At 34.4% G+C, this 72,089-nt stretch overlaps 3 protein-coding genes and 1 pseudogene across 3 annotated transcripts; all 4 read right to left on the reverse strand.

Moving 5' to 3' along the window:
* Positions 1–25,337: 25,337 nt before the first annotated feature.
* LOC141695103 (hyoscyamine 6-dioxygenase-like) lies at positions 25,338–27,015 on the reverse strand. Its single transcript, XM_074499360.1, has 4 exons — positions 26,681–27,015; positions 26,362–26,600; positions 25,716–26,031; positions 25,338–25,640 (listed from the first exon to the last, which is right to left on the reverse strand). The coding sequence occupies exons 1-4, from the start codon at positions 26,873–26,875 to the stop codon at positions 25,392–25,394; spliced, it is 999 nt and encodes a 332-aa protein (XP_074355461.1). The 5' UTR covers positions 26,876–27,015; the 3' UTR covers positions 25,338–25,391.
* A 5,622-nt stretch (positions 27,016–32,637) lies between these two features.
* On the reverse strand, positions 32,638–34,033 carry LOC141695036 (protein DOWNY MILDEW RESISTANCE 6-like). Its single transcript, XM_074499268.1, has 4 exons — positions 33,830–34,033; positions 33,449–33,699; positions 33,034–33,352; positions 32,638–32,934 (listed from the first exon to the last, which is right to left on the reverse strand). The coding sequence occupies exons 1-4, from the start codon at positions 34,031–34,033 to the stop codon at positions 32,692–32,694; spliced, it is 1,017 nt and encodes a 338-aa protein (XP_074355369.1). The 3' UTR covers positions 32,638–32,691.
* Positions 34,034–36,129: 2,096 nt separating this feature from the next.
* On the reverse strand, positions 36,130–37,419 carry LOC141695755 (protein DOWNY MILDEW RESISTANCE 6-like; annotated as a pseudogene).
* Positions 37,420–37,952: 533 nt separating this feature from the next.
* LOC141697057 (autophagy-related protein 9-like) lies at positions 37,953–45,972 on the reverse strand. Its single transcript, XM_074501247.1, has 10 exons — positions 45,686–45,972; positions 43,086–43,731; positions 42,555–42,875; positions 41,995–42,217; positions 41,089–41,268; positions 40,797–41,003; positions 39,654–39,731; positions 39,494–39,564; positions 39,193–39,303; positions 37,953–39,058 (listed from the first exon to the last, which is right to left on the reverse strand). Exons 2-10 carry the CDS (start codon positions 43,658–43,660, stop codon positions 38,224–38,226), a joined length of 2,601 nt encoding a protein of 866 aa, XP_074357348.1. The 5' UTR covers positions 43,661–43,731; positions 45,686–45,972; the 3' UTR covers positions 37,953–38,223.
* Positions 45,973–72,089: the final 26,117 nt, after the last annotated feature.

Below are 72,089 nucleotides of genomic sequence, written 5' to 3' on the forward strand. Positions count from 1 at the left end.
CCTTTCTAATTTTATTCACTCTGGCCAGAGATTCCTGAACTAGCATAAGTGGATCAGCCTTGATCATTCGCTTCCTTCACTGGAAGGGGTAGATCCTTTATTGATCATACACTATCTTCGTGTACAAATTCCTATACCCAGCAGAGCCCTAATAATTGTCCCTGGAGACTAAGAACTAAACCAAAGCATAGTTCAGTGTACACAAGATGACTATGATGACCTCAAGTCTAAGGATACTTGTACAACTATCACTATGTGAACAACTGCTGACACGTGAGTAAACTCCATCAGTTGTTCAGCTGGGCGAGTCATGTTCAGTGAACTTATTCTATAATAAGCACCTACATACTAGCTATAGTGTCACCACACAAATGTCTATGAGAACAGACATCCTTCATAATGAAGCAAGCATAGTATGTACCGATCTTTGCGGATTATTAATTACCAGTTAGTAATCCTATGACCAGGAACTATTTAAGTTTAGAGTTATCATCTTTTATGTCTCATTATTATGATCTCATCATAATCCATAAAAAGCTTTACTCTAAACTATGGTATATCTTATTTAAACACTTAAATAGATAAAGCCCGTAATAAAAACAAAACATGTCTTTTATTAATATCAATGAAATCAAAACAGATTACATAAAAGTTATTCCTAAATCCTCATACATGATTGGACTTAGGACATATTCCTTTCAATCTCCCACTTGTACTAAAGCCAATCACTCTGGTATCTGATTCCCATCTTGTCTTTATGACGATCAAAGTGACTTTCATAAAGTAGTTTTGTGAGTGGGTCTGCTATGTTGTTATGTGTGTCAACTCTAATTCAATACAATATAAGAAATGTTACCGCGCTCCCACTAACCCTTTTGTAGACGCATGGTTCATCTACGTTTTTGATAAAATCAAACTCTTTGATTGTCTCATCAAAACGAATGTTCCATCTTTCGAAAAGCTTGCTTTAAACCACATATGGTTCACAGCAGCTTATACACTAGGTTTTCATTTCTCTTGGAAAGAAAACCATCTGGCTATTTGCCAGATCTCATAGTCATAGTAAGCAGCAATCGCAAGTAAAATCCGAACTGATTATAACAAGGCTACAGGTAAAAGGTTTCATCAAAGTCAATCCATTGCCTTTGTTTGAATTCTTTTGCCACAAGCCTGGCCTTAAAGGTCTCCACCTGGCCATCTGCTCTAATCATTCTTTTGTATCCCGTATACATAGATTTCATTCCGGATTTCATGGCACTATGCCATTTCTCTGAGTCAACACTACTCATAGCCTCATTATAGGTTATAGGGTCGTCATCATCAATGATCAACAACTCATTGTCATTCTCAATGACAAGGCCATAATACCTCTCAGGTAGGCGAGACACTCTCCCTGATCTATGAATGGGCTGTTCCACAAAAGGTTGTTCAGTCAGAACAGGTGTTTCCACTCGATCTGTAGTAGTTTGTGCTTCTTGAACTTCATCAAGTTCAATTTTGCTCCCACTGTTTCCTTCAAGGATAAACTCTTTTTCCAATAAGGTAGCATGTCTGGAGACAAACACCCGATGATCGGTGCAAAAGTAATACCCTAAAATCTCTTTAGGATATCCCACAAAACTACATTTTATGGATCGATATTCCAGCTTATCTGGGTCAACTTACTTGACATAAGCTGGACGTCCCCAAATCTTAACGTGTTTAAGACCCGATTTCCTTACTTTCCATATCTCATACGGAGTTTGAGGAACAGATTTTGGAAAGCACCTTATTTAGTAAATACGCTGAGGTTTCCAATGCATAACCCCATAGGAATACTGGAAGATTTGCATAGCTCATCATGGACCGAACTATGTCTAACAAAGTTCGATTTCTCCTTTCAGATACCAATCTGGAGGAGTCCAGTGGGAGACTATACCATTTACTTTGAGATAATCTAGAAACACTCCATTAAAGTATTCACCACCTCGATCTAATCGAAGAATTATAATACTATGTTTGGTGTATTTCTCCACTTCATACTTATACTCTTTGAACTTTTTAAAGGCTTCAGACTTGTGTTTCATCAAACACATATCCGAATCTAGATCTATCATCTATGAAAGTAATGAAGTATGAAAATCCACCCATGGCTTGCTTAGACATTGGTCCACATACATCCGTGTGTACCATTCCTAGCATATTTGCAGTCCTCTCTCCATGTCTACTAAATGGAGACTGCAGTGCCACTATGAAGTGAGATTTTCATCATCCCTTTTCTTTTATTAGTTTGTTCAATCTGAAGTAAATTATGTCACATTTATACAGACCATTATTTAAAGTACCACGTCCATAAAGAATATTATCTCTAAGAATAGAACATTCATTATTCTCAATAATAAATGAAAATCCAGTCAAGTCTAACATGGGAATAATATTCCTCACAATCGAGGGAACAAAATAACAATTATTTAAAACAATAGTCTTGCCCGTAGGCATATGAAATGATTCTACATCTTCAGCAGCAACTCTTGCTCCATTTCCCATCAGTAGAATCACCTCCTCTTCCTCAAGAGTCCTACTTCTCCTTGGTCCCTGCAACAAATTGCAGATATGAGAACCACAGGCGGTATCTAATACCCAAGTAGAAATTTGATTTAATGACATATTCACTTCTATCATGATCATACCTGAATCAGAAGCGGTAGTCTCACTACCCTTCTTCTTCTTCAATTCTGCAAGGTAAACCTTGCAGTTCCTTTTCTAGTGCCCCACCTTGTTACAGTGAAAGCAAACAACTTTGCTCTTGGGGTCTTCAGCTTTTGGTGGAACCGGCTTTTCTTCACCTACTTTTTTCTTCTTGGAAGAGTTCCTCTTCCTTTTCTTAGGATTGGAACCTTCACCAATTAGAAGAACAGAACTCTTCTTAGGGGGAAAATTCGATTCCGTAGTCTTCAACATGTTGTGGAGTTCAGGCAGGCTGACATCCAATTTATTCATGTGAAAGTTCACAACAAACTGCGAGAACGAACTCGGAAGCGATTGCAAGACCAAGTCTTGGCTCAGCTCCCCATCCATGGCAAAACCAAGTTGTCCAAGACATTCAATCAAATTGATCATCTTAAGTACATGGTCATTCACAGATGATCCCTCAGACATCCTACAACCGAACAGCTCCTTCGATATCTCATATCGAGCTGTCCTCCCCGCCACATCATACAACTCTTGTAGATGCATTAGGATAGTGTGAGCATCCATATGCTCATGTTGCTTCTATAGCTCAATGTTCATGGAAGCTAGCATGATACATTGAGCAACATTTGCATCATCTATCCACTTACGATACACAACATGTTCATCATTATGTGTATCACTAGCAGGTTCAGTAGGCTTAGGTGAGTCAATCACGTATTCCAGCTTCTCAATCCTGAGAACAATTCTCAAGTTTGGAAGCCAGTCAGCATAATTAGGACCAGTCAACTTGTGAGCATCTAGTATACTCCTGAGTGATAGTGCAGAAGACATAACGTACAAAGTAAATCTGTAAATGATAACCACATAACAACACTTAGCAAATATTCGATTTCATTTCAAAACACTATATGAGTCGGGTCTTTATTCATAAGTGGTTCCCACTAGTTTACCTAATTTATTCAACCCCCTACGTGAAAAATTAAGCATTCATAATGCTAGTGGGAATAGGGATCCTACATTCCATTACACAACCCCGGCTGTGGCACGAACCGCCATGTAATGTTCAATAGGCAGACAACTCTTGTCAATTACATCTTATGTTATTCCCTAATCAAACTTTAGCCTCTTGAATAATTGAGTCTCGGCTGTGGCACGACAAACTCAATATTCTAAGTCAAGTCTAACCCAACATTCCGTACAGTTGAATCAGTCCCCAAAGGCCCACGGCTGTGGCACGTACCGACCTTTAGATTCTTATTCAATGTACACATCTCTATGTAATAGACAAGTATTTCTTATTTCGAAATCAAAGCCCTCGGCTGTAGCACGAACCGATAATGATTCAAAAATAAGAACTACTTTCTATCATGTTGGAAGGCTATGACCGACACAAGCCCGTTGTATCATTGGCCAATTACTACTTGATATTATTTAATTTTAGAGGGATTATATTACGTTACAATCATAATCATATTATAAAGAAATTCTTCCTTTTAAATTAAATATTTCAAATCAATAATCAATAATCAGATGATTCCCAGATCGGGTGAAGCATTGTCAAGAGGCGTCACTTAATAACCCTTTCTTACAGATAGAAATCTGTTGTTGACAGAATCATCCTTTCTCTCATATCGAAAATTCATATTCAATTACGTGTTTCATAAACACAAGAATCTCATGATTGTATTCATAATATTATTCTTAAGGTTATGAAACAATTTCACAATACTAGGTTGTCTAATAAACGCCTTATGTTCATTTAAGTTCACCTAAATCTATCAATGCATGATAAACTAAGCATATATTACATATATAAATATGAATACACATCAAGGTAGGCATGTTACATCATCTAACATATTGGTCTAAGCATTATACATCTCTATGTATCACATGAAGCATTTAAAAGCAGTTAAAACAGTTAAAAACAGCTTTAAAACACTTCATGGAAATATAAACAGTAAAAACCTTTTATATAAACTAAAATTGATCACTCCATTAGATCCGTCTCGGAAAAATGAATCAAACGGTATATTGCACGCCTAAAACGGAGTTACGAAACTCCCAGAAAATCAATTTTAATATAAACAGTCGGGCTGTAACGCATTACAGGAACGCGTTACAAGCCCTGTAACGCATTCCGGTGATGCGTTACAACCCTTTTAAGCCATTAAAAGGTGTAACGCATTCCGTGAATGCGCCACAGGGTGTAACGCATTCCCAGAATGCGCGAAACCCTTTTTTTTTTTCTTTTTTTTCAGCAGCCGTCGTTGCTTTCCTCGATCGCCGCGCCTGTACCTGACATCTTCTTTGCTTCCGTGCAGCCAGTCAGACAATAGCAGACCACAGCAGATGTATATCACAAGATTCACAACAGCAGATAATATATATATACAACATATTATATATATATCTATATTTTATTACGAATTTAATTGTAAGAACTTCAAAAATTCATAATAAAAAATCTATACATTATAAAATTATGAAAAAAATACCCAGACGATCTACAACACTTGTAGAACCCAGATCAACATTCAAAATTATTCTGAGAAACGATTCCTCATCAGACAAAATTAATCCATGATATAACTTGTAAAAATCATAATTAATTCATACAAGCATATAAAATTCTGAAATTTTTACCACAGATCTATATGCATACAACCTAAGCTCTGATACCAATGTTGGATTTTAATCGCAGCGGAGGCATGGTAAAACTCTTTTACTGACATAAAATCCAAATAAAAGCATATAAATCGTGGTAAAAACGTAGGTATCGATTACTAACCTTTAATATGCGATCCAAGAGCAACGTTCGGAGATCCTTAGCAGCTGCTCCTCAAACGTGAAGCACTCCACCGGTATCCACCAAGAAAACGACGTTAAGGAGGAGGAGGAGGTGGAGAGAATTAGGTTTTCTAAAACTTTTGGGTTTTTTTTTGGTTCGAATAAAATATAGGGTCTATAATAGTATATTTATAGGCAAAATTTTCAGCTAAAATTTTCCCATAAATATTATTATTATCCCATTTATTATTTTCATTAATAATTAAAACACCTTTTAATTATTAATCCTTTTTCTAAACACTTTAGAAATAATTCTCTTTCTTGATTTAATTTCCAAAAATTAAATCCTTAATTAATAATATTAAGAACTTTTCTTAATTAATTTATAATCAATTAAATCTCATTTAATCAATTATTAAATTTGCCAATTAATTATTTATTTCATAAATAAATATTTATTAGCCATTATTAATTAATTCCTCCACCATTAAATCATTCTCTTTTTATGGTGTGACCCTGTAGGTTCAATATTAAGCCGGTAGTAGAAGTAAATAATAATAAAACTATTTTATCATTATTTATATAAATTCTCTAATTTATTAAATATGATTAATTAATTAATCACATTTATTCTACATCGTGAGGGATACTTCTCAGCATATCGCGACTATCCGGATAATATGAATTCACTGCTTAGAATACCAAGAACCTATTCAGTGAATAGTTACCGTACAATAAACTCCTTCTACCCTACAATGTCCCGATTAAATACAAGGCATGGATCTCGTGTCAAGCCTATCTAATTCAATCACTTGCTTACCATTTACTATGCTTAGTTCTATGCAAATTAGAAACTCCTTTCTAATTTCATTCACTCTAGCTAGAGATTCCTGAACTAGCATAAGTGGATCAGCCTTGAACATTCGCTTCCTTCACTGGAAGGGGTAGATCATTTATTGATCATACACTATCTTCGTGTACAAATTCCTATACCAAATAGAGCCCTAATAATTGTCCTGGAGACTAAGAACTAAACCAAAGCATAGTTCAGTGTACACAAGATGACTATGATGATCTCAAGTCTAAGGATTCTTGTACAACTATCACTATGTGAACAACTGCTGACACGTGAGTGAACTCCATCAGTTGTTCAGCTGGGCGAGTCATGTTCAGTGAACTTATTCTATAATAAGCACCTACATACTAGCTATAGTATCACCACACAAATGTCTATGAGAACAGACATCCTTCATAATGAAGCAAGCATAGTATGTACCGATCTTTGCAGATTATTAATTACCAGTTAGTAATCCTATGACCAGGAACTATTTAAGTTTAGAGTTATCATCTTTTAGGTCTCACTATTATGATCTCATCATAATCCATAAAAAGCTTTACTCTAAACTATGGTATATCTTATTTAAACACTTAAATAGATAAAGGCCGTAATAAAAACAAAACAAGTCTTTTATTAATATCAATGAAATCAAAACAGATTATATAAAAGTTATTCCTAAATCCTCATACATGATTGGACTTAGGACATATTCCTTTCAGCTACTCGTTCGATTTTGATTGATGTTGTTGCTCAAGGAACAACTTTTGCTCAAAGAGGTGATGCTTTAAATGCTATTAAAATGTTGATGTCTTATAAATTTATATTTATTATACATGTGATCAAGGAGATAATGGTTATTACTAATCTACTTTGTCGAGCATTACAACAAAAGTCTCAGGATATTTTAAATGTTATGCATCTGGTTTCCACTATAAAGTTGTTGATTCAAAAATTGAGAAGTGATGGTTGGGAGAGTCTTTTAGAGAGAATGAAATCATTATGTGCGCGGTATACTATCTTGATCGCAGACATGAATGTTCCCTACTTTGATGTGCTTAAATCTCTTCGTCGGCAAGAAAAAAAAAACAAATAATGACAACAGAACATCATTACAAAGTAGAAATCTTTACAGCTGCCAGAGACCAATAATTGCAGGAGTTAAACAATAGGTTCAGCGAGTAAACGACAGAGCTTCTTATTTTAAGTGCATCACTAAATCCTAGGGATGGTTACAAGTCTTTCAATATATAGAACATTTGTAAGGTAGCTGAAAATTATATCCAGGAGATTTTTTTGGAGATGAAAAAATCCATTTAAAGTGTGAACTACAAGATTACGGCCTAGATGTTTCTGTTCATCTAGATTTGAAGAATTAGACTACTCTTGGTGATTTATGTCATGGATTAGTAATCACGGTAAAAGCTAACATGTATCCATTAGTTGATAGACTATTAAGGCTTGTCTTGACTCTTCCTGCATCTACTGCAACATCTGAACGAACTTTTTCACCTATGAAAATTGTGAAAACATGCCTTTGAAATTGAATGGAAGATGATTTTCTCAGAGATTATTGTTATTATATATTGAAAAGGTGATTGCGGAGACCATTTCTATTGATGAGATCATTGATTCATTTTATTTAATCAAAGAAAGGCGCGCACATCTTAAATAAATTGGTATGTTTTCTACTTTTATCAATTTAGTCCCCCATGTTAGATTTCTGGTTCTGCCCCTACTTATTACAATTACAATTTATTTAATTTATTGTATAAAAATAAAATAAAAAACTGTAAAATCTTATCTGTGTTTTTTATGGGATCTTAGACGTACTTTAATTGTGAAATGTCACTTGGATAAGAGTTATTTCATTAAAGTTGAATTTTGTAAAGCAAACGAATTATGTGAATGATCAGTAGATCCCGATTAGATGGCATTCGGTTATAATTTCAATTTTAATTATCATAGAATAAGTTTTGATGCGATTTGGTTAATATAAACTCGAGTTTGAACAAGATTTTTCATGCATATGATCAGAAATCTAGGCTCAATTATGTTAAACTAGATTTGGTTCAAACAAGGCTTGCCTGAACTTTTTTTTTGAGAGTAGGCTTGCCTGAACTTTATTTGGATATAATCGTTGTTAAATTTAGACAGTACATATTTATGTTTATATCTAGATTAAAAATAAGAAGAAAATGAGGTGGGGGAGATGTTCTATTTAATGTTTGGCTTTTCATGTAGCAAAGCCGGAAAGTGAAAACTTGACAAACATAAAAAAAATATTGAACAAAAACCTTATACAAGTAATTAAAAACCTATAATAAACCTATGCCTTTGTGTTCATTGAATCCAAGTACCACCCTATAAGACTTCAGTATCAAAAATGATCTTCGAAATTCAGAATGATGAACAAAGAGATCATCAACACCGTTATCAGATTAAATCAATACCTTTGTGTTCATAGAATCTGAGTCCCAATCTTTGAGATGAGGGAACATTTTCAACTTTGAAGATCCCCGTTAGAATAATAATATAAAATCCTGAAAAATGCCTTTCTCTAACACCTTAAAATTTTATAGTTACTGGTTACTTAACATGATATTAGAGCTCGGTTTAGTACGGACTCGAGTTTGAGTCCTACCACCCCCATTAATCTAATTTAAATATTTTTCTTAATATTTAGATAACTGACAGTTGTTTTCAGAAAGTTGTTCAACCTTTCTTCCTCCTTGTCTTGAAGGACTTTGACAAGCTCTTTCTTCAACTCTCTCTTCTCTTCAGTATCTTCTCCAAGATGATAAATGACTGATCTTAATTTAGAAATTGAAATTTTAGTTATTTCAATATCACCAATCAACATAAAGCTTAAGCTAACATCTTCATGATCAGGACTGAAAGATAACTGAGGATTGTTGAGAAAAACTTTTAGAACTGCAGCTCCCTTTTCCATATTCATTTCTTGACCAGTATAAGTTATGTACATAGGGAACATAATCACCATTGTCTTTGTCTTCTTTTTTCATGACTCTTCTTCTGATACTCTCAGGTATCATAGAAGACTAGTTTCTGGTGACATTGTCCTCAACTCTAAGAAGATAATGAATATATTTCAACTCTGTCACAGTCTTCATCAAGAGTTGTTGTAATGTAAACCTTTTCACTTTACCATCTCTCAAGAAGTACAGAATTTCCTCTCTGACATCATCAAGATTTATCTTTCTATATACAATATTTACAGCTTCAACCTTCTCAAGATGTGAAGGAGTAACTCTTTCACCAAGATTGTTAGTCAAAATTTCTTTTTCCAGTAAATCAGACCTCAGAGTTTCCATTCCAGAATGACCAATACCTCCTCTAGTATGAGTTTTGATAAGCCTTAGCTTTTCATTATGTTCCACATAAGAAGGTTTCTTGATGGACTTATCAATATTTTCCTGTTCTGAAATAGGATCCCTTAGTCCTGCTGACACAAATTCAATATTCTTGAATCCTTTAGGATAGCTGAATGAAAAAACATCTTTCCATATTTTATCCTTCTTGCTGAGAGGAGCATAGCTTGTAGATAAATCATAAATTTTTCCTTTTGTTTTATGCCACAGTTCTCTCCTTGAATTTAGAATTTTTTGCGCATAGTCACTGCATGCTTGATCAGCTCTCCTTCTGTCGATTCTTTCTTTTTCATCAACCTTTGAATTATGAGAAGCAACTAATGTAGTAAGAATTGATTCATCCAATACTTTGATCACCTTTTCATCAGTGTCAAAATCAGTTATCAGCTTCACAGCATCAGGATCTGCTTTTTCCTCAGGATTTGAGTCTGCTTTAAGAGACACATTTGCATTAGATATATCAACTTGAGCAATGTCAGCGATTGATTTCTTCTTCCTTTGGACAATCATCTCTTCAGTATCCTCAGCTTCTTCTGCTAAATCATGTCCTTGTACAAGAATAAAACCTTCTCTGAATAGGACATTCAGAAATACAGAATCAATTGCAGACACTTGACTTGGTCTAGAAATTCTTCATCTCCCTCTTCTTCTTCTAGCTCTTGTAGCTCTTCCACCTCTTTTTCCTCTTCATTTAGAAGTGTTTACTCCATCTTCAATTTGATTTATAAACTCCTTCTGTTACATTACTTCTTCTTCAGTTGTTAGATCAGGAAATTCTTCAGTTATCAATCCAAGAGCACTCCTGGCATTCTTTTGCTCAAATCTTTTATCTTTGTAGTACATAACAATCTCTTCGCCTGTTTCCTTGTGTCTGTAAGGAAAGAACAACCCTTTAGCATCTGCTAAATTAGAGATTGTAACATCACCAGTTTCAGGAGCATCAACATTAGTCTTGTGCTTAACTCCATGAGCACCAGTAGACTTTCCTTGTCATGAAGAACCGGATCTTTTAGAATATTGAGGTTGTTGAGCAATACGAGCACTTTGAACATTTGCAACCGAATTTTTATCACCATCACCATTGGTATCTTTATCTTTCAACTGAATAGAGTCAGGTGTGCATTTTGTGGCAGTTATCTTCTCTCCCTTTTTACCATCAATATTTGAAAGAAGAGAAAATATAGCATCCAGTTTATCAGCCATTGAAGACACTTTATCTTCCAAGGAAGAAAATCGAAAATACATGCTTTGTTGAGATTGAACCACGGCTTTAACAACATTTTTCACACTTATGAGTTCAGCGGAAGTAAGTGGATTAATCATAAATGCATCAATCTTGTTCTGTAAACTAGCATGAGATTTCTTCATATCAGCAAGTTCAGAGAGAATTCCTTTCACAGAAATGGTTGAGAGCTTAAGATGCAATTTAAGTGCAGGGTTTCGAAGTTCATCATAGGCCCTGTGAACATGTTGCATACCAACAGTTGAGGAGACTAAGTATGTGCATCTCTCTATGCAAAATCCCATTCAGTCTTTCAACAATGCTCAACAATAACATTGTAATAAGAAGGATCAACATTGAAATATGAAGAAGAACCAACATTGGACTTCTTAGATGCATCAATAACAGTCTTAAGCTGAGCTGTGTCAGAATCATCATGATCATTATCGTCATCAGAATCAGAACTAGACAGACCCTCAGAAGAATTTGCAGAGATATGCGGAATTGCTTTTCCTTTATGAGGATCCTTAGCAATAGGTGTATGTTCCTCATGAGATCCTAAAATATAAAACAAGGTAACACCTAAATCTCTCTTTTCTTTTCAAGTGATCTCATCACTTCTCACATATTATATTACTTTTAAGAGTAATATGTTTCTCACATAACAAGGTTTATAAGTAAAGAGACACTTATAAAGTTCTTTTCTCAAAGCTACCTCTCATTTTTCCAGTACAAGAGACTGCCACTCAAAATTTAATTTTCTCTCATAGTATTTTCACACAGTTTCACAAAAAAGCACAATTACACATTTTGTAAAGAAATAAGAGACGGCTGAGAGGAGCAATATGCTTGTCATATAAATAGAGGTAACCTCAAATAAGAGACTATTTATAATCATAGAAATAGGAGGAACAACAGAGGAAAATAAGCAATACCTGAAGGTGAGTCCTCAAGTGGAAGTGATGATAGTGGAGGAATAAACAATGCATCAGGATGCTTTAACAAGCTAGTTAGCAACAAGGAATCATCAGTAGAAGATGCTTGAATGGACAGTTGATCAACATCATGATTTGTTGTAGCATCGAGATTTGATTTGTCAGGAGAATGAACTAGGACAACATCAGTACTTTGAACTAATGATTCTTGTGGGGCCTGAGGAATATGAGCTGCTTTAGCAAGTATTGGTGAAGGTTCTTGTGTACTCTCCTCAAACATCAGATCATTAATAACTGCATCCACCTTTGACAATACATCCTGATGAGCCTTCTTTTCTTGCAGTAATTGTTCATAGTCAGCAAGAAGATCACCTTGAGCAAAATCAACAATTATTTGTGCAGCCTCTTTGTCTGCATCTTCCCTTTGAGAAGATGGTTCTTGTATGATTGGATGTGTCTCAGTTGCTGATTCTCTTTGAGACTTAGGTTCTTGTGGACTGACATCCATAGCAGAGGACTAAGCCTTTTTCTTCTTTCTGATGTACCTAACCACATCTTCAACTTTTTTTTCAACTTGCGTTTGTCATCTGTATTGGGCATAATAGTTTTTTTGGTTACTGGAAACTTTTTGATTAGAGCACTAGCATCAGTAGTTGGCTCATTAGTTCCAGTCGTGTCAACAGAGTCATCAGGAATTGCAACTATTAATTTCATTATCTTCATCCTTGGCCCAGTGGGCATCTGATCATCAGAGTTAGAATCATCTTGTATGATCATCCTTCTTTTATGGACTGGAAAACATTCTTCTTTCTTCTCACTCTCACTCAGTGAGACCTGTTGAGCTCTTTGTGCAGATTGAACAGATTTCTTAACCAACCTTTTCTTTAGTACAACTGATGCCTTTTGAGAGATATCAAAGGAGGCTAATTTAGGAGCTGGATTGGAGTTCTGTTTAGGAGAAGGAATGCTTGGGTTAGAAACAAGATGGGTAGTGTCTTGTTCCACAGCATCAGGAAATGTTACAGAGGTGCCAGCATCAGGATTTGCAGACACTTGTGAAGGAGTAGGTCTATTTCTCAACAGAAATTTCCTGACCTCCTGAGGCAAGAAAGGAGGTCCTAAAAACTTATTCTTCTCATCTCTTTTAGTATGATCAGTGATAGCCTTCTCAGAAATTTGAAATACCGGAAGCAATTCATCATTAGCAAATTCAGCATTAGGGCATGGAAAATTAAAAATAAGTTGAAGAAATATAGTATACCTATTACTCCTGATGTATTTGTTCTCCTAGCAATTATGAATTGAAGAATGGTGTTAACATAGTCAAAATTACCAGAGTAGAGAAGAGAGTACCCAATTTTCAGAGAAGTGGATGGTAGAGCATCAAAATTTGTTGTCTTATTCAAGAAAAATCTACTGATGCGGTCAAAGAAGAAATTCCATTCTCTCTTTAATTTTTTCCTCGTCAGTTTTCTAATTGTTGTGATGTCACCTTTATAACTCAGAGTTCTGAGCATATCAAACAGCTTCTCAGTTGCATAATTATCAGGGGCACCATCACAAGCTGGCAACCTTAATGCTTGAACCAGAACATCAGCATCAACCTCATACCTGCGTCCCTTATATTCAAAAGAGAAAGCAGTATTTGTTTCACTTACTAGAGTTGTATCACATACTTGCATTACAGCCCTTTATGATACCTTAGTAGGATTTGTGAGAGCATACCCAATTGGACATTGGAGTAAGAAATCATGTATATCATGAAAAGATTGAGGAAACTGCTGATGTGTAAGCGGAGCCAAGTAGTTATTGGTTCCAAAAGTGTTGCCATGAATAATAGTGGTTTGGCTGAAGAAAGATGAAATCTCAGAAGATGACATGATGTTTGTAGGCGTTTAGGAAAAAATATTCGCTAGATGTGAATATCAAGGTTGTGTGTATGATGCTTTGTTGTCACAGAAGTTCTTGTGCAAATATAAGTTTGCAAAGCTTAGTTGTATGTAACACACACAGAGAAGGAAGCTTAGTGGATTAGACTTCTGATAGAAGATAATTACTGAAGAATAGGAGTGGAAAGTGGAGTAATGTGCGGAATTAGCAACGAAAGATGCACAACTCTTTCAATAAATTATTGTGTGAATTTGTTCAACAATCTATCCACTTGTAAACAATAATTAAGAAGATAATCACTTTTCAGCATTAAACAATTCAGAAATCATTTTTCAACAAAATTCTAAATTAAAACATGTTGACCTGTCATCAGTATTTGGAACCTCTTATCTGTCAGGATTTGACAATGTCAGGATTTGTCAATTCAAATTTATAAGTGTTTGTCAAAATAACTAAAGTTTATCAGAAAACCACAATTTTATCTCAAGAATCATCAAAAGATACATGTTAATAGTGTGATTTAGAGATTAACAGGCTGCAATTAAGAACGAGCACATGCATACACAACTATGGAACATAGATTAGGTCTTGTAAGCAAAACAAATGAAATTTCAATAATTGTTCAAGAGAGTACATTTCATGAAATTTTTTATTACATGCATAGATGATTACAAGAAAATCCTAGTCTAATGGAGAAGAGAATTAACAGCCTTAGTCGAAGAAGCCTGACAAAGCTGATGGTGAAGAGAAATAGTCAGAGGATGTTCAGAACTTCTTCATGCTTTCAACAGAGAGAACAACAAGATGAATAATCTTCTCTTGTTGTTGAAGAGTGTAGGTGAAGATCTCTTTGGAATCTCAGAAGGTCATTTTTGATGATTTCTGGAAGTTGACTCCCGATGTCGTTTGAAATGGCGTTGTTGTGATATTGAGTTTGCAATCCATCATGAAAAATTGTTACAATATTAGTGAAATGGTTGTAGAACCAGCTGAAATGCGCCATTGTTTGAGAAAAAGGAGATATGGGAAATGAAAGTGAGGAGAGCGTTTTGTGTTTAGGAAGAGATGATTGGACTGGATGATAAGTGATGGTTCAAATAACCGAGAGAGAGAGAGAGAGAGAGAGAGAGAGAGAGGGAATATCAAAAGACTAGGGGTCTTATTATTTATTAAGTACAGAGTTAACTTAATGATTTAACCAAAAGATATCTTATTAAAGCGCCTCACCCTAGATTGATTTGCAATGATGACAATGATATATATTCATACATGCATATTTAGAAAATAAATTCACTTAATTTATCATGCATATAATAAATACATCAAAAATTCCCAGCTTAATATCTTGAATAGCATTTAGGACATATCAGGATTTGATCAATATACATCAGGATTTGATCAAATAAAAATTTAAAAGAAATTATATGTCCCAACTAACCATACCAAGTTCATTGACAAGCTTTGTACATGTTGCTTCAGGTAATGGCTTCGTAAAGATATCAGCCAGCTGCTGATCAGTAGGAACAAAATGAAGCTCAATCATTCCTTCCATGACATGCTCTCTTATAAAGTGATATCTGATGCGGATATGTTTAGTAAAAGAGTGTTGCACTGGGTTTCCTGCCATAGCAATAGCACTTTGATTATCACAATAAATAGGAATTTTAGAAAATGATAATACATAGTCCATGAGCTGATTCCTCATCCATAACAACTGAGCACAGTAGCTCCCAGCTGCAATATATTCAGCCTCAGCAGTTGAAGTGGAAATGGATTTCTGCTTCTTACTGAACCATGAGACTAATCTGCCTCCTAAAAATTGACAGCTCTCAGATGAACTCTTCATGTCTATCTTGCAGCCAGCAAAGTCAGCGTCCGAATATCCACATAATCCGAAATCAGCTTCCCTTACCATAGACCAAGTGATACAGTACCCTTGAGGTATCTGAAGATTCTATTCACTGCAATAAGATGTGGCTCCCTTGGATTTTCCTGAAATCTTGCACACAAACAGGTGGCAAACATAATGTCCGGCCTACTAGCCGTTAGGTACAAAAGATAACCAATTATACCTCTATAGTTTGTGACATCAACTGTTGTACCTTCATAAAGATCAAGCTTTGTAGCAGTTGTCATAGGAGTAGTTACAGTTGCACTTTCTTGCATATTAAAACTTTTCAATAGATTTTTTTGTGTACTTTGACTGATTAATATAGATACCATTATCATTCTGTTTAATTTACAATCCCAAGAAGTAACTCATCTCTCCCATCATGCTCATTTGATATCTTGATTGCATCAACTTTGAGAACTTATCACACATTTTTTGATTAGTTAATCCAAAAATGATATCATCCATATAAATTTGAACTAAAAGCAGATCTTTACCTTGATTCAGATAAAATAAAGTTTTATCTATTATACCTCTTTTGAATCCACTTTCAAGCAGAAACTGGGCAAGGGTCTTATACCATGCCCTAGGTGCTTGCTTAAGTCCATAGGGTGCTTTATCAATTCTATAAACATAATCAGAATGTTTAAAATCCACAAAACCCGGTGGCTGTTCAACATAGACTTCCTCTTCAAGTTCACCATTGAGAAATGCACTCTTGACATCCATCTGAAAGACTTTAAATTTCTTGTGTGCAGCATATGCCAAGAAAATTCTGATTGCTTCCAGCCTTATAACATGAGCAAATGTTTCATCATAGTCAATGCCTTCATGTTGGGAATATCCTTTAGCCACCAATCTTGCCTTGTTTCTGACAATGATTCCATCAAAATCAGTCTTATTTCTGAAGACCCACTTTGTGCCCATAATTGACCTATTTTTTGGTCTAGGCACCAGCTTCCATACTTCATTTCTTTCAAGCTCATTCAACTCGTCTTGCATATCTATGACCCAATCTGTATCCTTGAGTGCATCTTCTACTTTCTTTGGCTCTTCTTTTGAAAGTAGATTGTGATACAAACATTCATTTTGAGTTGCACTTCTTGTCTTTACTCCTTCATCAGGATTTCCAATGATCAGATCAAGAGTATGATCTTTAGTCCATATTCTGGCACTAGGAATTATCCTTCTGGAGCTAGATGCTCCTCCTGAATTGTATGCCTCATCAAATGCATTTGAGGCTCCCCCTGAATCAGTGTTGTTATCTCTTGATGAAGTTTTGGGACTCGACTCATGTCCATCTGATATTGAATCAACATTGGATTCTGAATGACCAGATTGAGAAGAATCTTGAGTTGATTCTTCAGAGTTAGTACTCTCAGTTGAATCTTGTTGTTGCTCCCCCTCAAAATGTGCAGGTTCATTAGTGCAATGATCATATTCAGAATCTGAAGGAGTATCAGAATTTGGATCATCAATAATTGACAGTTCATTAGAGTTTCATGCAGATTCCAACAGTGCATTTTCATTTTCAAAAATTAAACTTTCATGAGAGTATTCTTCAAAACCAGGAATCTTCTTATCATCAAAAGATACATTTATAGAGATAACTACAGTATTTGTTCTCAGATTGAAAACCCTGTATGCTCTTGATGGTGAGTAACCAACAAAGATTCCTTCATCAGCTTTTGATCCAAATTTTCCTAGCTGGTCAGTATGAGTTCTCAGAACAAAGCACTTACATCCAAATACATGAAGATGTTTGAGACTGGGCTTCTTTTCTTTCAGCATCTGATAAGGAGTAACACCATGTCTATTTATTAATGTGATATTCTGAGTATAACAGGTTATGTTTACTGCTTCAGCCCAGAAGTAAGTGGGTAGTTTTGCTTCTTCCAGCTGAGTCCTTCCAGCTTCAATCAGGGTTCTGTTCTTTCTTTCAACAATACCATTTTATTGTGGTATGCCAGGAGCTGAGAATTATTGTTGTATGCCTTTGTACTTGCAGACTTCCTCCATTTTTGAGTTCTTAAACTCAGTGCCATTATTACTTCTCAGTATTTTCACTTTGAGGGTGGATCCATTCTCAATTTGCCTTATGATCTAGAAGAATTTCTGGAGTTTCATCCTTCCTTTGTGGAAAATAAACCCAAGTGTATCTAGTGAAATCATCAATAATTACAAGTGTGTACCTTTCTTGTTGATAGATATTATGTTTACTGGTCCAAAGAGATCCAAGTGTAACATATGATATGGCTCAGTGATGGAGAATTTTGTTTTACTTTTGAAAGATACTCTTCTTTGCTTGGACTTTTGACAAGAATCACAAAGACCATCAAATGAGTATAGCATATTTGGTAATTTTCTTACTAGCTCCTTCTTGGCAAGTTCATTGATTGAATTGAAGTTGAGATGTGAGAGCCTCATGTGCCAATTCCATCTCTCATCTACTGATGCCTTTGAGATAAGTCAAGTAACTTCTTGCTCAAGACTTTCATGTAGTCTTGATTCATACATATTGTCATGTCTATATCCCATCAAGACAATCTTCTTTGACTTGTTGTGAAGAACTTCACAGTGAGAGTCATAGAACACCACATGTTAACCTATGTCAGTGATTTGACTGATGCTTAGTAGATTATGCTTCAGTCCTTCCACCAGAGCTACATTCTCTATTGCTACCTTTCCAATTATCAAGTTGCCATATCCCAGAGTGTGTCCTATATTTCCATCTCCATAAGATACATCTGGGCCAGCCTTCTTTTCAAATTCTGACAACAGAGATTTATTTCAAGTCATGTGTCCTAAATATCCACTATCCAAGACAAGAGTATTTTTCTTGTTACCCTGCAGTCAGAAGAGTAATTAATTAGAAGGATTTTTAAGGACCCACACTTGTTGAGCCCTCTTTTTGGACAACTTAAGCCTTTGTGGTTCGGGAGTACTTCTGACAGTTTTTCCCTTGTCTGGATTTGTCTTATCAGAAGTAGATTTAGTAGAACTAGAAGAATTGAGCACATAAGCAGTTTTATTGAATTTAGGCAAAGGTTCATAATAGTTGTGATACAGGTTATGATAGGAACTACAAGTGTAAATTGAATGTCAACTACTACCATAATGAAAACAAGGATTTTGTGGTTTGTAAAATACTGATCTACCCCTAACATCAGACTCTTACTCCTCCTGCAATCAATAGCAAGACGATTAGTATTACCACGGTTAAAATAAATTTTCTAGGAGCATTGGGAACAAACTTATAATTAGAATCCTTAGAAATACCTTGCTTACCATTCCTGTTTCTTTTAGGACTTTTAACTTGAGGTTTGTTAATAACCTAGATAATTTCTTTTTCAATTGTCTTTTAAACAAAAGTCCTATGTTCTTTTCTTTCTTAACAGTCTTAATGGTTTCCTTGTTTTCCTTTTTTTGAGATTTATCAACTTTTCTTGGGATGCTGATGTTGAACCCTTTTTAAAGATAGATTTGGGTTCATCAGCCCCTGAAAAGATAAACTTAACAGGATTCTTAAGGGTAGTTTTATTTTCAGTGTCAACATCCTTAACTCCATCTACATAACCAAGACATTCTTTCACTTTTTCTTAGAGATCATCTCATGAACCTTTTTCCTGAAACAGTCCAGGCTTTAAGGGTTTTCCTCTTATTTTCTAATTCATTCTCTAACATACTATACTTAGCTTCTAGTATCTCAGCTATATGTTTAGCTTTCTCGCATTCTTTCTGAATTTCAATCTGATTTACTAAGTCAGACTCCAACTGATCATTCCTAGATTTTAAGATTTCATTTTCAGTTAACAGTCTATTGTACTCTAGAATCTTATTTTTAAAATTTGTATGGAGAGACTTAAGAATAGATTTCAGTTCAGATATATCTTCACTATCAAAAGAAAAGAAAGAAGTTGATACCTTAGAATCAGAGGAAGCAGGATCATCAAAGCTAGCCATCAGTGCATAGCATGTTTCTTCATTTTCAGAATCAGTGGAGTCCATCCAATCCTTGCTTGAAGTTATCACGACTTTGTTCTTCCCTTTATCATGCTTTGTCTTTTTGTACTCTGTAGCAATGTGACCAGGTTCATCACAGTTGTAGAACTTGATCTTTGACCTGTCTACTATTCCATCTTTAGAGTCTTTTCCTTCTCTTCTTCCAGACGACTTCCTTTCCCCTCCAGTGAACTTCTTCCTGAAGCTTCTTTTCTTCTGAGACTTCCTGAATTGCATCCTCTTGAAACCCTTAACCAGCAATACAGTCATTTGCATGACATCGGAATCTGTCACATTCTCATCAGTTTTAGAATCAGTATCATCATCAGGATTTGATGATGAATCATCAGTATTTGATTCTGGCAGATTGTTTTTTTCTTTACAACTTCAACATATTTGTCCTTTGAAGTTTTAGCATTCACCTTCAAATCAACTGACTTTCCCTTGTTATTTTTCCTCTCTTTTCTTTGCTGAACTTTCAAATCATGAGTTCTCAGCATGGTATAGACTTCATACAGGGTGATTATTTCCAAATCATACTGATGTCGTATGATTGAAGTTTGAGTCTCCCATTCCTCATTCAAGGCTCTTAGAAACTTAGTGTTTGAATCCTCCCGATCATAAACCTTTCCCACCAAGGATAGATTGTTGAGCAAGGTGAGAAACCTGTCATAGATGTCGGTGAGAATTTCATCAGGTTTGGCCTCAAAATATTCATATTCTTGAATTAGAACATCGCTTCTGTTCTTCTTGATGGCCATGGTTCCTTGACATTGAGTTTCAAGAGCATCCCAGATCTCCTTGGCAGTCTTGTAGGCTATAACCCTGTTTGACATCACAGAATCAAGACTGTTATGCAAAATGTTTCTTACCTTTGCATCCTTCAGCACAACAACTCTCTTCTGGTTTCCACTCACTCTTTTACTTCAACTGATAGTGTTCAGCAACAGTAGGAGTTGCAGGCACCAGTTTTGTTAGCATATAGGGTCCATCATTGATTACGTCGAGGTAGTCTGGATCTGTAGCCTCCATGTGCATGAGCATCTTCACCTTCTATGTAGGATATTCAGCCTTTTTCAGAATGGGAATTTTAAATACTTTCATACTTGTTCAGAGACATGTTTAGATCGCTTCTGATTGTAAATTTATCAGTTCGCTCTGGTACCAATTGTTGCCCAGTAGTAATACAATTGTTTAAGGGGGTTGGATGTAATTTTATATATATTTCGAACAAGTATAAAAATATATATCAGTTCTTTATATTTCTGATAAAAAATGTTACAAACTCTCTCAAGAAATACTGATGTTCTTGAGAGCTGCTAGGTCGTACAATGCTCGAGTTAATCACTATGTGATGACCTAAACTGTGTTTATATAATACACAGCTGCTACAAATCAATCTAAGATATGCAATATCAATTACTAACAGAAAATGATACATATCTTTAACTGAATATACAAAGTCCTATCTCTCAGAACGAACAGATATCCATCCCTCAAAATAAGGAACATAATCAATCTTCACAACAGACTGTCTTCAGATGCTGATGTTACTGATGATGAATCAAATCCTGACGACACATCAAATACTGATGACATCTAAACACAGTCAGATCCTGAGCTCCTCCTGTTCATTGAGAATGAGCACGTAACAGTTTAAGGTTTAGCAGCGACCTCTTACTTACCACCCCCACCCAAGGTCTTTAAGCATAGGGATATCATCTAACATATAGATACCAATTATTTGGAAGGCACTATGGTTTTTTGCTTTCATCAATATCGATGGCTTATTTAATCCCCGTATAATTTTCTTTCATCATGATCGGCATACTTTTCTTTCTCGGTATATCTTTTACTCCTTATTAATTTATTAAATATACTAATTTATCCTTATAACGGTACAATTGAAGAGATGAATGTCTTTTTTATGCCTCGTACGTACCTTGGGGGTTAAAAAATACGAATTCAATTATATGAGTCTGATGGGACAAACATGTCTTCCTCCAATATATACTGGTTTATCGGTTATCTCGTAAAAGGGTCAATGAGTACGACTACCTCAGGGGTTAAAAGATAGGAATTCAATCATATGAGTATATGATGTGAACAACAATAATATACTCTCTCCATCTCATATTATCTCATATTATGTGTCATGTATGTTTTGACCGATGTTTGTTTAAATTGTTTAAAATTTGATCACAAATTATACTTAATATATAATTAAATAAATTTCAAAATTTATATCATTAGAAAATATGTTTAGTCCTCTTTATAATATATTTTTCAATTTATAAAAATAATAGACATAAATTTGTCTTAATTATCGGCCAAAATTTGATAAATTTAACTATATAATAGTCAAAAGAGGATATTATATAATCAAAGAGGATATGAGATGGAGGGAGTACTCTGTCCAATACAATAATTAGACAGAAATATATAATAATGGATGTTATTAACTAATTAATCTATTATGCATTACACATGTTTTTTTATTTTTAGTGTGGAATCAAAAAGTGTTTGGTATGCACAATGCCAAAAGCTACGATCAAAGGTAACGAGCGTAAGTTGAGAATAGATTATCATATTCCATGAATGGCAATGTCAGTTGAAGCACTAACTGGAAACTTTAACATCAGTTGCTTAATTTATAGTGTATCTTTCATTTGGTTATATTTTTGTAAATAATAATCACTGGCTGATGGAAATGCTAAACTCATCATCAATGTGATAATATAGAGTAATGTACCGTGTATTTCGACCTAACATCCTGTACATACAATTAAATTTATAGTGTATCTTTCATTTGGTTATATTTTTTATATAAATACATTTTTAAAAATATATTTTATTATAAATATATGTTGCGAGTTGCGGTTGCGATTTTGCGATTTTTAAAAATTTTAAACCGCATTCAAATCGCGAGTGAGCGGTTTTTAAAATTTAAATTCACAACCAACCCGCGTTTCGTGATTGTCCGCAAAATGCGATTAATGTGATGGCTTAGGTCGTATATCTGCTGCCATTGAATCCTCAATCCTTTGTTTGCTGTGCAGTCGGTTACGAGGGGTTGTGCCATTGAATGCGGTTGAGCGGTTCGTCTGTACACCCTGCAATTAATCAATTATGCTACTTGCAACATTATTACACATACACCATTAAAAAATGGATTAATGACTGACATGTTAATTTTTAATACGCCTGCTCCGGGGATGGGTTAGGTTAGGAATATAAAAGACCTAATACAACAATTTAAGTTGAATGGCATTTGTTTATTGTAATTATGACTCAGCTGATTGATCAGTCCATTTCCCTAGCCAGCAAAATAATAGACCTGGATTCATTACGCTTATGAAGGTGCTTGCCTGTAACGTCCAATATAGGATTCAAACATGACATTACACTGACAACATAATATTATAACAATTAAAATAATGATGTATTTAAATTAAGAGAAAATTGATTCTAAAGATAATCTTAGGCTTATTAATTAGATCTCAAGCATCCTCATAACCTTGACGAAATACATTAATTATCTGTATAGCTTTGTAAACATCAAACTAAGTTCTGTTGAGCTCTTATCCTTTAGAGGAGATCAAAAATCCGACTTATGTGTGAATATATTGCTATGTTAAAAATGCTCGAATCTGATTTTGCCATATGGGCTACGCTTCCCTGAATGCCTCACAGGGTCACTCCCCTATTTATCAACATATATTAGATGTAAAATCGACCTTGTATTCTCAATATGAAACAGATTTTCCCCACATAAAAGTAGTATAAAAATTTAGGTTCTATTGGTCATATACCGAGAACTATTCGTAGTTACACCCGAACAAGATTTTATATTTTTTTAATAATAACAATATATTATCCACTAAAATATAAAATATTTATTAAAATTTTAATTGCTGGTAGTTCCGGGCTGAGGCAGGAAATGGTTCCGGAAGTTGCGAAAGTATGGTCTGTAATCACGATCTGCGATTAATACATCTAATATAAGTGTGTGCATAACAGAAACCAACAAAAAGAATATGAAGGAGAAGATTTCGAGTTTAGTCATATAACGGACACCTTCAAACTATTACGGCTCTCACCGTATATGCGAATCGTTAACGTCCTGAGATAAAATGAGAAGACGGTGGTTACGCGAACAACATCTTCGGCGAACTAGAATGAAGTAAGAAATTATTACCGGAACAGAGAGAGGATATAATTTATGTTTAGGAGGCGGTTGTGTGTTGTATATTAAATGAATGAATAAATCTGATACGATATTATATAGGATCGAGAAAACGTGTGCGCTACTCCACGCGTAATTAATTAAAACGCGTTGATTAATCAGTCAGTTAATAAATCAAATCTGTAATTGAATCAGATTATTATTACGTCAAATCAATTATAATAATCCGTAGTCAAAACGAATTAAAATTTTAAAAACTCAAGCCTAGTGAAAATTAATTTTAGCAAAACTAGTCTGTGATTATTCGGGTCAATTTTCTACTACATTTGTGTCCGCCCGTCGTATACGTGGGCAAACTCGAAGGTTTCGCAAGCCTCAGATTGTCCCTCGAATCCGTAATTAAATCAGATTATTATTACGTCAAATCAATTATAATAATTCGTAGTCATAACGAATTAAAATTTTAAAAATCCAGGCCCAATGGAAATTAAATTTAGCAAAACTAGTCTGTGATTATTCGGGTCAATTTTCTACTACATTCGTGTCTGCACGTCGCACACGCGGGCAAGTTCGAAAGCTTCGCCCGGAGGAAATTAATTTAGCAAAACTAGTTTTTGATTATTTAGGGCAATTTTCTGCTACATTCGTGTCTGCACGTCGCACACACGGGTAAATTCGAAGACTTCGCCCAATGAAAATTAATTTAGCAAAACTAGTCTGTGATTATTCGGGCCAATTTTTTGCTACATTCGTATCGTACACACGGGCAAATTCGAAGACTTCACAAGTCTCAGATTGTCCCTCTAAAGCCCGAGATTTGCACATTTGCGCGCGCATGTAGGTGTTGGAGTAATACATAAGTAACACATTTGAACACAGTTTAAGTGTTTTGTTATATAAAGTTATGTATACTTATTTGCAAAATCAACGTGGGGCTTTTATTTCTTCTACAAATTTACACTACTAAAAAGCTAACTTTGAATGATCATATCTCATCGATCTCTTACTCATTTTGAGTGATTCAAAGTGTCTCGGAAAGCTCTCTCGAAGTAGAACGCATTCCAAATATTACTCGTTGCGCGCACATAACATTAGTCCACTCAAATTATAACTCAAATTGACTTGATAATGTAGGACTATTACCCATATTTTCCAACATGGTCAAGGATTATAAATGATCATGTAAGTGTTCAGAGACCGCCTGTTGATTTTGGTGGAGGCTGTTAGAAGCAAAATTGTTATGAATTCAGTCATTGAAGGTCGCAAGCAGCTGCTGGATTCTATAAGAAATGTAACATTACATTTTGTCAAACCGTGTTGCTTATCTCATTGCTGGAGTTTTGCGGTTGAATGCTAATTACGTCCATCTGGAATATTATGTTCCTGCTGATATTATATTTCTGATTGAGATCGAGTTGTTCCAGATGAATGGAATTCTCAGTTTCAAAAACAAATAAATATTTTCCAGTAAATTATTTTTACTAGGTAATAAAGCCAAAGAGGCCAGTACTCATCGCTCATTTAATCATTTGTATTTTGTAAATTTGTAATACAGTATTATACCGTAAATAATTTCTAAGTCTCAGATTTGATATAACTCTGTATGCTTTTGGTAAATGCACCAAAACCTCTAGAATGGAGAACAAAATCCTTGTATAGTGTTGGTTCATAAAGGCTAGGATTGAGATCATCAACCAGAACTTCTGCAGGTTCCACTATGCAGTTCGGAGAAGGATTAACAAGTGTTGCAATGGATCTGCGAGCTTCACTTGGATTTGTCACCGCTCTATGCTCGGTGCTTCTCAACTTGCCATTGCTTATAATCTACATTCATAATAAACAAAAATATGTCATTTTGTACATAACATAACCACATATAGGTAGACAAAATCTGCTTACCTCTAACTGGTTGCCTAATATAACAACAAACGCGTTTGGCAAAGCTTCAACTCCAATCCATTGTCCATCCTTTACGATTTGGAGACCACGTATATCTCCTTGATACAGAATAGTTATGAGGCTAGGGTCACAATGTCTCAGTAGTCCCAAGGTTAAACTCGGATCTGGGCATGCTGGATAGTTATTTGCTGTAAGAATTTGCACTTCACTTATCTCACCAAGATACCATGCTTTGAGTCCTAATCCTATCGATATTAACTCAAGAATCTTCAAACTCATCTTCCTTATCTCTCCAACATATTTAGCTATGGAATCCCTGCACAAGCATCAAATATAAAATCAAATGAACTGAATTGTCTAATGTGCAACATAATCAATTATGTAGTTCGTAAGGGTACTTGTTGCAGTGCCAAATCATATAGCATTATATTGTGGAGATTACAATCCTGTGCTAACAGTTTAAAATAAGCCTTGTTAAGGATTTTAAGATAATATATGATCTAATTAAGCCCACCTAAAACCTTGGTAACTGCATAGAGGATTCTTTTGACAACATGGTAGCAATTCTGTTTATTCATTCATTTCCCGTGTATCGAAAAAATATCATACAGTACAAATTATATTTCATGCCAAAGAAGACAAGTACCTGTATTCGGTAGGCTTTTCTGGCCAAAAATGAATGCATTGTTCCAAAGGATGGCAAGGGTGTTTTAAGCAATCCCTCCACAAATGAACCCCGTCCTTGGCGAATCGACTACTGCTAGTGTACACACAACCACCCTCACTTGGAATTTTCGCTCTTTCATCCTCAGGAAGTTCAAAAAAATCCTGCAAGGCCTTCATTGTGTCAATTATGACAGCTTCCGGTACTCCATGATCAGTAACCTGTTGCACAACATATACACAGTTTTTCAAGCTGAGAATAAAACATATGAAAATTGCATCATGGGATTTTAGATAGTTACATGAAAAAGTCGAAATTTGCGACAAGCTTCCATGATTTCCTGGACTTTCTCTGTACTTGTTGATTTTCCAAGACTGATTACTGGAATGGTATCACAGATAGGAATAGGGAGGCTTCCGGGCCTATCTTCCTCTGGAAATATGTAATTTTCAGGCACATTCTGAACAGTAAACCAACTTGAAGTTTGCTTATCCATGTTTTACTCTGGAAAATATGCCTTCTTATGAAGATTGCAGCTTTATTAGTAGAAGTTAAAAACTGAAACTAATAGGCAATCTTGAGTATAATGCTAACGTTTAATCAGTATTCAGACAGATTACTGTACAGCAAGCCGCAAAGTCCATATACTGATAGTCTTACAATTATATTTTAGGAATTATTTCTCACAAGATACGTCATTCTTGAAGATTATAATTTTGAATAGTATAGCATGTGACCAACTTAAGATCTTTCTAATAACGTGAGATTTTAAGATTGAGATGATTATTTAGCGCAATATTAGAACTCAAATTAAATTGATATATAACATATATTCAATCAAACGATTTAATAAATTGTGAAGGGTGTAAGATCCTTCGAACTTATATTTACATTTAAAATTTTAAACCAACCAGTACATATATCTTACTAATATGTGATACCAAAATTTTTTAAAATTTTGAATAGACTGATTACTAAATCTTCTAACATATATCTTATTAATATATGATACTAGAACTTCTTACATATATCTTTGTCAGTTCACGTTATATATATCAAATAATTTTTATGGTTTTTGTGTGTGCGCTCATGACACAAAAGTAAAAAGTTAGAAATCAAATTTTGATAAATTATTTTTCAATAAATATAATAAACTTCCAGCATATACAAAAGTCTTAATCAATAAAAATTACCGAAAATACAGTGGATAAATCCGTATGCAAGTCTTTTCTGTTCAAAATTAACTCTGCAAGGGAGTTGGTGAATTGTTCAACCTTTATCAATGCTGAATTGTGTTTATGTTAAAATAAGTGATTATGTTATAAAGTGTAATATAATTTGTTTAAATTTGAACATCGCTCTCAGATCCAACCACAACGTAAATGGAACAATTAAAAAAACTCAAAATTGGTCAGTATTATTATGATTCTTCGAGCTTATTTTCCTCTTATGATAGCAACATGTGCAAAATAAAATAACAATATTGGTGCTCCGTTACGGATCTGAACTAGAACATTTTGATACAAATTTGTTTATAAAATTTCAATGGTTGGTTGTCCTCTTTAGTCATTACATGTGATTAATACTAAACCTGGAAATTGTATCTTTATACGAAAAATTGAACTAAAATTTATGAAATTAAGATTTAATCCGAGATTCAAATTATATAATTTAATAATTATTTGAAAACTAATTTACACTTAAACAAAAATTATCGAACCGAAAATTTACCGAAAACACCAATTCCGATTATAAATTGGAACCTATCGAAACCAAATAATATATTATCTGAATCAAATATGACACGAATTAAGCAACATTTATACTTAAATCGATTTTTTATGTTTATGATAACATAATCATCTAATCATAATTATTAGTAAAAGTCCATTATATTATATTTAAAATGCTATATTTAACAAAAAAGTACTTTTTAAATCTCACAAATTGAATAAATGAATAAGGTATTAATCTGAAAATATCTGAACTGAATTTAATTTAAATCAAACTTTGTATGATTTTAATCCGAATTTAATCAGATTTTAATCTGAATAAGACCCGAACCAAATCAGGTCCACTCCGATATCAATAGTCTTTAAATATATTATAATCTGAAAATGAAATCGATCTAAAATTAATCAAATTCGAAACCGACCCAACACGTCTAATTGATCCTGCTTACAAGATTATTAATTATTATATTTAAATATAATGGTACATGGGAAAAAGTAATAGAACGGTTTTGGTGGATTCCGTAGTTAATAATTATCCCACTAGTGCATAGCCAAGTTTTGTGATGGGCAAGTTTACTTTTTTCAATGGTACAAATTCAGAGGACTCAAACAAGGCCAAACAAAATTTCTGTATCCATTAATCTGGGCTGAACCCGAAAGTATCAGTTTGGATAAACTTTCTATTGTTTTTCATTTTTTTGGCTAATTATAAGTATCATCCTCAGCCTTGTTTTAAACAAAATTCGAACTATCTCCTAATTTTGATAGGACTTTGATTTAGTTTCCAAGACGCTATGAGAGAATCTCCGGCACTTTTCCGGCATATTATTATTGTCAACTCACCTAAAATATTATTTAGATTACTTAACTCATATTTATCTAGTAATAATTTTAAATTTATATATTTATTTAATTATCATCATTTTATATGAAAAGTATAAACTAAATCCTCATTGTATTTATGACTCCTAAACGTGAATGATAATATTATAAACATTTAACTATTATTTAGAATTTTTATAGGATACTCCGTCCTTTTTACTTGTCATATTTCTCTTTATAGAAGTGTATTTAATCAATTTTTTTACTAAATATTAAATATTAATTTTATATTATTTCAAAAAGCTGAAAATTAAATATTAAAATATATTAAATATAGTTTTCAGTTTCCAATAATATAATTTTTTAATTTTGTTCATATTATAAATTATTGATAAAATTTTGTCAAACTTTAATTAATTTAACTAAATTAAAGTTAAATATAACAACTAAAAAGATACGGAGATAATAATATACTTCTAAATTCTAATGGAGACATGAAACATTTCTTTCCGCAAACATTAAATACTTCTCACCGAATGCAGGTTGTTCATGCTAGAGATGCACAAAAAGTCCACCGGGCCGGGTTTTGATCGGGCCTTAAAAAGCCCGAACTTTGACCGGACTGGACTTTTCGGGCTTTGACTTTGACCAGGCCGGACCGGGCTTTCCGAAAATGTCAGAGCCCGTTTGGGCCCTCGAGGCGGGCCTAACCGAGCTTTTTTCGGACGGATCGGATCGGGTCGGGCTTTTTTCTAATTTAAATCGGATCGAGTATTATTAGAGATTCCGAAGAATACATATGTTAGCAACTAGATCATCGTAAAAATGTATCAATTTACATTGAATATTTTATGAAAACATTATTTCGTTGAAAACATTTAAGTTCGGTAAAAAATAAACATGTTTATAGAATAATAAGTTTTATCATTGTTATGATAACAATAATATCCAAATATATATAGTGTACTTATTATATCTTCTTTCATTATTTATGCAACGAAGTATATAAATAATATTTTTAATCACAAATATGTAAATATATATGTGTTTAAAGTATTATTTATATTTATAATAAATATGAATTTATAAATATATAAGAAAATATATTAGAATAATCATATTATAACCGGGCTTTTTCGGGTTTTTAACCGGGTCGGGCCGGGCTTTGCCTAAAAATATAGGGTCCGTCGAGGCCCGAAGCCCGGGTCAGGACCGGGCCGGGCTTTGACCGGACTGGATTTTACCGGGTTTTGACCGGATCGGGCCGGGCCAGATTTTCGAGTCCGAGTTTTTTGTGAATCTCTAGTTCATGCCCACTGCTAATGGACTCCAAATTTATTCCACGCGCCAATTAAGTGGGCTTTCATTTTAATAGCCCATATTTATAGTCATTGACATTGTCATATAAATAAACAGGTATATTTGAAATTAATTTTTTTGTTTATCACAGTGTCAGTAAAATAGAACCCATGCAAGGCAAACTTATATGATTAATGTCAAATTATTAGCCTAATCTACCACAAATTTTTACAATCAAACATCGTAAATATAAAGTCAAAGTCAATAATGGATGTTATGAGATGATTGAGTAACTAGGGGTTGGGGTGGTTAGGGTTTATTTGTTATGTTTTGATTTTGATTCTTGATTTCGAAATTGGTTAAGAATACATGCCCATTTGTAATCGTAAGGCGTAAAAAGCCTATTTTTTTTAAAAAAATAATTATTATACAGATGATGGCCAAAAATAGCATATTTTTTGAAATTGGTGACCAAAATAACAAATTTAAGAATTGCGACCAAAAATACCGACGAAATACTCTTTTTCTGATTGGGTATTTCAACCATTTTTTTTTATTTTTTTAAAATTAAAATACGCTTTCTGAGACTGAGTATATGAAATACTGTTGTGCAAGACATGTATGTGCTTTAACAAGACTAAATCAAATTGACAATTCTAAATAAGTTGTATTGTAATCTTAGTTTGCGTTTTGTATTATAACATTTAAAGTCTGTAAAAATGTCAAAAGAGCAGACTGTTGTCTTTTTCTTTAAACAGTGTCAAGCCTAAGAATTCTATCCGGAAGAAAATCAAGAAGATCATGTCTCAGAAGAATTACGAAGAAGTTGGAGTTGAATAAATCTCTTTTGAGAAAAATGTTTTAAGTCAAAATCTCTACAAGTCACAGATTTAGTGTTATAGAGAAATCATTCAAGAACTCCAGAATGACTTATAGAGAACTCAGAGATATCGACAATCCAAATTGAAGATATGAAGATTGGAGATATCGACAAGTCATTTCTTCACTAGAGAACTCAGAGTTATCGACAAGTCAAAAATCACTAGAGAAATTCGAGTTATCGACAAGTCAAATTTCACTAGAGAACTCAGGGATATCGACAAACCAAAATTCACTAGAGAACTCTGAGTTATCGACAAATCAAATTTGACTAGAGAACTCTGAGTTATCGACAAGTCAATAAGTCACTAGAGAACTCAGAGATATCGACAAGTCAAAGTGAAGATATGAAGATGAGAGATCTCGATAAGCCAAATTCTCTTATAGAGAACTCAAAGACCTCTACAAGTCAAATCAACCATAGAGTATTAGAGATCTCGATAAGTCAATGTACTTATCGAGATGTGAAGATCTCTATATGCCTAACTGGAGATCTCGAGGTAAAATCTCAAAGTACAAATTGCAGACCAGTTCAATATCCAAGATTAACAATCAACAAACAATCCAACCAGTTTGATTGACAAGTCTACAAAAAGCAGTTTGAAGAGTGTGCAAGATCAAGGGTGAAGATTAACTGACAAAGGAAGATCAAGATTAACACAGTATGCAATGATATGCTAAGCCAGAAATGGAAGATATACTTTTCCTAAAATGGTGATAAGTGACGGTTTACTAAAGTGAATAGCATCTCTTATTGTACACCGTGTAAACCAGTAGTTAATTATGATATAAAGTCAACACTGGTCCTTTGTTAGAAGCAACAATTTATATAAAAAAAGTCTTGTATTTTTCTCAAGGAAGAAGCGAAGCTTTATTAACAAAAAGCCTAGAAATTTTGTAGCAAAACATTCTTAATTTTAATATAAAATTAAGTGAGTTTTGAAAGATCTGTAATCACTGTTATTGCTTGTTTAATTTCAGTATTAACACATATCACTGTAAGATTTACATTTACTTTATTCAAACCATTTATACTTCAAAAAAAGTATAAAAACACAAAAACACATTCACCCCATGTGTATAATTTATTACTTAAACAAATACGTTTTCTCAGACTGGGTATATGCCCGATTACCCATTCTCAGACTGGGTATTTTAACCATTTTTTTTGAAAAATATATGTTGACAAAAAAATAAGAAACTATTTTTTTTGAGATACATAATCTGAGAATGGTTATTTGATTGATAAAAATGGTCAAAATATTGAAAATGGGTATTTTTGTCGCTTAATCCCAACAAAATGTTATTTTTGTCATTATTTCTTATTATACAAGGTCAATAACTAATTTTGCCGGCTACAATTTTTAACCAAAATTCCAGCAGACTCCAATGATTGACAAGCTACCTGTATTACTAGCAATTGTCTCTTCCAATAATTATATCTTTTGCGAAAAGAGAAAATATTGAATAGCTCTTATAAGACAAGACCTATTCAACTTAAAACATTGGATATAGATATAGTACTTGGCCATGCTCAACGCTAAAATGAGGCCTCTTCCATTCAGTGATGCTTTAGTACTCAAATGTGATAGGCCTGCAGTGCAGTTTCGGCAAGACCAGCCTTTGCGACATAAGACTTGAGAAACTCTTGGTACTGAAATGCTCTATATAGTGCAGGATTGCCTTCATTGATGTGTGCTTTAGCTGGCTCTATGATGCAGCTGTTAGAAGGTGAGATAAATGAGGCAATGGTTGTTCGAGCTTCTCTCGAGTTTGTGACTGCTCGATGTTCAGCGCTCCTAAACTTCTCATTACTAACAATCTAAACAAGGGTATAAGAAGACGTAAATCTTAAGTGAATATAGTTTATGAATATGATCATTCGACATTTTAGAGACATCATAAAGGAATCTTAATGTACCTGTAGTTGATGACCAATATTGACAACAAACGCATTTGGAAGTGGCTCGACCCCAAGCCACTGATTATCTATGTATACTTGTAGGCCATCAATATCCGCTTGGAGAAGCAAAGTAATAAGATTGGGATCACTGTGTTTTGGCAATCCCAGTGATAGACTCGGGTCAGGGCATGGTGGGTAGTAATTGGTTGACATCAATAGTTCATTACTAAGTTCGCCTTCAAAATAACCAGGCTCTAGTCCTAATCCTTCACCGATCAGCTCTAGAATTCTTAATGACAGGTTCCTCACTTCAACTGAATATCTCCCAACAATATCTCTACATAGAAGATAAAAAAGAAGAATAAATGGTTAGTGGTGGTTCATGTCTACATTGAACTGTTGTTTCATTTGATGTATGTGGACTATGACTTACCGGTACGTAGTTGGATTTTCAGGCCACAAATGTATATATTCTTCCAGAGGATGACAGGGGTGTCTTAAGTAATCTCTCCAGAAATGAGATTTTTCTGTGTCATAGTTGGGGCTGCTAGTATGGAGTCTGCAGCTCTTAGTATGATCATCCGAATAAACACTTGCTTTCTCCGCATCAGCCATGTTAAAGAACTCCTTGACAACACTCATAGTCTCATCCACTAAAGCACCAGAAACTCCATGGTTGATCACCTAATCCATATCATATTTATGTTGCAACCATTCATCAGCTATAATTTAGCTTTCTAAATAAAATTGGAACAAACAATAGAAAACCATACAACATTAAATGGTTCAAACTTAATAGAATGCATGAATGTACCTGGAAAAAACCAAACTTTTGGCTCGCATTGATGATTTGCTGAATAATATCTTTACGATCATGGCTTGCCTTTCCAAGATCGATAACTGGGATTGCTTTGCATACAGGAATAGCGAATTTCTCGCCAGGTCTTTTCTCCAGTGGGAAGATATAATCTTCTGGTATAATGTGGCCACTAGACCAGCTTGAAACAAGTTTCTCCATACTATATTATGCAAGTATTTCACGGTTATTGCTGATACTAAACAATCCAAGATTTATACACTTAATGGAGCTTTATATACTCCGTTATCATTGAGGTAAGGAATATTAAGACTTTTGTATTAACAACATTTCACCCATTAAAAACAAATAATATAGGGCTGAAAGAAATGCTGACAATGACATTGTACCAAGTTTGTACTTGAATGAAATCACACAAAGTACAAACTGATTTATTCGACGAATCAAACAATTTGAACAGAAAGAATCTAAGTGGTCAAAGAACGTAATTTAGCAAATAATTCATACCAAGTTTGTTTTAGCCGGATTTTATCTTGTAAGTAGAGAATTATTTAAAAACCTACCAAGTGGATTTTACATTAAGTGAAGGAAATAGCTTTGTCCCTAGACTTCATCAGATCCTTGAAGTTCATATATCTTTTAAAAAATATATATATGTTCTTATCATTCTGTTAGACTCCTGGACAGAATCACGGAAATTCACATTAAGAACAAAATATCATACAGGTTTTTGTCCACATGCCATTTGGGAAATATCAGTATGCAATACAATCAGCCTGAATTCTTTACTCTTTAGATGCCGGGAAATAGAACTGAGCCAGGGTGAATATCCTTTCAATGCCAAAAGAACAATAGGGCTCCTTCCACTATTATTGTTGGACGTCAACTCCATGACCAGCACGGAAACACCAGGCAGTACACATACCTGACCTGTTCGGTATTGTGCTCCTTTGATATGCACAACTCTGCTAGCTCAACCTTAATGCCGAAGAGCCGGAAAACCTCTTCACTCCCGGTAAATAATACCCTCCCACATTAACTGACACCAAGCAGTTTCATACCAGCCATGGAGATCTTTTACCAATTGAGGGACACTGACCTGTTAATATCTCTTGTAATAAAGGGTTAAAGAATGTCAAGTTTCTTACAGCCTCTTTCTCAAGGAGTTCCCTAAAATATTGGTCATTTTAGACTTTTGTATTACCCAAAATACATTCTGTTGTGTCTTTGGAAAAAAAAATAAAAAAATAAAAAAAGCTGTCAACTAGACATTTGTTACAATCTGTAGGACGATGAAAATGATAACCTTGTTTGGCGTCTTTCTCTCGGAGGTGAGTTTAAGGTTGAACTGGATGATAATTTCTAATGAGCGATCACATTAACGGGATTAATGATGGATGGAGTAGATTGTGCAAGACTGCAAGTTGAGTATTTTTCTAAAATTTATAAATTTTTTATGGAGATTCCCGCATGAATAATATACCAATAAAGCAAAAGTTTATCGCAAAAGGTATCCTTCTTGACCCTAGCTGTGTTATTTGTGATGTCAATACTGAACATATGTATTCCATGTGTCACATACTTGCATGTTTTCTTTGGTTGTGATTTTTTCAAGGGGGTGTTGGGACTACGTTGATCTACAATAAGATGTGAGTCAAGAGGAGGTGCCCTTTATTGCTTCTTTGGATGCATATAACAAAATCAGTGATCTGAAACTAGGCGCGCTGCAAGTAAGTGTGGCTAATGATATGGAGTTTTAACAGTTTCACAGAATGGATGATAGCATATAACCAGGTAGGTTTACTCCTGTGTTGTGTCTAAGACTATGGCGGATTATATATGGTTAGTGTGTTCCAAGGTGAAGCGATGAGAATCAGAGAAGCTTTATCCTGGATTTGTTCTTCAATGCGTGAAGTAATGATTAATATATATTTGGGATTGGTAGCAAATGCTATGTTTCTGGACATTGAAATCTTATAGAAGTGTTTTGTTTATAATTCTTATAGAAGAATGCTAAACAGCAGATTTGACATCATTGTTAAGTTTATTCGCAGATAAAAGATATAGCAGTGCATGATTAGGCTAAAGAAGCCTTTGGCAATTTGCTCTGGTTTTTCATTCGTTACCTCCTCTCTCTTTGCTGGGAGCTAAATATGGTGGCCATTATTCATGAAATCTTTATTTCCAATTTCCAAAAGATAATAACAATAGAAAAGAAGTGTAAACGATGCAGAGAATAAATATAGAACATTACAGAATACGTGTAAAATGACTAATACTGACAAACAGCTAGGATCCAACCCTTATTTAGCACATCTGGAGTTTGTAAACAATAAACATGCTTGACCATTTCATGATGCTTCAGTACTTCAACCTTATAATCTAAGAAACTCTTGATATTGAAAAGCTTTATATTGAGGGGGGATTGCCTCGATTAAGGTCATAATTAAGGTCATGTTTAAGGAGATTAAATGTACCTGTAGTTGGTAACCAACGTTGACAACAGATGCATCTGGAATTGGCTCGACACCAAGCCACTGACCATCTTTACACAGTTCAAGGCCATAAACATTCCCTTGAAAAAGCTAAGGTATTAAAATTTGGATCACTGTGTTTTGGTAGTCCTGGAGTCAAACTTGGATCCGGGCATGGGGGGTAGTGATTGATGACAATCAATAGGTAATCGCTAAGTTTGCCTTCAAAAGAACTAGGTTTACGTCCTAATTCTTCAGAAATGAAGTCCATTATTCTCAACGAGAGGTTCCTCACTTCAACTGAGTATTTCCCAACAATATCTCTTCAAGAAACAATAAAGAGAAAATTATAAGATAACTAACTTATCGTAAATCAGTCTGTTGTTACATTGTTTCGTTTCATACATAGGGAACATAAGTTACCGATATGTGGTTGGAGTTTCAGGCCACAGATGTATAAGGGTCTTCTAAAGGATGACAAGGGTGTCTTAAAAAGTATCTCCAATAGTGAGTTTCTTCTGTTGCATAGTTGGTGTTGCTAGTATTGAATCTGCAGTTCGTAGTACGATCATCCGAAAAAACACCTCCTTTCTTTTCATCTGACATGTCAAAGAACTCCTGTACTACACACTTAGTTTCATCTATTAAAACACCAGAAAATCACCTATTTAACATACCATACATTAAACAGCTTATAATTTTTCATCATTTATATAGCATTCTACAAAACTATGAGAGACCATCCAATTATTCCTGTAAAAACCTAATATACGAAACTGAAAAAATCCAAATTCTTTACATTGACAATTTGTTGAATCGTACCCATTCGATCATGGCTTGCCTTTCCGAGATCGATAACTGGGATAGCTTTGCATACAGGAACAGAAATTCCCTCACCTGGTCTTTGCCCCACTGGGAAGATAATCTTGTGGTAAAAATTCGACCCTAGACCAGCTTGAGACAAGTTTCTCCATATGGTTTTTTGCAAGTGTAAGCTATTGCCAAACAAATTTAAGATATATTCAGATAGCATTAGAGGTAGGAATTTTAACTATGTTTTAACAACATTGCATTCATTAAGATCAACAGATGGGTTACTGAGCCTTTACCAAGTTTCTGCTTAAAATTTAATCAAACTTGAGTAACAAACAAGTTAGTCAATGAACATTAAAATTATCAAATAAATTCGTTGTCTATCCAGATTTATCCTGTAAACAGAATAAACCAAACACATGTCATGCGTATGATGTATCCGCGTACAACACGGTTTATGGAGGGTAAGATGCACGTAAACAAGTATACAAATTCATACAATATTGGAATATTTGGTCTAGTTATCTCACAAACAACTCTGATAATTCAAGGGATTTAAGAAATGTGACATTTGCATACATATACATTGACAATGTAATAGCATGAAATGGAAATGGTGAAGCAACAGGAAACGATAATTGTCTGTTAATACTGAAAACAAAACAGAGCCTTAACATCTGAACTCTGGCGCTCAGACAGCAACAAGGGTGTTGGATCTTTAGAACCTACCATTTCTACAAATACTACCATTGTGGTTCAATAGCATCACAAATCTGTCACCACCTACATAAACAATTATTTTAAAGGATCCTATTATCTAAAAGACAGGAATAGATCTATCCAACTAAAAAACATTAATAGAACTATTTGACTAGTTATATTACAGGTGTTGGAGTGAGTATTCCATGCTTAGTTCACTTGTCGTAAATCAAGTCACAGGTATGGAATCTCACTCAACTATGAATTATATACAAGAACGAATTGCTTCCTTCTTTACGTGAAGAACAGCTACCAAGGTTACATAATAAAAACCATATACAAACTTCACAGAAATATTGAATCTAGATGCACAATACAACGATGCCATATTTTGGAAGCAATTAACTACACGAGATTTAGGGGGTCTGGTTCAGGGCTAGTAGAATGTCTACTGTAAATATCATCAAATGGGAGATTAAATTGTCCTCCATCCAAGTCATCCAAATAAAATGTTTGGGACAACGTGTTATGGCTCCTTGTCAATTCAAAGTGGTCTTGTTCTTCCTCTATTATGCTTCTATCGGATATATTATCATAATAATTTTCGGTGTTGCGGTTAAAAGGTGGAGGCTCCAGAAAGCTTGCTTGTGTGTTGTTTCCTTGTGCGTTACTTCTAGCCCACCAATGGCTCCTAGTACGGTAATGTGCTGCATTGATAGAGTCGTCATGATGTAGTACACTTCCACAGAAGAGAGGAGCAGCAGTGGAGGCTTCTAGATGAGACTGTGATCTCTCACTGTCAAAAAGTTGCCCCCAATTTTCATCATGTGTTGCTTCATTGTTTATCATGGGCGAAGACATCCAGAAATTTCTTGTGCTTTCAGCAACATTAGATGATCTTGATGGAGCGTCTCTTTCAGCTTCGTTAGCAGGATGAGTATCAGATGTATAATACCACTCAAGAATATTCAGATAATTCTTCTGTTCAGAATCAAAAAGCCACAAGGAACCTAACTGATAACCCATTTCTGGAATATTCTGAAATGTTTCTCCTGAAAAGACATTGTTAATATCGCCATTGCCTCGCGATTCTGGACTCCGTTGCTGCATTCTTGGAGGCAAGTATGGAGAAGATATTCGTTCATGGACTTGTAACTTCTTCTCCCTGAATGCTTTTAGTGTTGAAATGAGTTGCTTTCCCTCGCTATTAGGTTCCCATGAAGGGTAGCTACTCTGAAAGCTGCATTCATATTAATGAGATAACTTTGAAGTAGGGTAAATCACAACAAAATGCAAGATCAGAAGTAACTGAAAACTTTCATACGTAGAATATCTGATCAATCAAAAAACAGATATTGGTGGCAGCAATCAAACCTTAAGAATGATTTCTCCATCTTTCCTTGGGAACTCCTTTGACCACGAGTTGAATTGTGTGGTGCACCATACATGATATTTCCGTGGTTTCGGAAGTCAAAAGCACTAAAGCTGCACAATTTTGAATTAAGAGGCATTACATGAACATACTTAATGTAAAGTGTTTGTACAAGTCATTTTTCTTGCAAAAGATCACATTCCCGAGGGAAGCCAATTGTATTAAAAAAAATTAGTCAGACGTTTCTATATGGCCTAATAAAACGTCTTTTGGATATATATCAAAATAGGTTGGCAGAATAACCTGCATACATGACCAACACCTTCAATATCCACTGTAAAATCAGCAATGAACTGCAAAATGTCATCCACTCGCTGCAATATTAAAAAAGCATCTAAAATAAGATATAGCTTCAGTGGTGAAACAGAAAACATATAGTAATATACCCAAAAAAGTATTATACCTCTGGGACGACAAATATAAGTAAATAAGGGGTCAGAAAGATCGAGGCCATCTCTTCCAGTAACATCATCCCAGTATACTGCAACAGAGAAAGCTCATTTATTTCTGTAATATATAGTCCAGAAACCACCGTAACAATGCCATTTTCCCCTTCTTATATTATCATCAGAGCAATACTTTAACTATACAGACTCTCGAGTCTCGCCTATTGTTTCAGAACAATACTTTAACTATACAGACTCTCGCCTCTTGTTTAACTGATAAAAATCTCAATTACGCTACTTTTAACCTATCTTTTTCTCCCTATATAAATTAAACTATATTTGGCACTTTGGTTGACCCAAAACTATTTATATACAATTGCGCAACTCTAGTAAGATGCAAACACAAACTTTTCATCAACAATTACGCGCTCACATGTGAAGGGCACTTGAGCTCGATATCAGGCCCAAGCTAGATCTCTTATATAGGGCATAGTTACTGAAAAAGAGAGAATAGAGAAAGTAGACAAAATCTAATGATGCAGATTGACAGGAGACAGGAGATGGAGAAGCATCTCAAAGGCATGATCACAGATTTTCATTTTTAAATGAAAAAATAAAGGGGAAGGATGTGTATAGCGGACCTTCCTCAGACCCTTCTGCCAGCATGCATTTTTAATAATTTAAAGTTAAAGTATTTCTTTTACTATTACATCAAGATAGTGGAAGAAGACAAACGCAGAAACTACAGCTATTAACATAGGTCAAATGCATTACACTCAAAAATAATATGATATTACAGCTCACTAGTTCTAAAACTAACAACAGGATCACCAAAAACCCTTAAATTCCACACCTACTCCCGTTTGCAATGCACTCCACCATAATAAAGAAAGGTTAATAAATCAAACTCGGGAAGCTCTAAAAGGTATCAAAGCTAATGCACCGATTACATATTTGTTAGCAGATATTTATTTCTCAATTTTTCTGTAGAAGAGATGTATTCACTAGATTAATTGAATGTTCTTGAGGCTAGGCATCCAGTATATATATCTCTCTTGTGAGATCCAATTACCGAATTTGAAATTTTTTAACTCTATAATTTAACCAATCAAGCAACTATTTGTTTTACATTCCAAAACGCTACTTTCAGCAGAATTCACCTGAAATAAAGTCTCAAACTCGACCCGTACAATATCGGAATTTTCTTTGCCACGCCATCTCTTAGGCATAAAATGTGTATGTTGGACAACTAGAGACATAGCTCCTTGTGGGTCAAGGACTAGATGATCATCTGTAATAGCAGCACGGCTAATCGCTGTTATGGTTCCAAATACAGCAGCATACCAAAACAAATTGCGACCAAAGATCTGAAATGACCGATAGATATGACTTAATAAATGGTGTCTATAATGGTGAATCAAAAGAGACGTGAAGTCTACACAAAAGCATTACATGGCCTTCCAGGAGAGACTCCTCAAGAAATGCGATGATAATCAAAATAGCAGCAAATCCACCAGAAACAAATGAAATAAACTTAGCAATGATTGATAATACAGGGGAAGGGAACTGCTTCAGATATTCAGAGGCATGTACTACGCTGCCATTTATCCGGTGTTTGAAAAAATGGTCCACCTGAAACAGAATAAACTCATTTATAGACTATATACAATGTATGAATAGTTAATAATGACAAGCTCTTGCAAAATGTAATACATTAAAGTTGAGATTTTAAAGCTTGCATAGCAGTACAAAAAATAATAATATTAATTCAATTCACAATACAAACCCCGCAAAAATAACTATCATATATATATGATAAAAACTGGATTACTCCTAAATAAGTATCCATTCCTCATGAAACACCACTCCTAAAACATACTTAAATGCACATATTATATATCTATCGGAAGATATTTTTCTTAGTCAACTACAAAATAAAGTTAAATAACATATCAAATAAGATTATAAACTAAATCTTAGATAAATTAAGTATCTCAATTGCTCTTGATATGCAAAATAAAAATTATAATCTCAATAAACTACTAAAATTATATCTCTACTTTTTTTATTTTTTTTTGGGTAAATCAATTATATCTCTATTTGATATAATTTTTCATTGTTTATATAATAAAATATTAGGTTAATGCATATCTTGTTAACTTGTAACTATTATTTATACATAAAAGAAAGTGGAACAGATAAAATAAATCATTATACACTAGTATCATTTTAAAAAGATATATGTAAGAATTGGAACACAATACCCAGACCACCTTGATTTGGGTAACTTTCTAGTATGCAGTAAAAAAAACACACAAAGCAAACCCATAACCAATAAGTATTATGGTCAAGAATAACCTCATTGAATTCCCTCAAGATCCACCTTGAAAGATTTGACCATCTTCGAGATGATGCTGTACTTGGATGATTATAGAATTGTTCCGCGTGCTTCAAGAAGAGATATACCAGCATGAAAATGACAATAAAAGGGGAAAGTGCGAGCATTGCAATACCAACTACAACCAGACTTTTCTTCAATGTTTTAGGATCAGAAATAAAATCCCTCCGAACACGAAAGTTTCTGCAAACAATGCGCATAAAAGACATAAGCAATCATAAATATTAAATGTAGAAATATTTGTTAATTTTTAGTCATCTTGAACACACACACACACATATATAAGTGGCTTCTTGTCAGATACATTGATACAAAAGAAACCTCACACGAGATAGATAATCAATTTTCATATCCAAAGACCAAAGTTATTATATGTATAAATAGAAACTTAAGTGAATAGATTATTCACAAATACTCCTACTGGAGCTCTCTTTAAAATGGAGGGCGGGTCCTTATAGATTCAATTTGCACATGATATACGTAATACATCTGCCTATCAGAAGAAAGGAAGACTACAAACCTGTCAAACATGCTGTGCAATATGCACCAGTTTATGGTCCACTCCAATGTCTTTGTAAGTATCAGACGTCGTCTTTTACCAACTGGGCCAGATTTTACAACTGGACCAGCTCCTGGTACCCATTTAGATAATTGAAAAGAAAGAACCCCTTTGTTTAGCAACCCAATCAAGTAGTTATCTTTCCGCATCAATCGCATCACAATATCATGAGCAGACAAGTCCTTGACTACACATAATTGCTGTGAGTCTTGTAACTTTACAACCTTCTCAAGAACTGATGCCCATGGCATTGTTTGCATTTCATTATCCGTAACATGGAGACTGCACAAAAAGTACAAAGTTTTACATTATACATGAAATAAGTTGTTTCCACACTAACCCGATAATAAAATTGCAACCAGTTATAAGCGTGCTAGAAAATGACCAAAGTTTGCATGGGAAAATCACCCTTTTCCCATTACATATATTTATATTGCTGCAAAATAAATTTACACTAATCTAACAAGCACACAAAAATCACAAAATCAGCACCTGTGGTAGTAAAACTGGCGAATTTTAAGAGTTTCCTTCAGCTGTGCAAAAAACCTTAAAAAACAAAAAATCCAGTATATAGAGAAGATCCCCAAATACCCAACAATAACAGCTTTAGAAAGTGTGAAAGGTGTCAAGGGATGCTCATGAAGAGCGTCCTTAGCCAAGTCACATGGTTTGATTCCCGATTCAACAGCATCCATTCCACACTTGGCATTACGGAGACCATTCCAATCAACATATAACAAGAAAAAGCCCGAGAAACATATAGTAAAACCCAAGCTCAAAAGTTCAACTATCCACTTTATTACAATGCACAAGAGACCTTTTTCACAATAGTAGCTATAGAGTCTCTCAAAGAACAAATCTAAGTCGGAAATAGGTTCCACACTCAAACTATCCCCATTAAGAAGCCCTGTAGGGCTTTCACTCCCAGCACTTGGTGCTCTATGGTAATCAGACAATTCAATTTCATGACTGTCATTGAGCAATCCTGTTCTCAATGATGATTCGCCACGACTTTTCCATTTAAAATAATCAAGTGCATTAGCACCCTTTTGTCCACTGAACATCATTTAAATGCACTGACAGTAGACAAGTAACACCAGTCCATCCCCCAAAGTTCTGAAATGGTTACTGCATAGTGCTGAACAGCAGAGACAAAAAATAATTCAGATATCATATAATAAAAGAATGCACAGAAATATTTACACACACACATAATAAGCTGTCGAGAAAGTTTGGAGAAATGTGTTCATGTAGTTAAACTACAAGAAATATAGACCATCTTTTGTAAAAAAAAATTAAAAGAGTTCAATTCCCAAAGCAAAGCAAGACACAGAAAAATTGGAAGGACATATCTCTGATGCAAACAACTTTAACTTGTTTTTTTAAGTAATAAGATGCACTATTTCTTCAGAGTGCCAGGGGAATTAACGGAAAATCCAGTCCAGTTTTATTAGTTTTCTACCTTAAATCATCAATAGAAAATCCTGATGTATAACGAGGTAGCCCTTGTCCAAAGATTTTGAAGTAGCAAAATCCTAAATTTTTCCACAAAGAATTCATATTTATTTTAGTAGCGTTTCTAAACAACATTGACTATGGCGCCATGCAGCCTGCAAATATTCACTCTAAGAGGATGGAATTCGAACTAAAACAAGAAATTTTCTTTATTACAATGTCAAACAGTAATTATATTGCATTTAGACAGAATCATTTTAACCAATTGTAGGGAGTTACGAGAGTATAATTAAAATAGACCTGTATTATTTTTTTGAAGTATTTTACAGTATATTTAGTTTTCTTACTCCCTATATCCTATTTCTGATATTACTTTATGCATAATTATTTACAATTTTAAAGAATATCTAGACTATTTAAATTTTCTCATTTTATGGTTTGTGATCCATTCTCTATTGTCTCCATGGCTGGAAACGCTAGAAATATTGGTTCGTCAAAAAGGTTAAAACAGACCCTAGTTATATTCTTTTTTATTATTTTAATTGTATATTGTGTTCCTATTTTCAAAAGAACATTCCACAATAGTTATTGTCTTAATTGTATAATTTCTTCGTATTTTTCAAAAGAACATTCCACAATAGTTCTCGAGAAGATTGCTTTAGAAAGTGGCAGATAAATAATCAAGGCTTCTAAAGAAGCCGAAAAATACAAATATAGTAACTGTATTCAACTTTAAAAATAAGTGTAAAAAAGGCTTTAAAATAAAAACTACAAGCAGAGTAAGGTTGTGATTCGGCTAACAAAAAGAAATAAGGTATAACGTCATGTTGTTAAATATGGAATATTGACTTGCGAGCACTTAGACTTTACATTAACAACCCCCTTACTAATCTTGGGACTTCGAATGTCGGAACAGTTTTACAATACATCTTGGCAACAAATAAACCAATGACGGCGGTTGACATAGTTTATGGATATAAACTTAAAAGATCCCATGGTATGAACCATAACAGAAACAACTCTTTCGCTTACCGCGTAGAAAGTTCAAACTTTTAAAATATGGAAAGACTAGCCGTTCTTTTCTTGCAGATATGCTTAAGAATTCGAGATCATAGTTATTCTTTTTAACACTTTCTCACTTATCATTGACAAGGAATAGCAAACAGTTCTCTGATTTCCATAATCTTATCTATACAATTTAAGTATGTAAACAAGTCAATTTCAGTAATTAAGAAAAAAGTAATCTCCCACATTAGAAGCAATAAAAATTTGATCAAACGTAAACTAATAACAAACTCACTAACATACTAAACCTCTAATGACACCTATGAAACTTAACAAAATGAAACTAATTATTGCATCATTATTGTACTAACTAATAAGAGCCAAAGATTGCATCTTTATAAAACAACAAGCACTATAATCCCAAAACAATCATTTTAGGCACATGATTGCTTCATAAAAACACAAAAAGGTCAAAACTTTCTGCAAGATTAATCTCCAACTTATCCACATAATCTACCAACACGAAACCCATCAAGAATCTTCTTTAAATCAAATCTTTCAACAATATCAAGAAAACCCAAACCAATATACAAAAAAATACACACAAATAAGGGAAAAAATGGAAAAATTACCAGAAACCTATTTGAAGTAGGGGAGCAATAAGGATGAACGCCTAGTAAAAATCAACCAATTTGCAGTAATTTTGAACCACCAAACCCAAAAAAAGGACCCAAAAATAAAAGATGAATTTTTTGATGAATTTACAAAAAGGGTTTGGGATTAAGGCGGAGAAAAACAGGAAGAGAAATAAATTAAGGGAAGGAGAAGACGTGAAGATGGAAATTAAGTTGTTCGTGTTATAATAATATACTGCTACTTTGAGTAGGCTTTGGAAACCTTTGATGAGATATGTACAAATATGTATGTACAGTGTGCGTATGTGTGTGTATATATATTGATGCCCCTTTACTATCTTTTTCTGCAATCCATTCCTTTTCTTTTTACTTTTTTAAAATTACGAAGGGATAAAAGAAAAATATCTACAGAAAATTTCCAGAAACCCTTTTTTTAAACTATTATACAGTTTAACCTCGATAAATTAATAGCCTATAATCAGTGTCATGTATGGGTTATTTTTAATAAATATTTTATTTTATTTTAATATTCGGTAATTGGTTAAAAAACAGCAGGTCCAAACATTTATAATTTTTAAATTTGGTTTTTTAATAATTAAGCATGTTAAAAAGATAAATAAATAATGTTTAAATAAAATTATTATATAAAAGAAATTGGTATTAAAATAGCTTTAATAAGTAGAAGTGTGCATGGTCCAATTACGAATGTAAATGGTTATAACCATTTTATTTTGGTTGTTTAAAAAAGATTAAACAAACGGGCGAGGTAGGTAATGACTAGCTGGTGTCATGGTTGTAAAAATTGGTAATCCGTACTAATCGAATTAGGTATCGATTAGGAATTAATCGGTAAATTGGGGATTAATTGGAACAAAAATCGGATATATTTAAATATTTTAATAATATTTAATATATCTATCTTATTTATTATGAAATATATAATTCAAAATAATTTATAAATATTAATCGGATTTCAAAAAAATAGATTGGCCAAATATTTTTTAATGATTAATCGGAGATTTTTTTAAAAATCAGGGATTTGTAGAACACTGGTTGTTCTTCATAAAATTTAAAAGCTCAGGTTCTAATAATGTAGTATATATAAATAATTAGCATGGATGTCCGCTTCATGGGACGTTGATTTTTTAATACATTGATATGACAATCAATTGATTATCTGAAACTGGTTCTTTAAAATTAGAAGTTTGGAGTTGTATTGTTGTTGTTGTAAAATAGTTTAGAAGTTACAGACATGAAAAATATATATAGTGCAACACATCTTAAGTAAAATAGAGATAGAAAAATAGATAAAATTCAACATATCTTAAGCAAAATAGAGGCGGCGAGACTATTTCTTCGTTCTTTCTTTATAAGAGCAAGTCCAACAGTGCCTTAAATTGCTGTCCTAAACTATAATTTGAGGCATTTTGATTAATTAGATACTCCAACAATGTCCTAGTGGTGCCTTAAAACACTAGGACATCCATCAAATGCCTCATTTTTAAGGCTTTACTAGGGATGCCTTATATCAATTTTTTCAATAAAAAATTTGCTTCCCTCTTTTTTACACATATCTTCTCTCTCATCTTTTTCATTCCCTCCAAATATAATTCAAATATAATATTATTTTAATGATAAGACACAACTATAAGGCATTGTTGTTGGAGTGCATACATGAGAATATTGTCCTAAATTACTAGGACATCATATTTTATAATATTTTTAAGGCATCTATTAGGACACTCTTGGACTTGCTCTAAGCGCAAGTCCAAGAGTGCCCTAAAAGCTTATCATAAGTTAAAATTTGAGGCACTTTGAACAAAATAGTGCTCCAACAATGTCCTAATGGTGCCTTAGAGCAAGTCCAACAATGTCCTATTAGATGCCTTATAAATATAAGAGCAAGTCCAACAATGTCCTACTAGATGCCTTATAAATATAATAAAATATAATGTCCTAGTGATTTAAGACATGAATTTTGCATATTAACTCCAACAATATGCCTTATAATGGTGCCTTATTATTAGTATAATATTATATTTGAATTATATTTGGAGGGAAAGAAAAGATGAGAGAGAAGAGATGTGTAAAAAAAGAGGGAAATAATTTTTTTATTGATATAAATTAAATAGGGCATACCTAGTGATGCCTTAAAAATGAGGCATTTGATTCATGTCTAAGTGTTTTAAGGCACCACTTGGACATTGTTGGAGCACTCATTTAAACAAAATGCCTTAAATTCTAGTGTAGGACATGAATTTAGGGCACTCTTGGACTTGCTCTAATAAAATATAATGTCCTAGTAATTTAAGACATGAATTTTGCATATTAACTCCAACAATATGCCTTATAATGGTGCCTTATTATTAGTATAATATTATATTTGAATTATATTTGGAGGGAAAGAAAAGATGAGAGAGAAGAGATGTGTAAAAAAAAAGGGAAATAAATTTTTTATTGATATAAATTAAATAGGGCATGCCTAGTGATGCCTTAAGAGCAAGTCCAACAGGTGCCCTATATGATGTCCTAAATCAAAATATAAGGCATTTGACAAAAAATGTAGTTCCAACAGTAATGCCCTAAATTACTAGGACAACCTACTTGAGCCTTATTTTTAAGGCACATCTTCACTTGTCCTAAGTTATATTTTTATAATATATTTTCATGAACACTCTCTTTCTCTCTCTTCTATTTATTATATTTTAATGATGAAAGGAATTTTTAATAATAAAATATTGAATGTACAGTAAGGGTAAGGCACATTGTTGGAGATGAATTTACTTAAACATGTCCTAAGTTACTGGGACATAATATTTTATATTAAATATAAGGCTTGAAGTAGGACATTGTTGGACTTGCTCTAAAAATGAGGCATTTGATTCATGTCCTAGTGTTTTAAGGCACCACTAGGACATTATTAGAGAACTCATTTAAACAAAATGCCTTAAATTCTAGTTTAAGATATGAATTTAGGGCACTCTTGGACTTGCTCTTAAAACACTAGGACATTTATCATGTGCCTCATTTTTAAGGCACCACTAAGCATGCCTTATCTCATTTGTTTCAATTAAAAAATTATTTCCCTCCCTTTTTACACATCTCTCTCCTCTCATCATTTACTTTCCCTCCTCATTATAATTAAAATATATTATTACTTTATTAATAAGGCACAAATATAAGGAATATTGTTGGAGTTAATGTACAACAAATTTGTCTTAAATCACTAGTACACAATATTTTATTATATTTATAAGGCATTTACTAGGACATTGTTGGACTTACTCTAAGCATGCTTACTTCTTCCTTTTTGTTGTTGTTGGAGATTGAAAGTTGAGGTGTAACATATTTAGGTATTAACTTGTGTTCGAGGCCTATTTTATACGTAAATTATTGTTAGATAGTGACAATGCCATGTACATAGAAATTGAATAACCTCAAAACTTGCCATGGTTAATTATAATTAGGATATAAAGGTGAAAATATCATTTTACAAATATTTGAAAAATATGAGGTCTTTGTAATAATATAAAAATTAAAAACAAAAATATCTCAGTGGTTGCATATATAGACTTCCCAATTTCTTGGTCACGAAATATTTCTTTGTATTAACCTGTATCACTAAACAGTAAGCGAAATTTAATGAGGAATAGTGCATCTGCTATGAACTACTCTGCATTATGACTAACTTAACTCATTCCTCATTTTATAAACCAAAAAATATTTCCGCCTACTTCTGTTGAAATAATGCTACAATTCCTCTTTTTTTATATTGCGGAAAGCTGTCATCCCCCACTCTCGCCTGTAATATGAAAATGAAAATCTATTATAAGCCAAGTCCGTAAACTTCATAGTTATTAAAAGTAAATTTTACAAAAAATGAATAGTTAACAATTTCATGTAGATTATGCTGTAATTGCTAAGGGAGTTGTGGGAGGATTTTGAGAGCATCACATTCAGATTTTGGATGATTAGATTTCAATAAACTTAAAATGCTACGTTTACCGTATGATAAACTATTCTGCTTAGAATCCTTGTTCAATTTATGGCCACTCGATTTGCTTGACATCTTCAAGATTAAGAAAAATGGTCTACATGTTGCTCTTCTATCCAAACATAGCTTCCAAACATTGGCCAAAACTCAATATAATCATTTAGACATTAGGTTACAAATAACTTATTAGAGGTTCAAATAACACAATAATAATATAAAAAAACTCTATTAAAACTAAAATCAAACAATTAGAGTGCATATCTTCAGAAGATAAGATAATTTAAGCATAAAAATTGATAAAGTTGTATTCAAATTTGAAAAAGATATAAGAGCATAACGCACTTCTCAAATCGAAAACGATAAAGTGTTCTCAATTGATTGGATTATCTGTGAGAAAAAATTATATTACAGTTGGATAACTGTGAAAGGAATATGTCCTAAGTCCAATCATGTATTAGGATTTAGGAATAACTTTTTATGTAATTGTTAGGTCCCAATTTGTTTGTAGAAGGGGGGGTTGAATGCAAACAATACCGTTTAGTCGAATAAAATGCGGAATAAAATTGTGAAACAAAATTCAAGTTAAATAAAACTTTTATTAAACTTGAAAGGTGTTACAACTACGGTATCGGTTACAAGGGATTAATCTCAAATCAATTATTACAAATCTAGAATAAATTCGACATGAACTTTTTCTATTTTTTGTAATTAAAAGATCAAATGCTAAATGCGATTTGAGATTAAGTTCTAGGGATTTTAATCCGCTAGATTGATACACAAGAACAAGATAAGTATTTCTAGTTGATTAGATTTAACTTTACAATCTAGAAATTGATCTTGAAGTTGCAGATGAGATGTAATATTTTTCTGCTCCTTTTTCTTTTTGTTCTTGAGTATGTTCTGTTTTTGATTGCTTTCTGTAAGTGTTTATGAATTGGATGCTTCTGCTTCTTTTAATCAACACAGCCGAGATTAATGAACTGGTATGACAATCCTTTGTCCAATAAGACTTTCGGTGTGACAATCTTTAGAGCTAGCAAGACAATTAAAATGAACTAGCAAGACTTTCGGTATGACAATCAATTGTCATACCGATTGTCATAGTAGTACAAATGAAATTGTCTTACTGAATTAATAAGTGATTTTAATCTAAATAATAATTCCATCAAGACAGTCAACTGAATTAGCATGACTTTCGGTATGACTATCAATTGTCATACCGATTGTCATACTAGTACAATTAGTTATCTTTTTAGAATTAAAACAGATTTTAACCAATTAAAATTCTGTAAATCCTTAACATTAATTCTAAATTAATTAATCAATTTAATTCAATTAATCAATAAATTAATCCTTGCAGATATAATTTATTTTCTTAATTAAATTATATGACTTAATTAATTAATAGAGAATTAATACTAACCCTGAGCAGCATCCATTCTTCTGACAATCTTCTGAAAGTCACTGAGACTTATGAATCAATTCCGCCACTTCAATGCTGACACTCGATGTACTGTCTGGTTCATGAGTGACTAACCTTGGTGACATTTCTTCATGTCTTGACTTTGATATTCTGATTGAATCCTTGTAATAAATGATACCTTGACGAGATCTCTGTCACTTGATTAAATCCACGATCTTGATTTATATCACTGAGGCATGATCAAATTCTTGAACTTCTTCCAGTGAATCTTCAAGTCTGCAGATGAACAATGTTTCTTTATTCTTTGACAGATGTTACATTGTGAGATCTCTCTGATGATTGATCCACTATTTACTTATTACATTCTTATTTGAGTTGAGTTAAATACTCGAATAAACGAGTAGGCTATGACATATGCCTTTCAATCTCCCCCTATTTGCTTGTTAGACAATAACAACAAATACCTAGAGGATAACTCAACTAACAAATAAGAAAAAGATATAAACAGTAATGTAAAGTAAATAGCAGAAAAGTTCTGGATTATATTTAACATTTTCCAGATTCCAAATGAAATTTACAAGTGAATACAAGATAGATGTTCCTCTAGCCTGAACATATAACTACATTAGACTATCTTGATTCATAAAGCTCTAATCATATTACATTGAGTTTTGAGCTAATTGACTTCAGTTGTCTTCTCTTCTGACTTCACCTTCTTCTAAATCTTGAAGCAATTCCTTGTCAAAGACACGATCCTTTTCTGAAGTGAAGCTTGCTGGTCTGACTGGTTGAACTCCAACTGACTTCAGCTTATTCTTGAGTTGAGTGTACCTTTTAACATTCTTTTCACAATAAGCTTGAATCAAGTCAGCAGCTTGAGTCTTCAACATGGATGAATATCCAGCAGTTCTCAAATGATGTTCCATCCAGACCAGATGCTTAGCTGAGTAGTCTTTAAGAGATTGTACATCTAGCTGACAGATTTGAAGACAATCAGACTTAAAGAATCTCACCTGATGAGGATTGTTGACCACTTGAGGACTAGCCCTGGTGGCAAACTCTTTAAGCCTTTCTCGAAGAACTTCATTCAATTCTGAGCTTCTTTTGACTTTGTTTAAAAGAACCCAAATCTCTGACAAAGAACGATTCTCAAATAGATGAAGTGACACCTTGAATGATCCTTCACTCTGACAATATACAAAAATGCTCATCTCATTTAGGGATCTATCAAAAGCAGCTGTGATCCTTGAGACTTCAGTCTTGATAGCATTCATGTACATGTCATTGTTAGGATTTGAGATTTCCAGCTTGTCAAGAAGATGTAAGAACTGCCTATCATTGTTAGTGCTCAGCTGAGGCATATCAAGTACTCTCCTAGCTTCATCCCATTTTTCACCAATCTTTAGTCTGACATCTCTTCTCCTTTCTTGAGCCTTAATGTCATGAAGACGTTGCTTTTGAAGAGTTTCTGTTCTTTGTATGTCTTTCCTCCTGTCAATGATCTGAGAGACCTTCTTGAGTTCAGCTTATTTTCTTTTCATCTCTGACTGCTCCTTCTGAAATTCTTTCTCAAACATAGGATCCACTGTATCTTCCTCTTCCCAATCTTCAAAATCACTTTCTTCTTCAGCTTCAAATAACCCATCTTTATCTTCCTGAACTGGTTCAGTGGGAATGTCAAAAATATCAAAGTCATCCTGTTCTCCACTGTAGTAGACATCATCAGCCTTTCCTTTGTTTCCAGCAGAGGTATCTTTTTCTTTCCCTTTGGCACTACTTCCTTTCTTCTCCCCCTTAGTTGAGGGATCCTCTTCTGATCTTCCTTTGGAACCTCCATCACCTCCAGAGCCTGATCCTCCACCAGACGGTCCTTCAAAATAAGTTCTTTGTTCTTCATTAGGGCAATGAGAATTCTTGATCATGTAATATAGGTGCTTCATCCCTTCATTGAGATGTTCCATGCCCGTCTCTATCTTTAGAAATCTTGAGGAGTCCAGTGAATGATTCATCTCAACGAGGTCTTCAAGAGAAGTCATTCTTGTATGTAGAGAGCAGAAGTTGGATATGTCATCAGCTGATAAAGTTGGAGTGTCCTGAATAGAATTGAGCTTTGGTATTACAGTGGTCTTTAGATCTGAGATGTCATTCCTTATGATTGCAAGCTGATTGTTGACAGAGGTGGAAGAAGAAGACCGTTCAACCACTTGTGCTTTGAATGCTTGAGCTTCAGCTTGGCTTTTAGCAAGTTCTTCTTTTAGGGCAGCAATCTGAGCTAACAGGTTTACAGTATCAGTGTCTGTGTGTGCTCTCACCTGAATTTCACTCGTGTTTGGTTCACTCATCTCACGTGCATGTGTTTCTCTCAATATAATTGCTTGTGAGGAGTCTTCCTGTTGATGTTCTTCTGTACCTGCATTAAAAATCACCCTAGCCTCTTCAAGAGAGGTCAGTGGTGGTGCAATGGGAATTCGCGAGTCCCGATCCTCAGTCAAACCTATCAAATCTTTTGGAATAGATGTCTGAATTGCTTCAGGGATAGATTGACCGAGTTGCCCTCCACTTTCTCCAGATAAATCTGCGAGTGGAGAATCCCATAAGGGAGCCAGAGGTGTTGGATCTGGGAGGGGAGAAAATGACTCTATTAAAGATGGCGGAGAGTCAGATTTTCCCTCTGAAGCATGTGACTGCTCTTCTGCCGTAACTATGGTAGGCACTATAACCGACTCTACGTGCACTCCTCGCCGTGTGTCCTGAGTATGAGCTGGGGAAGTGTATGGTTCCATTGTGAGTAATGGAATTGTGCTTGACTCAGTACAAGATGCCATGGCCCTATGGCGAATTTCAATAGATGCATCCTGTTGAGAGAATGCCTCTAGTAACTGTTCATTGGCCATTTCAAAGTCCATGTCCTGTTGGGAGGACAAGGATGGGCTTTCAGATGCCTCAGAATAGGTTCTTCTTTTCTTAGGAGGAGGCAGAGCTGAGGGTTCACTCATATTTAACAATGTACTACTTCCTAGTAATCTCCTGGGTAACATTTTAGACAGTGGGGGAGAGGTTGAGATAGAATGTGACTCTGTGTTTGGCTCTATGACCTGGGATTGAAGCTGTGGTTCTACAACTTCATGGTCAGCCCTATCAACCACTGGGGGTCTTTCAACAGAAGTAGGAAGAGAGTGAGAGTGAGGAATTACTACCTGTAATGGAAGAGCCTGGGTGGCTTGAACCACTGGAGGTTGAGGTTGCTGTTCATGGCCGGGAAGATTGAAAATAGGTAAAGGAATATAAGTGGCCATGAAAGCAGATACAAGTACTGGAACTTGCATGAATTTGAAGGTTGTGTCTTGGCGAGTGTAAATCTTTTTGCTAACTGGAGGGGGTTCGGTTACCGCAGAGTTAGCAAAAAGGGCTTTATGTTCAGGTGTGAGTAGATGATCTGCTATAAGCATGAGAAAACGAGCATAGTAACATGATACCCTACGATTTGTAGAATGATCACGTAAAGCAGAAGTTAGACGTCTCAAGAGAATGGGAAATAGTAGTTTGCCAAAATTGATCCTTTGATTGAAAACAACCGCAAGACCAATATACTGCAGAGTGGAAGTGATGTTATGAAAATTGGATTTTGTGCAGTTGGCAAACACTTTGGAAAGTGTATCGAAGAAAATATCCCATTCAGACACCAAATTTGATTTAGAAAGTTTGGTTAAATTGATCACCCCCTGATAGTGAATAGCATTGAAAAAAATTTGTGATATCATTTTCAGAGGGTAAATTACAGAAATTGTCTAGTGGAAAATTTAACGCACGATTGACGACTGTTTCATCAACTACATACTGTGTGTTTGCGACGATGAATGAAAAAGATTTTGAATCATCGGCCACAGTAGAGGTTGTGCAAATCAGTCTAAGTAGATCGACGTTTAAAATCACATTTGATTTAATAGCAGAGCTAACAATCGAATGGTCATTTAAAAATCTAATCCATGGCTTAAATTTTTCAACATCACATTTTTCCGGATTAAAATAACCAACCTGATTATGCGCGACAATTTGGAAATTGAGAGCCATTTAAAATAATAATAAGACACACGCTTTCAGAATTTTAAGAATAATATTAAGAAAATTCGAATTAATTAAATTTATTTAATAATTCGAATTAAATTAATTATAATCGAAAAATTTAGACAGAAATGTATCTCGTTAAAATTCCTAACTCACAAACACAGTTTTGAAAGACCAAACGACACAAATCAGAAATTAAAATAAGAAATAAAAATGCTCAAAATCAACAAACACAAATCAAAATAAAATATAGATTTAACAAAAATTCAACAGCACCTTTGTATGTATATACTTGTATGTATATACCACAAAGTGATGAATTAGTAAGCTGAGTAAAAACTCGAGCAAAGGAGAATCAAAACAGATTTGAAGATGTTTTTGATCGAAGAGAGAGAAGAGAGAGAATGAGGAAACTGTTCGAATTTTTGAAAGAAAAGAAAACTGTTGTGATGGTAAAAAAAAACAACAAACGCCTTTATATAACAGCTGGTATGACAATCCTGGATTGTCATACCGATTGTCATACCAGGCAAAAGAAAGAAAATAACCGAAAAGAATAAGAATAAAACAAGTGATAATATATAACTGGTATGACAATCTGATAGTCATACCGATTGTCATACCAGTATAAAATAAAATAAAATATATATATATATAATGTTTATAACTGGCAAGACAATCAATAGTCATACCGATTGTTTTGCCAGTATAAAACTATACTGAAAAACACTGAAATGACAATTATATTCACAAATGACTTTCAGCAAGACAATTTCAATTGACTTGCCGATTGTCATTCTGGAAATAAAAGGATTTCACTCAGAATTAATATGAAAATAAGTATATATATATATAAGTACTGAAATGATTTTCAGCAAGACAATTTCAATTGTCTTGCCGATTGTCATTTCAGTAGAAAGACACTCAAATATGTACAGAAATTATATAACAAAATAGCAAAACTGAAATACAGACCTATAATATTTACAGAACCAAAGACAATATATCAGAATTTATTATTTTTATTCCAAAAATAGATTTCTGTTGAATTTTAGCAAATAAAATTCATAGAAAAATATTTTTAGAGAAAATAAAATATTCTGAGATATTTTAAATTAACAAGAAGGGAAAATAAAAATAGATAAGATAATATATATTATATAGAAATAAGCAAGAAATATGATAAAATGATAACATAAATTTGCAAATGAATTTTTCATTTATGAAAAATTCATTTGTAAATTCATTCAAGAACAGATCTCAGATATTAACTAAATTAATCACTAAAACTATTCAACATGCCCAATTTACCAACTAATCTGGTAAATGTGGATTTGTCAAGTGGTTTAGTGAAAATATCTGCTATTTGTTCTTCTGTTGGAACAAAAAATAGTTCAACAGTACCATTCATGACGTGCTCTCTAATAAAATGATACCTGATGTCAATGTGCTTTGTCCTCGAGTGCTGCACAGGGTTGTTGGTGATGGCTATTGCACTTGTGTTGTCACATAAAATAGGAATCTTGTTCAATACAGAGCCATAGTCTCGTAGTTGGTTCCTAATCCACAAGATCTGAGCACAGCAGCTTCCAGCAGCAATATATTCAGCCTCGGCCGTTGAGTTGGAAACTGTTTGCTGTTTCTTGCTGTACCAAGAGACTAGCCTGCTTCCTAGGAATTGACAACTTCCTGAGGTGCTTTCCTATCAACAACACTTCCTGCATAATCTGAATCTGTATATCCGACAAGGTTAAAACCAGATTCTTTAGGGTACCAAATACCTAGATTTGGTGTTCCCTTAAGATATCTTAAGATTCGTTTAACAGCAACGAGATGAATATCTCTAGGATCCGCTTGGAACCTTGCACATAAACATGTAGCATACATAATATCTGGTCTACTTGCAGTAAGATAGAGTAACGAGCCAATCATACCTCTGTAGCTTGTGACATCTACCTTAATGGAGTTTTCACATGGTCCAAGCTTGACAGCTGTAGTTGATGGAGTCCTTGCTGATGCAGAATCCTCTAGATTGTACTTTTTGAGGAGTTCCTTGAGATACTTGGATTGACAAATAAATGTTCCATCTAACCTTTGATTTACTTGTAATCCAAGAAAGAACTTCAGCTTTCCCATCATGCTCATTTCAAACTTGCTGTGCATTAACTTAGCAAATCTCTTACAGAGATTATCATTAGTAGACCCAAATATTATATCATCCACATAGACTTGGACTAATATAGTATCCTTCTTATGTGTTTTAGAAAAGAGAGTTTTGTCTATGACACCTCTAATAAAGCTATTTTCAATAAGAAATTCAGAGAGAGTGTCATACCATTTTCTTGGAGACTGTTTTAGCCCATAGATAGCCTTGAAAAGAAAGAAGACAAAATCCAAATGATCTGGATCTTCAAAACCAGGAGGTTGCTCTACATATACCTCTTCATCCAGCTTTCCATTCAGAAAGGCGCTCTTGACATCCATTTGATAAACTTTAAAGTTTGAAAATGCTGCGAATGCCAGAAATATCCTGATGGCCTCAAGTCTAGCCACTGGAGCATAGGTTTAATCATAATCAATGCCTTCAGCTTGAGAATACCCTTTAGCTACCAGTCTTGTCTTGTTTCTTGTAACCACACCATCTTCATCTAGTTTATTCCTGAATACCCACCTAGTACCAACAACTTTCTTGTGTACAGGACTAGGTACCAGTTTCCAGACTTGTTGACTTTCAAACTGATTGAGTTCATCTTGCATAGCAATCACCCAATCTGGATCAGTCAGTGCTTCTTCAATTTTCTTAGGTTTCATCTCAGAAAGAAATCCTGAGAACAGACACTCATTTTGAGTAGCACGTCTAGTTCTGACTCCAACATCTGGATCACCAATAATCAACTCAAAAGGGTGAGCTTTATTCCAGACAGTCTGTCTTGGAAGATTTGATCTTGATGATTCGCCTTGAAATTCATTGTGATGTTGTGTCCTACTAGATGATCCTTCAGCATCTCCCCCTGAGTTGTTGCCATGTTGACTTGAAGATTCTCCGTCAGTAGCAGTGGTATCTTCATTGTTGCCAAAGTTTCCATCACTATTACCTTGAGTATCATCAGGATTAACAGGTTCTTCACCAGCAACAACCTCAGGTTCTTGACCATGTTCTGATTCTGAATCTGACGTATCATCAAACTTCAGTTTCTCAGAAGGATCTTCAGTTTGGATACTAGGGAGTTTAGTGTCATCAAATGTAACATTGACACTTTCAGTTATTTTGTGTTGATCAATGATATACACTCTATATGATCTTCTTCCATATCCAACAAAAATACCCTCATATGCCTTTGCCTCGAACTTACCACGACGATCATCTCCATCCTTGAGCACGAAGCATCTGGCACCAAATACATGAAAGTATTTGATAGAAGGTTTCTGTTCATTCAAAATCTCATAAGGAGTTTTCATGAAGTCTTTGTTGATTAGAGTTCGATTCTGAGTATAACATGCAGTATTGACAGCTTCAGCCCAAAAGTACATTGGAAGACCTGATTCACTTAACATCGTTCTTGTAGCTTCAATCAATGTACGATTCTTCCTTTCTACCACTCCATTTTGCTGAGGGGTTCTAGGAGCTGAAAATTGTCTGGTAATCCCTTTGTCTGTACAGAATCCATTGAGAAGTGCATTCTTGAATTCTGTCCCATTATCTGACCTTATTGCTCTAACAGGGACGTTAGAATCTAACTCAATCATCTTGATATGATCAATCACAACTTGTGGTGTTTCATCCTTAGAGTGAAGAAATAAAACCCACGTATACTTGGAATAGTCATCAACTATCACAAGACAGTAACACTTCTTTGACATAGAAAGGATATTAACTGGACCAAATAAATCCATGTGCAATAATTGCAGAACACCAGTTATGGAAGATGTGTCAGTGCCTTTGTGACTTGCTTTCTTTGACTTTCCTTTCTGGCAAGCCTCACATAGTCCTCCTGGAGAGAATTCCAGCTGAGGCAGACCTCTTACCAATTCTCTTTTGACAAGAGAATTCATTGTTTTGAAATTGAGATGGGAAAGTCTCTTGTGCCATAGCCAACTCTCATCTGACGATGCCTTTGCATAGAAACAATTGACTTCAAGATTGCTTCCAGAGTTCATGTCAGCTATGAACAGATTTCCTTTCCGGATTCCCATTAATGAGGGTTTTTCACTTTTCTTGTGCAGAATCTGACACTTCAGCTTGTCGAATAAAACATTGTAGCCGTTGTCACAGAACTGACTAATGCTAAGCAGATTGTGTTCAAGTCCTTGCACAACATATACATTTTCAATGATAACATTTCCAGCTAGCAAACAGCCATATCCCTCCGTTAAACCTTTGCTGTTATCTCCAAAGGTAACCACTGGGCCAGCTTTCTCAACCACATTTGATAGCAGGGCTCTATCTCCGGTCATATGTCTTGACGATCCGCTGTCAAGAATCCACACTACCGGTTGTACCTGTTTAATGCCCTCTTTTCTTGACGATGAGGTGCTTGCATTACTAGCCATGAGAGCAAGATTCCCAACTTCTTCATCTTCACTATCAGTATCATCCCAGCTTCTTCCCTTTGCCAGGTACGCCCTTTCAGATTTACTCTTCTGATTAGAATCGTAAGAGTTCTTCCTAGCTTGTTTTGGCTTCCTGCATTCTGTGGCAAAGTGTCCCAACTCATTACAGTTGAAGCATCGAATGGTGCTTCGATCAACCATCCCTGTTTTATACCCACCACTGCTGGTGTTAGAGGATGAAGATCCACCTTTCTGGAATCTGTTGTAGTTGGACTTGTACTTGAACTTGGGATTCCTTTTGAATCTGACATTTGAGAATCTCTTGACAATCAGGGCCATTGACTCATCCTCCAATTGCTCCAGTTCTTCCAAGGAATAATAATCATCTCCTGATTGATTTGTAGTAGGAGAATCAAATTCTGCTACTATCACATTATCTTCAACCTTGGAAGACTGTACCATTCTTTCTGACTGTTGAGATTGTTGTTGATATTGTGGTTGTTGTTGTTGTTCATCAGCTACTAGAGCAGTAGACGTGCTGACCACTCTTCCTTTCCCGTAAACTTCCTTCTGCTGAATCTGCTCCAACTCATAAGTCTTTAACACACCATAGAGCCTTTCCAAAGAAATCTCACTCAGATCTCTTGCTTCTCTTATTGCAGTGATTCTATGTTCGAGATGAGTTGGCAGTGTTAAAAGGAACTTTTTGTTGACCTCCCTGATGGAATAGTATTTACCATTAATGTTCAGGTTGTTGATCAATGCATTGTACCTCTCAAACACTTCAGTGATTCCTTCTCCTGGATTGGATTTAAAGTATTCATACTCAGAGGTTAGGATTTCTAGTTTGTTCTCCCTAACTTCCTGTGTGCCTTCATTAATAATCTCAATAGTTTCCCAGATATGTTTGGAATCTTTACAATTCATCACATGTCTATTCATCAGGGGATTAAGGGAATCTACTAAGATTAATTGAAGGCTAGCATCCAGGGAAGCTTCTTCTATTTCAGCAGGAGAGAAGTCCTCAGGATCCTTCACATAAGTTCTCGCTTTGGTGATCACCACATCATTTTCTATTACCTCTGGTTCCATAACCATAGGAATTTTTGGACCCTTCTTCAACACTTGCAAATATTTGGGATTAGCAACCTGTAAAAACAGTAGCATCTTCTTCTTCCACATAACATAATTTTCTTTATCGAAAAGTGGAATTTTAACGGTTCCAACTTTTTGTGTAGTCATTATGAATTTTTTGAGTGAATAAAAAATTCAAGAAGTGAAAGAAACACAAAAGTCTAGGATCTAGATTTGTACGTTAATCAGAAGGCTCTGATACCAATTGTTAGGTCCCAATTTGTTTGTAGAAGGGGGGGTTGAATGCAAACAATACCGTTTAGTCGAATAAAATGCGGAATAAAATTGTGAAACAAAATTCAAGTTAAATAAAACTTTTATTAAACTTGAAAGGTGTTACAACTACGGTATCGGTTACAAGGGATTAATCTCAAATCAATTATTACAAATCTAGAATAAATTCGACATGAACTTTTTCTATTTTTTGTAATTAAAAGATCAAATGCTAAATGCGATTTGAGATTAAGTTCTAGGGATTTTAATCCGCTAGATTGATACACAAGAACAAGATAAGTATTTCTAGTTGATTGGATTTAACTTTACAATCTAGAAATTGATCTTGAAGTTGCAGATGAGATGTAATATTTTTCTGCTCCTTTTTCTTTTTGTTCTTGAGTATGTTCTGTTTTTGATTGCTTTCTGTAAGTGTTTATGAATTGGATGCTTCTGCTTCTTTTAATCAACACAGCCGAGATTAATGAACTGGTATGACAATCCTTTGTCCAATAAGACTTTCGGTGTGACAATCTTTAGAGCTAGCAAGACAATTAAAATGAACTAGCAAGACTTTCGGTATGACAATCAATTGTCATACCGATTGTCATAGTAGTACAAATGAAATTGTCTTACTGAATTAATAAGTGATTTTAATCTAAATAATAATTCCATCAAGACAGTCAACTGAATTAGCATGACTTTCGGTATGACTATCAATTGTCATACCGATTGTCATACTAGTACAATTAGTTGTCTTTTTAGAATTAAAACAGATTTTAACCAATTAAAATTCTGTAAATCCTTAACATTAATTCTAAATTAATTAATCAATAAATTAATCCTTGCAGATATAATTTATTTTCTTAATTAAATTATATGACTTAATTAATTAATAGAGAATTAATACTAACCCTGAGCAGCATCCATTCTTCTGACAATCTTCTGAAAGTCACTGAGACTTATGAATCAATTCCGCCACTTCAATGCTGACACTCGATGTACTGTCTGGTTCATGAGTGACTAACTTTGGTGACGTTTCTTCATGTCTTGACTTTGATATTCTGATTGAATCCTTGTAATAAATGATACCTTGACGAGATCTCTGTCACTTGATTAAATCCACGATCTTGATTTATATCACTGAGGCATGATCAAATTCTTGAACTTCTTCCAGTGAATCTTCAAGTCTGCAGATGAACAATGTTTCTTTATTCTTTTACAGATGTTACATTGTGAGATCTCTCTGATGATTGATCCACTATTTACTTATTACATTCTTATTTGAGTTGAGTTAAATACTCGAATAAACGAGTAGGCTATGACATATGCCTTTCAGTAATCTGTTTTGATTTCATTGATATTAATAAAAGACTTGTTTTGTTTTTATTACGGACTCTATCTATTTAAGTGTTTAAATAAGATATACCAAAGTTTAGAGTAAAGCTTTTTATGGATTATGATGAGATCATAATAGTGAGACCTAAAAGATGATAACTCTAAACTTAAATAGTTCCTGGTCGTAGGATTACTAACTGGTAATTAATAATCCACAGAGATCGGTACATACTATGCTTGCTTCATTATGAAGGATGTCTGTTCTCATAGACATTTGTGTAATGACACTATAGCTGGTATGTAGGTGCTTATTATAGAATAAGTTCACTGAACATGACTCGCACAGTTGAACAACTGATGGAGTTCACTCACGTGTCAGCAGTTGTTCACATAGTGATAGTTGTACAAGTATCCTTAGACTTGAGGTCATCATAGTCATCTTGTGTACACTGAACTATGCTTTGGTTTAGTTCTTAGTCTCCAGGGACAATTATTAGGGCTCTACTGGGTATAGGAATTTGTACACGAAGATAGTGTATGATCAATAAAGGATCTACCCCTTCCAGTGAAGGAAGCGAATGTTCAAGGCTGATCCACTTATGCTAGTTCAGGAATCTCTGGCCAGAGTGAATGAAATTAGAAAGGAGTTTCTAATTTGCATAGAACTAAGCATAGTAAATGGTAAGCAAGTGATTGAATTAGATAGGCTTGACACGAGATCCATGCCTTGTATTTAATCGGGACATTGTAAGGTAGAAGGAGTTTATTGTACGGTAACTATTCACTGAATAGGTTCTTGGTATTCTAAGTAGTGAATTCATATTATCCGGATAGTCGCGATATGCTGAGAAGTATCCCTCACGATGTAGAATAAATGTGATTAATTAATTAATCATATTTAATAAATTAGAGAATTTATATAAATAATGATAAAATAGTTTTATTATTATTTATTTCTACTACCGGCTTAATATTGAACCTACAGGGTCACACCATAAAAAGAGAATGATTTTATGGTGGAGGAATTAATTAATAATGGCTAATAATTAATTATCTGTGAAATAAATAATTAATTTGCAAATTTAATAATTGATTAAATGAGATTTAATTGATTATAAATTAATTAAGAAAAGTTCTTAATATTATTAATTAAGGATTTAATTTTTGAAAATTAAATCAAGAGAGAGAATTATTTCTAAAGTGTTTAGAAAAAGGATTAATAATTAAAAGGTATTTTAATTATTAATGAGAATAATAAATGGGATAATAATAATAATATTTATGGGAAAATTTTAGCTGAAAATATTTGCCTATAAATATACTATTATAGACCCTATTTTTATTCGAACCCAAAAACCCAAAAGTTTTAGAAAACCAAATTCTCTCCACCTCCTCCTCCTCCTTAACGTCGTTTTCTTGGTGGATACCGGTGGAGTGCTTCACGTTTGAGGAGCAGCTGCTAAGGATCTCCGAACGTTGCTTTTGGATCGCATATTAAAGGTTAGTAATTGATCCCTATGTTTTTACCACGATTTATATGCTTTTATTTAGATTTTATGTGTGTAAAAGTGTTTACCATGCCCCCGCTGCGATTAAAATCCAACAAACTTGGCTCACCTAAGAAAACTATTAGCCTCTCTATCATAGTATTATATAGGCCATTAGTTTCCGTTAGGAATATATTGAGTACTTGATGATATGTTAAATAAAACACCTTAGTAGATTTAATTTAGTGAATTTGTAGCTTTTAACAGATGTTAACTTTCAACGAATGATCACTTTAACATCCGTTAAAAGGGTATCTTATGTATTAATAAGTTTAGTAGCACATTTTTGCATATTATAATGTCTTAGAGAACTAGATGTTGTAGAATGTTTTAAGTCATGTTGACTACTAGATTGATATGCAAGATAGGTTGACTAATTCTAAATATTAGATGCCTTGTAATCTTGTATAAATGAAATAGAGTTAACTGCTATGAAGATGCTCTCAACGGATGTTACAAAAGGTTTCAACGGATGATCAACTAGAGTTTCAACGGATGTTCAACCAGACTCTCAACGGATGATCCAACAAAGTCTCAACGGATGATCCCACAGAGTTTCAACAGATGATCAAATTCAAAAGCAGTTGATAGTGACTTGACAGTCACATGTGTTGATTGTATGCAAATGGAATGTGGCAGCCTATTTACAGGTTTTAGAGAACAATGAAGCATTTCCATTTACATGCTAAACTGAAGATATTCAAAGATAATGGATAGAGAAATGATGAAGCATGAAATTAGACTAAGAAACATTTTATCTTATTTGTCGGTCTTTTTATCATGTAACTTGGTGATATATAAACCAAGGGTAGCAAGTAGAACAATGATCAAGTTAGTAAGCAATTACCAGAGAAATAGATAAAGCTATATCCTGTAAAGAATTTCTCTGTAGTTTGTAAGTTCTACTTGTAAGCAGCTGTGTGCAAACATTGCATCACAGAGTTCTCATATATATATATATAGTGGAAAAGTTCAATCCACCAGAAAGTTTTTAAATACTTGTATTTGATTACTTTGTGTTTGATTTCTTCAATACTTTCATTTCGCATTTTAGCTAAATCAAACACAGTTATATATTCAAAGTAGAACAGTTCTTAAAATTCATATAGAAGCCAAAATTACATTTAACTCCCCCCCTTCTGTAATTCTTAGTTAGATTATTTGGGAATAACAATTGGTATCACAACAAGCTCTTGAAATACAAAGAGTTTAAAGATCACAACAACTAACAAGATGAACAGAAAAGATGTTGGAGTAAAGATTCAATTTCTGGACAAAGACAATTGTAATAACCCCAAAATTTTTCAACTTTTTGTAACCCTTGTGAATAGTGTTTTAGCTGAATGAGAAAACTTTTCGCGCCACACTATGTAGGGGTTCTGTTATGGATATTCTGGGATTTTATTAGTACTCTATGAAGTATATAAGTGTATGTAAATATCGTCAGAATCCAATTCCGAACACTTTGGTTTTCCCGGAAATCCACAAGATACGGAGAGAATTGAGTATAAGGTAACAGGATAAAAAGGATTTAAATTTAAGGATTATATTAGAGGATCATAAAAAGGAATATAATGTATTGAGAAAGGTTAAGGGAACCTAAGTAATAAGATCCCGGGTATGATCCTTCAAACGATAAACGAGAACGAAAGTTAAGCGAACCGTATAACAGATCAGCGGTCATTAGGCAAACAATTAGGAAGTTAATCAAAGGGATTAGTGGGAATGATGTCATCCAACCAATAGAAAGAAGACAAGGAAGGAAGGATGACATCATGAGGATGAGGTAAGCATGACATGGGAAGGAAGGAGGTGTGGTTGAATAAGGACCACACAAATTCAAGGGCAAGGTAGTAATTTACTAAATCAAATACAAATCAAGCCAACCAAGCTAGCAAAATCATTTCATCAAAAAATCAAAAACAACCAAGGCATTTGTTCTTAGGAGCTCTCGGCTTTTTACATTTTAAAGGCATAGATTTTTCAAAAATCAAGATCCAAGCATCCTAAATTGGTAAGAAAATTCCCTAATCATCTTTATGCTTAGTTATGGCTATATCATGAGTTTAAGCCATTAATTCTTTCTCTAACTTCTTCATTTAATCAAGGAAGAAGACAATGAATAGTGTTTTCAAGTTTTTAACTTGAACTTTTTCTTGTTTTTCTTGAAGATCCAAGCTTTCCTAAGGCTTCTCAAAGCTTCTTAAGGCTTCTTAGCTCCACCCACCACTTCAAGGAAGGTATACCATTTCCAAACCCTAGGATTCATATATATTATAAGGTGATTTTGAGTAGTGGGTTGATATTGTATCTTGTTGTTATGATTTAGAGTTTGAGATCTGGTATGGTAGTGAATGGAATGGTAATTATTGTGGTTTTGATTTAAAAGAACTTAAGAATGATTAAAGTTAAGTTTAAGCATAAGTATGAAAGATTAAATTGAATTGGTTGGGGTGGTTATGATGTGATAAGGATGGAGGATGGTTGTATGTTGGATTTGAGGTTGATTTGGGTTGATTGTGGATGGTTTAAAAAATGGGAAATCGCGTAAACATAGCCGTCGTAACGTCCGATTTTCTTTGGACTGTTTTTGTGCATAGCATTAGGACCCGAGAACCCCCTGCTAGATTGTGACCACTGCCATGTTTAGATAGCTCATGTTACGAGCTTCGTTTTGATATGTAGTTCGTTCGATTCCGATTTACGGTTTAGGAGAAACGACCGTTTCAAGTAACGGCGTTTCGCGAACGAAACTTTTTCCCTCGCCTTACTTTGGAATGTAGGTTAAAGACCAAAGAGGGTTAATTAATGTGTGAAACATTTATGGTAAGTGTGTTAGGCAGTTGGTAAGTCATTCGCGAGGGAATCGCTTTAAAACTCGTAAAGGTTAAATTATTAAAAATGGTGGAGCCGAGGGTACCCGAGTGACTTAAGCAAATCGGTGAGCGCAAAACAAGCGTTAGAATCTAAGTTAGTTAAAGTATAGATTTACAAGTGATTTTGGTTTAATTCCAACTTACTTGTTGTTTATAGGTTATCAGACTCGTCCCGAGCCTTTCTCACCCCCAAGTCGCTCAGGCAAGTATTCTATCCGATATACTGTTGTTGTGATGTATACACTTGTATATGCATTATCTTGTGATATTGCATGATTGTTATTAGCAAATTTTGCGATATATTGTAGCATGTGATATGGTATATATGCATGCCTGTTTCATATTCTTGAAATATATATCTGTTGGTTCATTTGATAATACCTATGCTAGAGGATAGCGGTAACTTGCATATACCCTTAGTATAGGGACCCAAAGGTGAAAATATTTTCAAAAACCGGGAGTCGAGGATCCCGAGTAGATTTTATATATATGGATATGGATATATATATATATATATTTATATATTTATATATATATGGTTATAGTTTTCCAAACTATTAATCGAATAAGGTTTATTCGATAACTTTAAACTTTATTTATTATTGAATATTATTTCGAATATTATTCGAAGGCGTATGACTCCTTTTATTTATTTATTGAATATTATTTGAATATTCATTCGAGGGCTTATGACTCTTTTATATTATTAGTGAATATTATTGAATATTCATTTGAGGATCTATGACTCCGATTATTTGCTGAAATATATTCTTTATTTTATTAAAGAATAAGGTGTTAATAATCAAACTTATTTTCGATTATTCAAATAAAGATAATACTTTCATATAAGTATATCTTTGGTTATTTAATACTCGTTTCAAGTATAAATTTTAATACTTCTACTTCAATTATTTTTATAAAGATTATTCTTTATGGGAATATTATATTAAATAATAATATTCAGTCATTTTCTAAATATTCTGGGGACTGATTTACTTCATTAAATCAGCCTTACTCCAAACACTCTTTAAAGTGTTTTCGAGTCTTCAAAATGATTTTTAAAAGTCAGAGCGGATCCCAAAACTTTTTTTTATATTTAAGATCTTCCTTTTAAGGGGATTTAAATATTCGCTCAAAACCTGGGGAATCCGGCTCTGTGGTGTATTTTATATTCGCAACGAGGTTGCAGTTTTGGTAAATGAATTGATTACTTGCCCAACGTTCGGGAAGTAAGCCCATCTCATTGAGTCGGCATAAGCGACAGGCCGGGGTACGGTCTATTATTGTGTAAGTGGCTGGGTGGCAGTCCATCAACGCGTGAGGGGCCGGGGTACGGTCTAGCGCGAGGTCCTAATGCGGCCAGGGTGATGACCGGTGAGGAATTCATCCATCTACAGTAGAAAAGGTTACTTATTGGTATCTTTGCCTGATCAGCAAGATATCTGGTTTATGCCAAAATTCTTTTCCTTTCCAAAATTCATTGGATGTTTCAAACTCTGTTCATACTTTACATAACAGAGGTTCCAGGAAATGTTTAAAGGGATATATATATGTGGATATATATATATCGGGACTAAATAAAGTATCTCATAACTTTTTCATTCAATAATATTTCAAAGATTGAATCTATTCAAGTCTTAACTTGTGGTCTCATCTATGGGGTGTTTTTCTTAAAACTTATAATACTTCGAACGGTGGCAGTTCAAGTAACTTTATATATGATATAAGTGTGGTGAAGTATTGGTAACTTCATTCCTTGTTTTTACTTATATCTAGTAAGTAATTATCTTGCATATGATAGAGATGCTATTAAGTATCCATTTAGATACTTATATTATTGTTATCACTATATATATTATCTTGCGAGCTGTAAGGCTCACTCTTGCTTTATTTCTTCATCACACAACAACAGTTAGGAGAGATGGCCAGACTCCAGCAGACCCAGCGCAAGCGCGTGGGAAGCGTCCCGCGTCTTCCCGATGATGTTGTAGCTGCTATAGCTGCAGAGGTAGATCCATTGTAGTTTAGACCATCTACTTTTGAGAATCAAATTATGTATAATTATAACTTGTGGCAGATAATGGCAATTAACTGTAAATTATCAAGTAATCGTTTTGGGTTGTAATAATTTTAAAATTGTGGATTCAAAGACTTGTACTTATTTCAATTTCATCTCTGAGACTATAACGGGTTGTGGTGTGTGTTAGTGTGGGGTCACAGTATGAGGTTATTTATTATTAATTAAGTGAAGTGATATTGTGGAAAGAAAGACCGTGACAACCCGGATCCCCGACCCCGGATCTGGGGGTGTTACAGAAATGGTATCAGAGCTAAGCGTTATAAACCTCAGAGATGATGCGACGATATAATAATAAACTCACAAAGATAATAAGAACTCTTGCCAAGTTCATGGTCGGACTACTTAAAGTAGTGCTGACAGTTAAAACCCTTATGGGAACCCTTATAAATGTAGCGATAGAAGCGTAGTTCGTTATCGTATATGGTAGCGGGACTCCGAACCCTGAAGTTGAGGAACATCAACGCGATGATGTTTTATTACTAATTGGAGATCAGATTGTGGATCCAATAGAGCGTCCTAACGCAGGACCGGATGATGTTGATATTGAGGATGTAGCGGTTGAGGATGTTGTCCTAGAAGGGATAGTTGCTGAGGAGGATCCCATGGAGGATCCTGACGAGATTGGATAAAGGACCACTGATGAATTGATGACCCTGGTTGGGTCGACTACCAGAGGTAGGATTGGCCGGTCACTACCAGAGGTTCGTTCAAGTTTGTAAAGATAGTAGCCCCTTTAACGTGGCTTACTCATAAGACTGAGAAGTTCGAATAGACAGAGAAATGCGAGAACAGCTTTTAAGAACTGAAGCAAAGGTTGGTGACGGCCCTTATGTTGGCGTTGCCGGATGGAAAAAGGAGATTTTGTGATTTGTAAGTGACGCTTCGCATAAGGAATTAGGGTGCTTCTTAGCACAGCAAGATAATCGCGTCTGCGTCAAGACAATTAAGGTAATATGAAATTCGATATCCCCGCCCATGAGCTTAGGCTCGTGGAAATAGTTTTACCCTAAAGATTGGAGGCACTACTTGTATGGAGAGAAGTGCGAGAATTACCTAAGCCATAAGTGCTCTAGTACATTCTTACGTAGAAAGAGCTCAACATACGCCAGAGGAGGCGGTTAGAGCTAATCAAGAATTATGATTGGGAGATTCTTTATCATTCGGGGAAAGCCAATGTGGTGGCTGATGCCATTAGTAAAAAGGAGAGACTCGAGATGATAATGTCTTTGGGAGAGTTGATAAGAGATTTTGAGAAAATGGAAATAGTAGTGAAGGTAATCGGAGCCGGTACCGAAAAGCTGTTTGAGATTGCAATAGAGACCGAATTATTGGAAAAGAGCCTATTGTGCCAGAAAAAGGTGATGAATGAAGGCAGAGAGCCAACAAATAAATATGAGATTAATACTGAGAAAGATGATAAGGGAATAATGAGGTATTCCTATAGAATTTGGGTTCTGAAAGTTCAAGAGCTTAAGGATGAGAACTTAGATGAGAGCCATAGTTTGAGGAATAGGATTTAGGGCAAACCCAGAGTGTGATAGTCAGGGAGGTTGCCATCAAGAAAGAAAGAACCCATAACATAATAGAGTGGAAAACAAGGTTTTTAATGTATAAGATAACCCCGATTATGGGAGAAGGTTGAAACATTTCATACTAATAAAACAGAAAGTCGAGTAAGGAAAGGAGACCCGAGACGGTACTCCTATACGACAATTTATGGACCTGTCTAGACAGAACTTAGACTATTATCCCCAAGCACCACCCTGAGGGGACAATGCGGCAGGAAATTCTTTCATGACCTTTAAATCGTTAAGCTCTCAGAGTTCCAAGGAACATGTTGACCTAGTCGAGGCAAGAGCCTGGCTAAAGGAAATATAGGAATCATTTGAGATTCTAAATGATTGACGAATCACAAAAGACTGTTTTTATCACTCACCCTCCTAAGAGAGAGACCACCTGCTGGTGAAAGGCCAAGGAAGGCACGGAGCAAGAGATTATAATAAACTGATTTAAGTCCAGTCAATTGTTTTCGGGAAAGTACTTCCCAAGGTTATGGAGATAGTGTAAAAGCTTAAGAGCCAGAACAAAGGCAGACGAGTATGATGAATTATGAATCTAAGTTGTAAAAGTTATCAAGATTCGTTCTGAAGACACGAATCCAGAATGACGGGATGTTTGAAATCAATGCTTATGTTGTGTTGGTTCATGAAATAACGATAAGAGAAAGGAATATAAAGGCAAGAGAGTTTGAGGAATGATAAGGGAGTTGGGTATGAGGAAACCCTAAAGACTCGTAGAAATAGAAATAGAAAAGTAGGTAATCGTCCGGATGAGAGTGATTCACCATGAGTTAAATTGATGGTTGAAGGTATAAGAGATACATATATTTTATCCCCTGTAAGTTGGGAGGATTCGAAGAAACCTTGAGATAGTTCGAAGGATAAATAATGAGACGCGGATAGACTGAGGAGACAAGAAAGTAAGAAATTAAGAAAATTGGATGAAGGAAGTGACCTTCAAGAATGTGAAGTGTAAGACCGGTGGCTTGATACCCAGGAAGGGAGACGCCATGTATGAAAGATATCCCAACATTGAGATGACTGTTGAGATAAACAACAAAAGTAAATAAGGATTTATTAAGAAGAAGTTCATGTTGAACACGACCAATATCTTCCAGATCATCCATGTGATCATTACCAAATCAGGAAAGAAAAGCGGATAACCATTTTTATCTTTTGGAGGCCATGTGGATTGACCTTAACTTGAATAAGGATGCTATTGTGAAATTCGGTATAGACTATCGAGGTGGAAATGATTGAATAAGATACCCTTATCAGGGATATATGACTTTATTTATCCATGGAAGGATGCTTGTACCTTTTTAAAGGTGGAATTAAGGATAGAACATCGGTAACTTAAAACGAATCCTAGGGGAATGCATAAAGGTTGGCATTTCACCCTTAATAGGGATAGTATGAGTTTTGACAGTATGAATTGGAAAGGATTAAGGTAATAATAACCTTTAAGGATCAGTGGAGAAATTTTTCAAAAGTATATAGACAATGGTTCTAGTATCAGTAAATGGTATTTTGATATGCCCTGTATATAGGGAATACATGAGGAACGATTGAAGGATAACCTTAGAGGTTTTACAAGGAGAAAGGAAATATTCAAAATTCT

The sequence above is a fragment of the Apium graveolens genome, chromosome 11 (assembly GCF_009905375.1).
Source record: "Apium graveolens cultivar Ventura chromosome 11, ASM990537v1, whole genome shotgun sequence".
NCBI classification, from domain to species: domain Eukaryota; kingdom Viridiplantae; phylum Streptophyta; class Magnoliopsida; order Apiales; family Apiaceae; genus Apium; species Apium graveolens.

What these genes read in the sequence shown, in the direction of transcription:
- LOC141697057 (XM_074501247.1), bottom strand. Translation starts at nt 43,660, where the DNA reads ATGATGTTCAGTGGACAAAAGGGTGCTAATGCACTTGATTATTTTAAA. An exon ending in TCTTGAGGGAATTCAATGAG is followed by an intron (nt 41,269 to 41,994) that starts GTTATTCTTGAC and finishes ATTCTGTTTCAG; the next exon opens with GTGGACCATTTTTTCAAACA. An exon ending in ATGGAGAAATCATTCTTAAG is followed by an intron (nt 39,059 to 39,192) that starts GTTTGATTGCTG and finishes ATATGAATGCAG; the next exon opens with CTTTCAGAGTAGCTACCCTT.
- LOC141695103 (XM_074499360.1), bottom strand. Translation starts at nt 26,875, where the DNA reads ATGGATAAGCAAACTTCAAGTTGGTTTACTGTTCAGAATGTGCCTGAA. An exon ending in GCAAATTTCGACTTTTTCAT is followed by an intron (nt 26,601 to 26,680) that starts GTAACTATCTAA and finishes GTTGTGCAACAG; the next exon opens with GTTACTGATCATGGAGTACC. An exon ending in TATTAGGCAACCAGTTAGAG is followed by an intron (nt 25,641 to 25,715) that starts GTAAGCAGATTT and finishes TTATGAATGTAG; the next exon opens with ATTATAAGCAATGGCAAGTT.
- LOC141695036 (XM_074499268.1), bottom strand. Translation starts at nt 34,033, where the DNA reads ATGGAGAAACTTGTTTCAAGCTGGTCTAGTGGCCACATTATACCAGAA. An exon ending in AAAAGTTTGGTTTTTTCCAG is followed by an intron (nt 33,700 to 33,829) that starts GTACATTCATGC and finishes GATATGGATTAG; the next exon opens with GTGATCAACCATGGAGTTTC. An exon ending in ATATTGGTCATCAACTACAG is followed by an intron (nt 32,935 to 33,033) that starts GTACATTAAGAT and finishes ACCCTTGTTTAG; the next exon opens with ATTGTTAGTAATGAGAAGTT.